The sequence below is a fragment of the Castanea sativa genome, chromosome 7, assembly GCF_040712315.1.
Source record: "Castanea sativa cultivar Marrone di Chiusa Pesio chromosome 7, ASM4071231v1".
NCBI classification, from domain to species: Eukaryota; Viridiplantae; Streptophyta; class Magnoliopsida; order Fagales; family Fagaceae; genus Castanea; species Castanea sativa.
Window position 1 is genome coordinate 10200632 of NC_134019.1, and position 71422 is coordinate 10272053.

Consider the following 71422-nt stretch of genomic DNA (forward strand, 5'->3'; position numbering starts at 1 on the left):
TAGTGTCATATATTTTGTTCATAACCGGTCCCAACCCCGAAAAATGAGGGGTCTGTCAGCATAAAATTTAGTCACTAACCCAAAAATTTTATGACTAAGGCTTTGTCATTGTTGTATAGCATATGCTCTTTGTTTGCAATGAACATGAAAATTCACTAGTAGTGCAAATAATGTGAGCTAAAAACAATGCAATATTGGCGCTCACAAATTCAACTTTCTTGTCCCTAAGTTTTCTCAGAAATTAAACAGGAAGTGAATGAAGATAGAAAAGTGAGTGGCGTTTACCTCAGAGGATGATTCTTCTTCAACTTGGGGAGGTTGGAATATGGGATATTGAGAAATCTCAGTGGTTGCTCTAATGGGTCTAATCTGATTTTGGGTGTCAGCAAGAAAAGAGCAACTGGGTCGCGGTGATGACCATCCATGGTGGAAACTCTTCAACTGCTTTACATAATGTCTAAAATTAGATAGAGAAAACAAGCTACATAAATACAGAGAGAGAGAGAGAGTATTGAGACCTTAGGAGTGGAGAGGAACCAGTGGGTGGGATGGTGAAGAGGGAGAGTGGAAGCCATTGAAGAGAGATGAGAAATACTACTGAAGAAGTCGAAATTTCACAGATACTCCTTCTGTTCAGCGTGTTTTGTGATATGCTGTAACACAAGTACGAAGTACCCAATGTGAATTTCGGAGAAACATTATCCACTTCACTCACAATAATATATAGGAAAATTCTTTGTCTATAACTTTATATTGGGAAATTATTGGGTAAAATGTGACTTCTTCTTCTCACATGAATGATGAATTCTACTAATTAAATTTTTAGTGGGATCTATCATTCATGTGAGAGGAAAAACTACGCATTTATGATATTTTAAAAGTACCTAATAATTTTTCCTTTATATTGTAAATTAGTAAATTCTAATAAAAAAACCATACAATATTTACTATTGTACAATATAATTTAACATTAAAAATACAATAAATATATATAAGAAAAAGATAGGAATTTGATAAAATGAAGGTTGTCAAGATGGGATTCAACATTCTGTTTGGGAATAGTTTATTTAGCTGAAATTTTTATAAAAAAAAAATTGCTAAAGTAGTGTAGATAAAGTTAAAATGTAGCTGAAATAGTATAGTGAGACCCATAAATAATACCAAAAAGTACAATGGAACCCATAAATAGTAGCAAAAATAAACTAAATAGTAGCAAAATTAGTTAGATAGTAAAAAAATGTGGCTTTTTAAGCCAATGCCAAACACAACCTTAGGAAAGATGTTTTGGAAAGAGGAAAACAAGATCTTACTTTTCGTTTTAAAAAAATAATTTCTAATAAAATTTAACAAGATCTCATTTATTAACATACATGAGATTTGGACTAATACTAACCAAGTTCAAGACTTTTCAACATAACCACTTTATTATAAAATATAAAATAAAAAAACCTAACCAATTTTGTTCCTAAAGTCATCTTAGTCCCTAAAAGAGTTGAGAAAAAATAGCTTACTGTTTGGGGACTAAGTTGGTTTTAGGGACCGAATTGGCTAATTTTGAAAAGTCTTGGACTTGGTTAACATTAACCCAAACCTTGAGTAGTGAATTTTATCCTACTTATTATTATATTTCACTCTTTTATAAATATTGTCTTTAAATATTTATTCCCTTACTAACTAGACTGTAGTCTTAAGTGTGGCAACAAATAACAATACTAAATTATCCAACTTCTAAATCTCAACCTACAGCACTATTTAGTAAAGTTGTTAGCATGACATAAGAATATTGATCATGCTAATAATGCTACCCCCTTTTGAATATCAGCCACTTGCAAGACCAGGCAATTACTTAGGGTTCGTTTGGTTAGAAGAGTAAAAAAGTAGGAAGATAGAAAATAGTGGAAAAGTGGGAGGATAAAAAAGATTTTATTTTCTCTCCTATTTGTTTGGTTGGGGTGAAAAAGTGGAGGGATGAAAAAAATAGGTTTAAATAAATTTACTCATATACCCTTATTAAAGAATGATATCTAATTAAAAAAAAATCACAACTAATTACAAAAAAAAAAAAAAAAAAATCATCAGGCCCAGGCCTAGAAAATCAAAAGAAGAAAAAAAGAATAGGGAAAAAAAAAAAGAAAGAAAAGGCAACTGCCTCGTAGAAGGAAAAAAAAAAAAAAAAAAAGGCACGCACGCACGCCCAGGCCTGAAGAAAAAAAAAAGCAACGTAGCTGCTCAGAAAAAAAAAAAAAAAACACATAAGCCAAACGTTGTTGAGAAGAAAAAAATAAATAAAGGCAACTTGAAGAAGTGTGTATATGTACTGGGCATTTTTGTCAATTAAGAAAATATTTATCCTCACTCAGTTTTCTCTCCATTTTGGAGAGAAAACATTTTGGTGGGCCAGGGGAGAAAATATCTGGGCCCCACTATTTATTTTCCTTCCTCTCCACCCAACCAAATACACTCTAAAAAAGCTTTCTCTCCTATTTTCTCTCCAAAGTTTTCTATCCTCCCTATTTCACCTCAAAACAAACACACCCTTAGTTAAGGAGCACCATTTACATGACACACCTAACCAGAGGATGTCAATATCATAGACAAATGAGATATAGATATAATAAAAGTCCCAAAATTTTCCCATCCAAAAAAAAAAAAAATCCCAACATTTGACAGAATAGATACAAAACCTATCATCTAAAATACTTGTTTATACTTGCATTAAAAAATAAAATAAAAAGCTTTACACAATAAAATATCTATCTTTGATCAGATCCAAGTTTGATTCTCATCTCTCAACTGTACAAAGCTTGAAAATAAAACACTGTCTAGAAAGTTACAAGATTACAAAATCCGTCTGAAGAGAAGGTTACAAGAGGGAAAAGGTTATAAGAGTCTTTCTGAGGGAGAGGGAAGGCTATTACAAAAGCTTTCTAAAACTTTTAGCTTCTGAAATTTTGAGCTTGTTTTCTGTCTTCAAAGTCTGTCCCTTTTATAGATAAAGAGAACCATGGTAAGTCTTAAAAAGTAACCTGAGTTTGTAGAATTAACTCAAGTTAAACTGTCAGTGGAAGCTTATCCTTACTAAGCAGTAGTCTGTCTGAGAATTTGTCAAGTCTCTTTTTCTTTTTACGCATGTTAGTAAACAGTAGTACATAGCTATCATAATTTCTTGTCTAGTTTGTCTCTGGCTGTCTGTCTATATCTGTCTGGACTGCCTTGAATGAATATCTATTTGTGTCTGTCTGGACTATCTTTTGAAACTATTTACGCGTGCTGGTGAATAGCTCTATTTTCACTACTACAAGTGGTTAAATTCTTATTATTTAGGATAGTTCACTTTACGTAAACTTTATTATCTAAGTTTCAGCACTAGATTTTTATTTCAAAAAAATTCAAGAATTTTCAAACAAAAATAAAATTTATTTTAATTATTTTGACCATCTATCATTTATTAATATAATGAGTAATACTACAGACACAAACTATTTTAGAATATTTTTATAAACAATATATGTGGCTTTAGCATTTTCCAAATAATTATTAGTATATAAAAATGTGATATTAGTGATGGACTCATATTATAACTAGTAAGAATTTGCTACATTAATAATTTGAAAAAATGTTGTAAAATAATTTGTGACCAAAGTATTACTCTAATATAATTAATCATACAAATTACATACTATCCTTACACCAAGAAACTCAATATATGTTTGCCTTTCAATTATTTAACCTCTATTAAAGTTTGAAGTGGCTTAGTAAATTTTGAGAATATTTTTTAATATATATAAATTTTTTTCATACATTATTTTAAATTAATATGAGCATCGCATAGGCATACTACTTATACTATTATTATCAAGAAGAGTATACATAATCACAAGAAGAGCATCTCATTGACAAGTTTTTAATTTTTAGTATTATTATTTTTTTAGAATTATGTATTATCGTTCATAAATAAATATTTATAATTCCTTAAACATGCGAGTTGAGCATTCATCAACAGTACCTTTTTCTTCCTGGGATGAAGAGAACATTACAAATAAGCCTTTAAAAATTAACGTTCTTTTTTTTTTTCTTTTTCTTTTTTTTTTGAGAAACAAAAATTAACGTTCTAGATTACAATGGTTTTAGCTTTAGAAGATAGCACTAGGCATTTAAAATATGGGATATGATTATCTCCTTGTCTTTGTCTCTCCAGCAGAAGCTTGAATGGTGAATCTCATCCCACTGTGTAGAATAGCCTAGAGTTCAAATCTTTTCCAACTACTTGCCTGCTGTTCTTTTCCTCTTCATCAATCACCAAGTATGGATTCCTCTCAATGGGCTTTAAGTTGAAGAAAATAAACACATAGAAAGCCAAGCTCGCAGCCTCTCTTCTCTTGATGTATCCCTAACCATGCATATCTATAATTGATCAACATATATAATACCAATTTTCAGAACTCCAACCCTTGCGAAATACAAATACCCCCTCCACAGCCACGTAAAATTGCTTGAACAGTGGTAGATTTTCAAGATTCTTAGCTGCCTTGCCATCTTTTTTGGATGCTTCTCGTAAGCTTTTAATTTACCAACTTATTGGGAAAAAAAACTGCCCAACAACACAAGACATCAATCAAATAGAGAAATATGGATCCATGTAAACCAATCGTTTTTTAATGTACCTTTTTCCTCCTATTTAAACAACATAAGCTATATACTCCAGAACCTGTAATGGAAGTACAATTATCCAGTGCCTATAAGGACAATGACACTGAAAAGCAGTGTACCCTTGAAGAACTAAAAATGCTCAAATGCTACATCCCAACCATTGCAAGTACCAGTTTATTTCACGTATATATAGTCTGGGAAAAGCACATATGATCGCAAGTTCCTTGAAGAGAAGTAATGCACTCATAATTATATGGATTTCGTTAATAATTGGGTTTTTTTTTTTTCATGCATGTAAATTGTAAAGACCCATAGAATGAAAAAACTTGTACATACGAGAAAGAAGAGAAAATAGGGGTCTGTTTGGTAAAAGATTTCTAGTAATATTGTTTAAGTTTTGTGAAAATATGTGTGAGTGAAAAAGTATATGAAAATACGTGTTGTGATATTTAAACATTGTTACCAAATGGGGCCTAGAGCATTGACAAATTGGTTTCGCTGGTAGTAAGGAACAACTTTTCTCCATATTGTAAATTGTACATCTCAGTGTGGACTACATTGACACTCAAATTCTGATTGGCAATTACCAAACGTCAAAACATGGTCGGCGGATTAATCAATGGTAGTGGAAACATAAATTTTAAAGTTATTGATTTTAGTTCCAGTCAAACTTAAAAATGATTGATTTCAGTCACTAAGGTTTAAAGTAGTTTATTTTAGTCTCTATCAAACTAATAGTGATCTTATTTAATCCTCAAGGTGTCTAACAGTGTGATGGCATGCTAGTTTTTAGTATGGTCATGCCATTGCTTCATGGGAGATATTTTACAAATGTTGGCAAAATGACTTAAAGCGATCACTTTAAATTATTGGGGACTAAAAACGATTACTTTAAATTTTAAGAACTAAAATCATTCATAGGTTAAATTTTAGGAACTAACTATTTATTTTGCCTTAAAAAAAAGTGTGTGTGTGTGAGAGAGAGAGAGAAAGAGAGAGAGAGAGAGAAGAGAAAGATGGAAGCATTTCTTCTTGGATATGCCCTAGTGCACTGGTATTCTTATTGTAAATAAATTACTTAGCCAAAAAAGAAAATGGTCAGATGTTTATGACAGAGAAGCCATGTTGGGCTAATCTACCAACTTTACTAACAATTTGTAGTTTATAAGCCACTCAATGGATGTAAATAGAACAAAAATAATTGTGTAGCATAAGACGTTACTCAATATACACCCCCAAACACTTTCACAGCTTGAAATAGATACTGGACACTTCACAGTTTGAGATATCTGGAATACAGGCTATCTTTAAAAATCTAGCCTAAATTACTAAAGAATTGTGTTCGTTCCAACTATATTTCAGAATGTGGAAACATAGTCTAGAACAGTACAAGATGGTTTAATATCTAAACAAAAAATTCATAATTCTTCAGAAGAATAAATCAGTTAGGGCATTTATTACCAGTAATCTCCACATGAACAAGTTCCATTCCTAAAATGGTGGAACCTCCTGACATCTCTTAGAATGATCTCCCTGTCTACTATCTTAGATATAAACTTGGTCGCAGTATGGCAGTCATTACAAACTCTAAGGTTCTTGGCAACCCTAATGGTAGTTCCAGGAGGGCTGTTAAGGATGCCAAAAGCTATTGCCAGTTTCTCACTGTGCCCACAGAGTATAGTTTCCTTCTCCTCCTCGTCAATGTTATGGAGTACACAAGAAGTATCAGGCACATAACCCACCTTTCGCATCCTTTCAGACAGGGTTTCAAGAAATCCATGGAGCAGCTTACTTTGTGGGTGTAATACATCCCCAGCCAAAAACTTATGAACCTCATCGCCCAACTCAATCCAGCTACACCCAGGTTCTTTTCTTACTCCCATTTCCTTCATCTTTTTTCGAATCTCCATTGCCTTTCCCCAGAGTCCAGCAGAAGAGTAGATATTAGACAGAAGAACATAGTGGCTAGCTACATTTGGCTCCAAGTGGAAGAGATTGTTTGCTGCAATCTCTCCAATTTCTACTTTATGGTGCATCCGACAAGCACCAAGCAAGCTACTCCAGGCATCTTTTTTGTCAAACTCAGGAGGCATAGTATTGATAAGTTCAAATGCTTCTTCCACCCGACCAGCTCGACCAAGCAAGTCCACAACACAAGCATAGTGGTCTGGTGCAGGTTCAACCCTGTGGTCCTCTTTCATTCGATGGAATAAGTGTAAGCCTTCATTAACCATCCCTGAGTGACTACAAGCTGCAAAAACTGCAATAAATGTAACTTGAGTAGGCCTTAAAATGATGTTCTTTTCTCCTTCTGTGGCCAAATTTTTAAATATTTCAAAGGCTTCCTCCCCTTTTCCATGCATCCCGTAAGCCATGATGAGAACATTCCAGGTAATTACATTCTTGATGGGCATCTGATCAAAAACTCTCCTAGATAAGTTCAAGCAGCCGCATTTTCCATACATGTCAACTAGTGCACTACCAACTGCAACATCAGATGCCAATAAATGTCTGACAGCATAAGCATGGATCTCTTTCCCCTTTGCTAGTGCTGCAAGAACAGAGCAACCTGGCAGAACAGTCATTAGTGTTACTGAATTTGGTTTAAGAATCCTATTTTCATCCACACAATCATCATCTCCGTATCTTTCCAGTTCTACCCTTTGCATCTGATTTAGAAGGTTGAGTGCATGATCATGGCATCCACTAATAACATAACCAGTGATCAATGTGTTCCAAGACACTATATCTCTTTGCTCCATGCAGTTAAATATATATTTTGAAATTTCTATCTTCCCCATCCTGGAGTACATATCAATAAGTGCATTCTGCATGTACTTATCCCTATCCAAACCCCTCTTTATTACATATCCATGCATACCTTCCATGTCAGAGAACAGTTCACAACTTACACAAGCTGGCAACACACTCGACATTGTGGTGGCATTTGGACAAATTCCATCAAGTGCTACCATTTGAAAGAAGAGGTCCAAGGCCTTCTCATCATGCTCATTTTGTGCATAACCAGTAATCATAGCATTAAAAATTGCAATATTTTGCTTTAAGATACCATCAAAAACTCGGCGACCACTTTCAACTTGTTGACAGTTACAATACATGTCAACCAAAGCACAGCCCAAAAAAGAATTCTCAACTAAATCAGTATTTTTCAATGCATAAGCATGAATTTCCTTCCCTCTGTCTAACATCTCCAAATGAGAGCAGGCAGGAAGTACGCTTGCAAAGGTGACCCCATCAGGTACAATTCCATTGAGAACCATGAGACGCAAGAACAATAACGCCTTTAAAAATTGATCATTTTGAGATAATAAACTTACCATGGTATTCCATGAAACCAAATCACGGTCCTCAAATAACTCAAATAAGGATCTCGAGTCATCAACCTTTCCAAGCTTAGCATACATAGACATCAATGCATTGTTTGTATACGTTCTCCAATTATCCGTTCTCAAACTATAAGCATGAACTTGCTTACCAAGCCGAAAACCATCATGTTTATGCAAATTCGAACAAGCAAGAGCCACACTTACCAATGTAAACGAACTAGGCACCACATTCTCAAACAACATTAACCGAAATGCCTCCAAAGCAAGCTCCCACTCCTGAAACCGACACAAGGCAGAAATGGCAGAGTTCCAAGAAACTTGGTCCCTCTCAGTAATTCTCTCGAACACCTTGTATACGTCCCCGACATCCCCACATTTCCCATACAGATTAACAAGGGAATTGGCCACGGTAACCCAGGAGGAAGCGTACCCAAACTTGAAGACATGGGCATGGATCTGTTTCCCCAAATTCAAGTCCTGAAGACCCGCCACGGCTTTGAGGACCGCCGGGAAAGCAAAGTTATCCGGTGGAATACCCAGTTGAGTCATTTGGATGTACGTTAAAATGGCTTCCAGAAAAAGATTGGACCGGGCTTGGAAGCGAAGGGATTCGACCCATGAGTCCTGAGAGCGTGATTCAGACAAGGGTTTTGCAGAGAGAGTGGTGGTGGTGGTGGTGGTGATGGAGGTGAGAGTAGTAGTGGTAAGAGGCTGAGAATGGACAGTGTGGCGGTCAGATTGGAGGGAAGGCAGTGTGAAACTACGTGAAGAGAATGGGAGAGTGAGAGGAGAAAGTGGTTGAATAGTGTAGCAAGACATCAGATTCTGGTACTGGTAGATGGTAGTTATTACAGTTGAGATGTTAACATACTAATTATTTTATGAGATTTTGGGCTTCACCTTAGATGCCATTAGTTTTTATGATGTGGTGCAGGGTAGAGAGTCTAAAAATCATATCCTCTAGTTTGTTTGTTTGTTTTATATGGAGCACAGTTTAGGTCGAGTGCATTTAGTGTATTAGACCCATTAAGATGGTGACATATGTTCAAAAGTAGATGTGTATTATAATTTTAACGGGTTTAGTGCAACTGGACACTGGACCCAAACTTTACCTTTTTATTATATAACAATTATGAAGTAACTGTTTTGTTCTTAAAATTTGAAGTTGTTTTTATTATGGTATTTAGTAGTGTAATCATTCTTCTTATTTGATTTCGTTATATTTAACTTTTTGTCCCTTTATATTTGATTTTGTTTTCATATTGATACTGTAATTCATTTTTATTAGTAATTTTACAGTTAAGTATTATTTATGTTTTTTCTAAAATTAAAAAAAATGTCATTTATATTTGACTATTTCTTGAATTGTTCTAAAATGTTTTGTAAGTAAAAAAACATACTTTGGACGATCGAATTATTAACGAAAATGAAAAACATAGCTAAAATGAAATATAATCAAATATGAAAATTCATATTGAAATTAGCCTCAAACTTTTTCCATATTTTTAAGTGGAGGAGTGTCATTTTAATCATAAACTTTTTCCATTAAAAGTACTAGTTAATGTTATTGAGTTACAAGACACTTAACAATCATCTCCTCCATTTGGTTTAAATTGAAAAAAAAAATACATTTCTAGTTGAGTTTTTTCATAAATTTAATGCACTATATGATTGGGCTTGATTTTTAAAATTTTTCATTCTAATTGTTACGTGGCTATGTACTGTGAATTTCCTATATCTCTTATTCTAGATTTACTCTATGTGTTTTAATTAGTTCAATTAATTTTTTTTTTTTTTGTTGAATTAGGGATTTGACTTTGAATTTTGTCTACATCAAAAACCAATTAATCAACAATTGATATTTTAGTTTTATCATAAAGAGTATTCATCATTTAGTGGACAGGAGATTCAAATCTTGAAGTGATCTATAATTGAGAGAGAGAGAGAGAGAGAGAGAGAGAGAGCATTGTGTTTGTATGTGTGTGTATATATATATAGCTAGTAAACAAAGTATAAAATTTGCACGTGAATATAAACTACTATTAAATGTACAATGCTAACACCTTGATTGGTTGGTGTAAAAATTGGGGGATGGAAAATAGGAGAGAAACGTGAAGAAAGAATATATGGAGGGCCTAGGGGTTTTCTCTCACACTTTTCCATCCCTCCAACCAAACAAAGCATAAGAGAACCCAAACAAGTAAAAAAAGATAGCATCTTACAAGAATTTAAGGGGAAAATACTGTGGCAAATTGTAGTCTACTTGTATTTTGGAAATTCCATTATGTTTCACAAACGAAATTTTATCTTGATAATTGTTATTCTTACTTTCATTTATCATTGGGCTCGCACAAATTTTTTTTACATAAAAATGATACATGCATATCATATACTATATTATAGAAGAGCCATAGAAACAACAAATGCACGATTTGCCTATCTTTTTCTCTTTGGCAAGCGGTCAAATTCTCATTAATTAAGATATTTAACTTTAGGTAAACTTCGTTAGAGTAGTTTCAACACTAAAGTTCTATTTCAAAAGATCTCAAGAATTTAAAATAGAATCCAAAATTTATTTTAATTGTTTTGATCATATAGCATATTTTAATATAATAAAACTTACAAATTAGATATATTCTTACACCAAGATGTTAAATTTATGTTTGTGTTTAGATAATTTAATCTAGATGAAACTCTATTAAAGTACACACACAATCATAATAAATTTGTAAGTGCAAACTAATGAATTATTGACAGGTATTCTTTTTGTTTAGAAAAATGTACATTATAGTTCATAATTAAGTATTTATTATTAGTTAACATGTGCCCTTAATCATTAATTTACAATACCTACTTTTCCTTGGATAGTGAGAAAAATACAAAATTGCCTTTAAGAATTAAAGAATTGTTAGGTCGCAAATTTGCAATGGTTTTAGTTTTAGAAGGTGGGACAGGCTTTTGAAAGGAGTTTTATTTATTTATTTTTTTTATACAAGATAGAATTTTTATTCTAACATAATCTAAATGTATATGTGTGTGAAGTTTCCTCCTAGAGACTTGAACTCCGGCCCTTACCCCTACACTCCACAAGCATTTATACTTGTAGAGTGACCACCGCACCAAGGGTGCACGGTGATTTTGAAAGGAGTCTTGAATATGCATACATTGCATTTAAAATAGGGAAATATACTTTCACATTCATTTATATCAAGTATTTCAAGCACATGCTATAATTGAAGTGAGAATATCTACACTTCAAAATGTTTTCAAAAACAAAAAAAAAATCACATTTTAATAGATAAAAGTGGATGTAATGTGATAATGTGAGAGAATAAAAGCACTTTAAAATATGCGGTACACCTGTGTCCTTGTCCTTGTTTCTCAAGAAGCTTGAATAGAGAATCTCATTCCACTGTATAGAATAGACCTGAAGAGACAACATACTAGCTCAAAGCCTAGAGTTCAAATCTTCTTCCAACAACTTGTCTGTTGCCTCCACTTCGTCTTCAACAATCTTAAAGTATGGATTCCCTTCAATTGGCTTAAAGTTATAGAAAATAAACACATAGAAAGCCAAGCTCCCAGCCTCATTTGCGGCATCCCTAACCCATGCATATCTATAATTCATCATCAGTTCAATTGCCAGAACTCCAATCCTTGTAAAATACAAGTACCCCACCACAGCCATGTAGAATTGCTTGAATAGTATTAGTTTTTCAAGATTCTTAGCGGCATTGCCATCTTTTTTAGATGCTTCTCGTAAGCTTTTAGTTGAAGAACTTATTGTGAAAAAAACCGCACAACAACATAAGATATCAATCAAATAGATAAATAGGATCCATGTAAACCAATCCTTTGCTATGGGACCTATTTCCACCAAAACAGCATGAGCTATATTCTCCAAAACTTGTAATGGAAGTACAATCATTAAAACCTTCTTATCGCGCTCTTGTATGTAAGGTTTCAACAAGAACCATCCATTCCCTATGAGGACAATAACAGTGAAAAGCAGAATATCCTTGAAGAACTGGAAATTGTCAAATGCTACATCCCAACCATGAGAAGTTCCAGTTTTTTTCACATCCACATAGTCTTGGAAAGCACATATGATCGCAAGCGCCTTGAAGAGAAGTAATGCACCCATAATTATATGGATTTTAATAATAATTGATCTTTGTTTGATGCATGTGAAGACCCATATAATGAAAAAACTTGTATATATGAGAAAGAAGAGAAAATAGAGCATTGGTAAATTGGTTTCGCCTGCAGAAAGAAAATCCTTTTCACCATGTTTCAAATTGTACATCTCCACATGGATATCCATTGAAAGTTCATACTCTGGTTGGCAATTACCAAACATCAAAACATAGTCGCCAGGTTCATTAATGGAGGTGGCAAAATTATAAGTTGATGAGTTGGTCGTGAGCTTTTCAAATGTGAATAACACTTTCCCATAATTATTTGACAAAATGCAGAAATCTTTGTTGAACATGGACTCATTGAAGATTGTGGACCAGGGTGATCTATCGAAAACTAAAAATCCGATGGAAGAAGGGTTCAGTTGTGCTGTGTGATTCTTTGATTTCCAAGAGATATCTTTTAGTGAAATGGAGGTGTGGCCATCTTTTAAGAAACCGAATTTATGAATCCAGATAAATTTTCGGTAGTCATTGGTAATGTGTGCGTTCATGATGTCAGAGACAGCAAAGGGAATGCTTGAAATTATGAGCAATGCATATGAGAGTTGAAGCAAAGGATGATGGTTTAGAGGAAAGAAGTTGAAGATTTCCATAGAGTGGATATGTGATTGAAACTTCAAATGTGAAAATTGGTATCCAAAGCTAGAGATCGAATTTCTTATGCTGCATGCATAAGTTGGTTCAAACTGAAAGCAATAATTTGCAAAGGGCTGTGTTTGGTTGGATATGAATGGCTCAAAATTGTTGTAACTTGTAACAGCAAAAGAGAAAAATGGTTTGCCATAGATTTAGAAGAGTGACAGAACAAACTTAAGACATCGATCAATTGTGTACTTTGATAGTTTTTTTTTTTTCTTGAAACCATTGTGAACATATAGTTCAAATTGTTAGTATTAGCAAAGAAGTTTGGGCTCTTTACGGTATCTCTCTAAGTTGTTGGTTTGCATTTTGGCTTAATAGGGACTTTGTTTTCAACAATGCCTATATTTAGCACCAACATATTTGGGTAGGACTATAGAATGATATCTTCTTCTTCTTTTTTTCAAGAAGAAAGACCATGAACTTTTAATAGCAATACTAGGTATGGTTTTAACTCGGGTGGTATCCAATCAACAATATATACATATTAAAAAGTTCACTAGGTCCTATTAGGTTCCTTAACGTTTTCTTTTCTCCCCATGGCCAAGGGTTAATTTGTTTTGACAATGTTGGCCTAGGCTACATTGAAACATTAACACTCTATTTGTCAATTAAACTTTAAAGGTGAAATATTTTTTTCTCTAAAATATTATTATTATTCTTTATCTTTTTTTTTCCTCTCTCTCTTTTTTCTATTTATTCTGCATCATATTATTTTTGTCTTTAAACTTCACCATAACTTTCCCAATCCTCTATCATATATAGTAAACTACGAAACTATGCGAAACATCAACCAAAATAATGCATAATAATTCCCAAATCTGTTCAAACTTAAAATAAAAAATAAATAAAAAAAACAAAACAAAACAAATGTTGTATATATCTATAATATAATTAGAACCCAAAAAGAACGCAATTTCCATAATATAACACACCTTGCCCAACCAAAATCAATCGCATCAATAAAAAATTCATGTCATATTCAACCTAGCAATACAGCTAACAGAAATTTTGTACTCTTTGTTAACTGTTTAAATCTTCCATGCACCCAAAATAAAATAATAAAAAAACCCTCTTGTTGTTTCCTACTCATCTCGGCCCCATCTTTGTTGTCGACTATCACCCCATTACCCCATGACCCTCCCACTTCCCTTGCCCCCCACCATATGTGAAGCCATATCCATTGCTAAGCCTTTGGCAACAAAACTGATAGGGATGGTGGAAACCAATGAGACTGAAACGAAAAGCTCCCTGATCAGATCATCCCATTTAACCCTGTCGAGTTTGAAAAGCCCAACTCCCACGCCCTACTCAGACTCCTTCCCTCCTACACCACACGATTTATGTAACCCAATGAGACTGAAATGAAGTACTTTATCATGATTTCCAACAACAACTCTTGTTGTGGGTCATTGCGGAACACGCATTCATGGAGTTGGGGGTGTCGAAGGTGGCTAGGATGGTGGCAAAGTCGCTTATTCGAATTGGTGGGCTTGAGCATGGTAGAGGGCAAATGAATAATGGGTAGAAATAGAGATGGCAATGAGGCGGGGCGAGGCAGGGTCGAAGGACGGGGTCTTCGTCCCCGCCCCACATGGTTTTGTCTTACCCCATCTCTGTCCCGCTCCATATGATGGGAAAAACTTTCTCACCTTATCCCCACCCCTTGAGACCCCAAAAAGCTCCGCCCCATCCCATAAAACTTTACTTTTTGTTAATTTGCCCTACAATTAGTACAATTTTTTTAATAAAACCTATTTCATTAATAAAAATATTCTTGAAATTACAACTAAATTTATCTCATCAAATCAAATCAATTTTTAGAAAAAATTGAATAATATATCCAAGTGTTTCAAGACAATCACAACAAAAAATAAATAAATAAATAAAATCTCATAGTATAACACATAACAAAATAAAGGCAGAGAACCACATTAGGTAGAATAAAATAAGCTAATATAGATATGTTTGTTTAAATAGTAAAATTTTAGAGTATGAAAAATTTACAATTATAACCTTTAGCAACTCGAAAGGGGGAGGGGAGGGGCAGGGCGGGGTGGGTTTAAAAAGTCTAAACACATCCCCGCCCTACTCCGTGATGCGGGGCTAAAATCTTGTCTCATCCCCACCTCACCACTTTTGCGGGGTAGGGAAAACCCACGTGAGGCGAAGTGGAGAGGGGCATGTTAAGTGGGGCAGGGCAAAATGGCCATCCCTATGTAGAATCTTCAAAGGACGAGGAGGAGGAGGAGCATGGGAAAGTCTATGATTTTTCTTTTTGGTTGTGGTTGTTGCTTTTAGGTCTTGGACAGTCTAGGGGTCAGTTGTGAAAAAAAATTTCTATTAGTTTTGTTAAGTTAGAGATGACATGGGTTTTTAATTAATGTAGTTGACTTTAGTTAGGTCAAGTGTATTATACCTCCTTAAGATACCTACAAGCAGAGGCCCTCATTAGTTTCGTACGAGGACATTTAAAAGTATCAAATCTTAGTAGGAATCAAGATGCAAAGCCTCTAAAAATTTCTAGAATTTCAACCTTTAAATATGACGAATATTCAACAAAAAATCATTCAAATCATTCTTATCAATCTTAGATCTCTACTGGAATCAAGCTCAAAATGCCCTCAAGAAATTCAAAAGTTTCTAAATCAGTCAATGAAATTCTACAGATTCAAGTGTTCCGAAGAACTTACACTACATATCTTTGAAGACGAAGATCATTCAAAGAAAACAAAGAACGAAGAATTTCTAACAAGCGCATGTCAAAAAAGTTCATCATAATCCAGTTTTCAAGATCTCTTAGTCCACTTTTCAATCAAAGTGAAGGAAACTTGGCGTTTGAATCAAGATTGTATTTGCTAGAGGATTAATATGTTGTAAAAGAATACATGAGAACTGTGCACACTCATTCATCAATATAAAAATACATGTGTGAAACATTTTCATTTGTTTGGTTTTCAAACTTGAAAATATGTGTTTATTAGTTGCTAACCTGTGCAATGCACGGTATTATATAATATAAATGTGTAAAATTTATATTGATTTCAATGTCAAAGTAAAAAATAAAATTATTATTCTCTCAATAACTCAAATGATATTTCATTCCTAAATAACATCAATTTACCTCAATAGAGAGGTAGAAACTCTAGAAGTTGAAGCCCACCAAGCTCTCTTGTAGCTTTGTGTTGTTTTTGTACCTCCTTATAGTGTTTTTCTCATTCTTTGTCAATTAGCCACTAATTAGGTGAAACTTTTAAACTAACAAAGAATTAGTGGAGTTTGTTATGGCCATTGGCTAAAGCAAACATTTCAATTAGACATTAGGACCAACAAAAAAATAAATTGAAAGGAAATAAAGAGACCCAAATGTCAAAACAAAAGATAATCAAGATAATTCAGTCATTCTAAAAATATACAATTTAATATAATGTCTAGTAGAAATAATTGGTATTCGTTTAAAACATCCAATATAGTACGAATAATAACTGATTCAATGATTATTCATAAAAGCAAAACACCAATAAGTTGATTATAAATATGGTGACAATATTGGAATTTAGTATCACCTCCTTCATTTGTCAAAACATGTAGAATTTGAAATTGATATAAGGAGAGGATAATGAAAAGATATTGAAAACTTAATTAAGATTAATTCAATCTTTCAAACACACGTATTGAATTCTACAAAATGGAATAAAATATTTTAAATTTAGTTGCTAAACGCGTTCACTTTTAATCATGATTGCCTACATCATATTGAACACAAAAGATTGATTTCATAAACAAAAGTAGTGACTCACTACCAAATTTAGGAAGTTCATCTTCTTGCTTCATGCTTCTTGTTTTTAAATTTTAAATTATAAAGTTCTACAATAAAAAAGATCAGGTGCAAAATTTGTATTGGATAAACTACAATAAATCAACGAACTGAACCTGATGTTCAAGCTCTACTGGATAAAACGTTCCCAACTGTTGAATATGAGTAGATCATAATGCTGCTCTTTAACTTAGTTTGCTCTCTCTCTTTGCTGATTGCTACCAATCTAAAAACCACACCAAAAAAAAAAAACCTTATATAGGAACAATCCTGCATATGCAATTCTCATCGAAAAAGAAAAGAAAAGAAAAGCAATCTATATATCAATTCCAAGAAATACTAAACAAATAATTCCAAAAAACAAAGAGGGAGTGGAAAATCAACCTTCACCGAGGAGTGGGACGCAAAGATACTAATGAGGTTTAATATTTGTGTTGGTGCTGTAAAGGGAGGTTTGTATGCGAGAAAAAAAAAATTATGTTTATGTTGATGCCGTATAGGTTTCTTATGCAAGAATGGAAGAAACCCTAAAGGTTTTTTAAAAATAAAACTTTTAAAAAAAAATACGTGTAAATTTATTGAAATTTTTGTTACAGAATTTTAGTTGAAGTAGAATTTTCATGCTCTTGAAACATATATCTAATAAAATTTTACATAAACTAAACTATTGTAACACTTGATAACATAATTATAGGTTGAAGAGAAATAATAAATATATAAGAAATAAAACCTAAAATAAAAAGAAAAAGAAAATAGTGAGGATGTGGAAAATTGTGGGAGTTTTAGAGGCTTCAGTTATATATTGATAAAGTTTCTGTAGACACTCGATTTTGCACCCATAATTTAGATAGACTCGACTTTTTGGTTTATTTACATGTATCCTTTTAAGTAAACCGTGCAACGCAGTAACCTTTAACTAGTTATAAGTAAGAAAGTGAAGTAAAATCCTTAACCTAGTGTTCTGTAATTTATTGAGCCATATTCGTTGGGCTTGCATAGGCCCAAAGTGCGCCCATATTTGCACAATATCAGTAAAACCTTAACCTAGAGTTCACTGCATGTGGTATGTAAAAATATTCTCCAAAACAGAGAAAACAATCTGTCAAATAAAAAAAATAGTCTCGATAATCCACCTTATGATATTATAAAATAAATAAAAAATAAAACTTAGATATAGTAGTTATTCCTTAGGTTATCCTCTTAAGATTCAGTCATATGGCTGCTTAAGAACAGTACCTAAGTACTATACCTAAGTCTTATTAAAAATAAAAATAAAAATCTCATAGCAACTGCATTGGTCTCCCTGTACGAGGACAATTTTGGAAGGAAACTCAATAAACACCCCATCAACTTTCCTATTACTTATCTATTTTTGGAGAAATAATAAATAAATAAATAATATTTAAATAAAATCAAATTTAGAATAGAAAATTTGACGTAGTTGTTTTGAACTGTGGTTAATTAATTAATTTTTTTAAAAAAAAGTAGATTCTTATTTTAAAATAGTAGAAGGTTTTTTGTGGTACTTACACGATACACACCTACATGTCATGGGATGGGAGGTCATGGAGATGGTGCTGGTCCTTTGTGAACGTGGAAAGAAACAGTTTACTCGGTGACTCTGGCAAATTGTGTATGTAAAATGCAATGAGATGTTGTGTTTTAAAGTTTCACTTTGATATGTGCAAATACAATTTTGTGGCGGGCTTTGCTCATTCATATTTTAATCTTTTTGAGTGATTTTTTCTCTAAATTATACTACTACAGAACAAAATTTCTATAGTGAATTTTTCATTTAAAAAAAAAAAAAAAAAAAAAACTGAAGTCTGTTGAGGGAAAACCAAGGCTATGAATGTTCTAGTGGTGGCTAGCGTTTTGGGTTAGAGGTCGAAAATGGAACCAGGCCACAACACATCTTGACTCATGCCTAGTGGCCCGTATGGCCCACCCACAGCTATGATTGGTGCACAGTATGTGAAAAATCTAGGACTACAACATTTAATACAACAACTTTGTTACAATCTCGACATTACTGTAAGCGGTCGAATAAAAATTAATGAGTTTATATAAAAGTGACATACAGTCGATTACAATATATCATATAAAATAATTTTAAAAATGTGATAAAGGTTGTAGTCCTAAAATAACTCTTAGTTAATATGATAATATCATTTGAAATGGCTTAAGAAAAAATTCTAACAACATCTATGCTATACCCAAAAAAAACTCTTTGTTTAATTTAGACTCAATTGAGGCTAGTTATAAAGCCCAAATCCATTTAATATTTGCTTAACGTGGGACTTTGTACATATCCAGATAACACACTGTTTAACTAATTCAATATCTCTAGTCAACCTAAGGTACAACAAGAAACCTCTCACTCACATAATTCCTTCCTTTAATTTCCATTCATCATTTTTTTTTTTTAATTACTGATAATTTCTTTGAGCTTTGCTAGATTCAACCCCATATCCCATTTCGACTTGCACACCGAGTTGCAATAGTGATTGAGCTAGCGACCAGTCAGTTGAGAATAAAACAAGTAGTTAGGAAGGGAGGCAATGTTTCGATGCCATAATCTTTGCCTTCTTCCTTTGTTATCATGATTTCTTAGTTTCTCTATTGATTACGTGTTTTCGTGTGTTTTGATTTGTTTCTTCTGCATTTTGTTGCTTGCTTTGGCTTAAACATATAAATTGCACACGAAATCATGTAATGTAGAAGTTTGGACTAGTTAAAATTGTCATTGCTTCGTTTTCTGAGGTCTCTACCTAAAGCAGCGTATGCCCTTTTTTTCATATTCTTTTTTTTTTTTGAGAAATGTGTATATGCCTAAGTTGATAAACAAATGCTACTTTGTACCGGTATATATGCACTAAATTCAAGGGCGGAACTAGAATTTTATGAATGGAGCCAAAATGATAACAAATATAAATTTGAACCAATTTAATAGTGTCTACAAGAAATATGAAGGGTATGAGGGGCTAACCATATTTCTTTAGAAAGTTTTAGATAAATTTCAGAGGAAAAAATCTAATATTTGAAAAGTTTGAGGGAGCTCCCCATATATTTCTTGAAAATTCTAGAAAAATTTAAGGGTAATTTTATAAAATTGAAAAAGTTTGAGGGGCCATGGCCCCACCCTTCTTGGTAGGTCCGCCCCTGACTAGATTATAGTGCCATTTGCCGGAAATCCTCAAAGTCAAAATCCAGACAGACTTTCTTTATCTTCTCTCACGTGTTCTTGTGTATAGCCCTCATCTTTGAATAAGACCAGCTAGCTCACTTCAACACTCGGGAGGGTATGCTACTTTAGAAAGAAAAGTCTTTCCTTTTGATTTTTCTTCCCTTTAGACCGCTTGTTTTCCTCATTAGTCATGATTGTCCGCGGTTGTTTTCGCCCCAGATTTTCTACAAGCTTGATTCGGCCAAGCTCAATTTTTATGTGGGCCCAATTCATATATTATAATTTATCTTTTTCTTTGTATTATGATCTAAGCCAAGGTAACATAACTAATAAGGGGAATTTGAGAGACTGATATTTGGAGGGATGAATTGATTCTTTTTGAACCTTTTGCATGAGTCTAAGCTATGCGTGCTACTAAATAAGTTAGGGACACTTACAGCACCTAAAGCTCATGTAAATGGTAAAGTATTCGAAATTTTCACCCAAATAGGGACCTATAGTTCTTGTTATACGTGACAGAAGTTTCAAATACCCTATTTTAGACCCCTAAAACTAAGCTAGCTCCTTGGCCAACTTTTGATGCGTTCTGCCACAAAGGGCAACACCCTTAGGGGTTGAGAATACTTGAATTAGCTGGGAATGTGTAGCCAATTCAAATTTTCTCAATGAGTTTCCTCATCCATGACTAAAGCAACTCCTCCATTTACGTAAGCTAAAGTATATCTAAGATTTTGCACTTGTTTAACAACATAGGGGTCAATAGGTTCATTCCATATACCAAAACCAGTCCCTAAGGACATCCTAAGCTAGATTTACGACGCCCCAATCAGATCAAAAACAAAAGAGCCATGTTTTGCCTCTAAAATCTTGTACTACCATGAAGGAGAAACACAATTTTGAGGCCTAAGGATGAAAATAGCGGTATCAAGGAGTCTTTTTTCTCTAACTCACCACCTTTCTCAAATTCCTTTTTTGTTGTAAGTGAAGCTATTTCAAAACTAGTGTACTACGCATATTTTCTATCTCTTTGTTGCTTTGCACTTTGACTTGTGATGTACCACTGGCTGCTATTTATTAAAGACTGGAATTTTGGGTTTCAGTCTCTCAATTTAATCACACATTTAAGAATCCAAGAGGAATTTGGAGTTTATTCTAGCAATTAGGCCCTTACACTAAAACGTCTCCGACATTTTAGAGACTCCACAAAGGAGTCAAAACAGCTAAAACAAGATAAATCATGCCTCCAAAGTTGAAGAATCAACAAATATGTGGTGTTTCTTCAGCCAGCTCATTCTGTACCCATCCTAACCCATTCCAATCTGGACCATAAGAGTGAGAAAACCATAGGAGAGTAGGTTGAGATTCAGGAGAGCAAGAAGATCATTGTTCCTTTAAGAGAGAGAAAACTCATTCATTCCGTAAGAGAATCCATTGTTTTCTTTTCACTTTCCCTCTCACTATGTTCATATCTTGAGAGAAGATTTTCCAAGCAATCCATATTACCTTCCAAGTGATATCGTTTGAGTGATTGGTGCTAGAAATCTTAGGAGAAGCTACACCCCAAATCCATGAGGCCTTGGTGACTTACCGTTGGTCACTTAATGTATAGACTCCTATACAAAGTGAAGAAAAGATTCTAAGAAGTCGGTTGTTGTTGGAGCTTGGAGGGCTCAAATTCTAGGGGAGGTTTAGGCTTAGAGGTAATTTGTTTAGGGGTCCGTTTCTAATTAAGGTTCCCCTGAATTTTATTAGGTTGCAAAGGATGTTGAGCTGTGATATTTTTTCTTTGATCTCACTTATTCATGGGGGGAAAAAGAATATGCACTCCAACTGGATAAAATAGACAGCTCTAGATGATGAAAATTGTAAGCAATTAAAAAGAGAGACATTTTATAGAAAGTAAAATTAAGCATAGGACTAACCTTAGCCTCTCTACTAATTCAAGGATGCTAATCAGGAGCAGTAGGCCTAATCAGAAATTTTCTGCATAGATATTATGTAATTCATTTTATTTTAATCAATAAACCACAAATATTCATGTATAGAATAAACTTGAGTGACTTTGATATTCATTAGTAATGCTTCTTCCTTTCAGTGTATTGCTATGTAGATATATTTGTTTAAACATTTTTACATTGGGAATAACTCTATCTGGACTTCAGATTACCAATTTCAGACACTTGTAGCATCCTAATATGGAACACAAGTAGGAAGGAAATCTTATTGGGGATTGACAAACTGAAAGGTAAAGTACAATGATCTTAAGGCCCTACATTTTGCTTGATGTTATCATCATCAACTTTCATAGATTTCAGCTTATCTTGCTGATGGGCCATATCATAAGTTGCATGGAGACCAAAGAATACATAGTATAGTAGCATTACAATGCTACATATTCCGAACCTGATAAATGACTTAGAACCCAAAGATCCCATGAGAAAGAGATTTGCTGCAATTGACAATGATGGAAACCAAGGAACAAGTGGAACCCCCCAAACTTTTGGAGTCCTTTGTTGAGGCACAAACAATGAAATTCCTGCAGTACCCAAGAACCAAATAGGAACAGTAATGGTGTATCCAACCCAACCATTAGGCGTTAGTCCCCAATAAGCTGCAGTTGCCATTGAGGAAGCAATAATCATTAGTATGAAGATAACTAGCTTTATAAGGTTAACTTTCGAAGTGATTTCTTTGACATAATATCTCCTCACAAGAAGTGCAACAGCCATCATCATAAAGACAAAGAGTGTGCTTACAGATAACAGGCCTGCCAAGACATCCAAACTTGAAAAGAGAGCAATACAAGCAGCTAAAATGGTAATCAATAATGTAGCATTTATCGGAGTTCCTGTCTTTGGATGGACAAGAGCAAACCATGGCGGAATCATGTGTGCTCTTGCAATGTGAGTAACATATCGTGGCTGTCCTAATGCTCCTACCAAAAGAACAGTGGTCATTCCCTTTAGAGCACCAAGAGCTACCAAGTACTTAGCCCATTTCATTCCCACACTCTGAAATGCTACAGAGTATGCTGCATTCCGGTCTATGTCTGTGTATTTCTGCATCATAGCTAATGCAAGTGCCATCAAGCAATATATCACTGTGATGATTGACATTGATCCAAGCAATCCAAGTGGTATGTCTCTGGCTGGATCTTTGGTTTCTTCAGCCATGGTAGCGATATTGTCAAAACCACCATAAGCAAAGTAGACAATTGCAGCAGCTTGAAAAATTCCTTTAGCTCCAAAAGGCAAAAAGGGTGTCAAATTAGAGGTTTTAGCATGAGCAAATCCTGCAACTATCACAAATACAATTACTACAGTGTTAATTGCAGATGCTATCCAATTGAAGTAAGAGGTTTTCCTTGTGCTGATCATTGCAATTGTTGCAGAAATTGCCAAAACAGCAACAGCAATTGGGTCCAGGAGATTATAACCATCGGTGAGGCTCGTGTGAATGCGCAATGATTCAGGTTGGCGATTTAGTAGAGTGGCGAAGTAAGAAGTCCATGATCTAGCAACAGCTGCAGTTCCAACAATGCTTTCAAGAAGTATGTTTCCAGCTGTTATGAAAGCTGCGAAGTCACCTAATTCAATCCTTAAGTATGCAAATGACCCTCCTGCTACTGGAATTTCAACTGCAAATTCAGTGTAGCAAAAAACAGACAACATTGCTGAAACACCGGAAGCAACATAGGACAAAACAATTGCTGGTCCAGCATGGTCATGAGCCTCTTGGCCAGTAAGCACAAAGATGCCAGCTCCAATGACTGAGCCAAATCCAAACCAGGTGAGATCCCACCAAGTAAGACATCGTTTCATATCATTTTCGCTTTGTTTTCGAAGCTCTTCAATCTCCTCGGCATCATTTGATCGGCTGATGAGACGGTCCTTGAATCGATGATGTGCTTGTGATAGTGCAAATCTATAGGTGCCCCAGTTTTGGAAGGATTCTTCTGGGAAGAAATCCTGTTTTTTCCATCTCCAATAACTTCTAGGTTGAACATTATCACCCACTTCTCCCATGGAACCCAATTTAATGTTTGCCCTATATTGTTTACCAATACTAAAGTGTAGGGTTGGTGCTATTATATAAGCTTTCAATTAATGTCTCACCAAGTGTGGTTTTATTTGCGAGGAAAGAACTCTGCTATAGCTCTTTCTTCAATAATTGATGATGAATCCAAGGTTGTGCTGCCCCACGTGGAATGGTAGAGTTGAAATTGAGGATCCTGAGTCCTGACATCTTGTTTTCTATATTGTGGTGGGTACTGAAGTTAAAGGGTTGAGACAAAGAGTCAGCACATAAGATGCGCATCTTTTGGAAAAAACTTGTCCTTTCGATAAGAGGATACAAAGATTCGATCTGTTTCTCCTCAAATCAAGTAGAAAGCAACAGGGGAGTCAAATTTAAAATATGAAGCAGGCACAAACCCCTAATGGGTATTGGAGTTTAAGTATCTCTTATTAGACTAGAATAATCAATTGATCAAAAGGTCCCCCACATAAAAAGAGATAACATAAAAGGTAACATTTGTGACCTGTTGCGTGTGGGGCTCTCACGCTATTCATAACCAAGAAAGCCTTATCCATCACAAGAAAACTCTGCTGCGGACACCCACTTGCTTGTTGATAAGTCAAGGCTCAAGAGCGAAGACCGCCGGGGGGGGGGGGGGTGGGTTTGGGTAACATCAGAATGGGGCCCTTGCAAAGATTTAACCCAGTAAAATTCAAAGATGATTTTATTTGTTTGAATGATTCTATTTGTATGAAACTATGCAGATCAAAGTCATGCGCTTCTCCAATAAGAACAGCTTCCCTGCTTGTGAATACATCTTTGCATCCAAACAAATCAACCTAGCAAACCTTTATTTCAATGCTCTATGGTATAATGACAAGAATAAAAAGAGTTGGTGGTGTTAGTAGAAAAAGAAAATGTCAAGGTGACTCTGTCAGTGAACAGAGTGAAATACAAACAAAGAAAGCATCATTTAACAATGACAAAACTGAATTATTACTTCCTTGATTGATTTTGGAGAAAATTCAAATACCATAAATGTCAATACAAAACTTGCTTTTTCCACCAACCAGAAAATATTCTTGTTATCCAATCTCAGGATTCGTATAACATTTATAGACCTCTTATTTTGCAAACAAGTTGATCAGCAATCCAAGCGAGACCATGTGGAGTGTTGGTGTATGATCTCAGGCTGACAGTGACCAAAACGTCATCCTTCATCATAACTCTCATGTCAAGCCCAGGGACCCAAAGGATTAGGTTTGAGTGTAACTCAGGTTTAGCCTAAACTAGTACATTGTTGCAAACTGTGTTTTAAAAAAATAAAAATGGGTATAAAGTATCATCTCCAGGATTTCCAAGCCTTGCACATTTTGTTAGAAAGATATCTAACAGCAGTAACAGCACCAACTGTCAGTAGACTGGAGACAGCCTGCCTTGTACTTGAAACCATGACTGTTCGCCTCAGAACCTTTTGCATGCATTTTGCAGCCTCTTCTCTTGAGCCAATCAAAACCTCACTTATGATTCGACCTTCAAGTTTATTGTTAAAAAAATGTTACTATCAATTCAACATTGGCATTAGTTAAAACTATTGTCTAATTAAGTCTAGCATGGTGATACAATTGCCTGTCACCGGACATCCAGAAGTACGCTTCAAAATGAATTGTCAAAATCAAGTTTTTCCAACTACAATTGAGTGCACAAAGTTGGGATGGGTGCAGATGTCTAGTAAAAACACAACAGACAAGTTGAAGTTCATACCAGATTCAGTAAGCTTCTTCTTCTCTCCTAGCTTCATTCCCATTTGGCTTCTGACCATTGGAGGAAGAGAATTAACAAGAGAGCGAGCTACTGATAAGCCACAATCCTGTTATAAGAGGTAAAAAAGTATTTTGATTTCTTTTTTATAAGTAAAAATAATTTTATTCAAAAGAGGAGATAGTTCAAATACACAATGTTTATTTAAACTTTGGAACCAACTTGGAAATAACAATGTCTTGATAAATTTTTTATCTTTTGCTTTTTATTAAACGAAAATCCTAATGATAAATGAATTCTAGAAGAACAAGACATTTACTTTAGGAATTTGACATTGAGCTGAAGAAAAAAAAATATCAAGACTTTCAGAAAAAATAAGCATCTTCCAGAAGCTCAAAACTAGTAAATAGTAATAAATCATTAAGTATGCCATCAAGCAGTTTCTGACAACCCGAACTTTATACAAGGAAGTACAGATTTTACCATCTGCTCAAATTTAAACTGCTTCATAGAGAAGATGAAAGGCAGAAAAATCATAAACTCCAAGTATCATAGTTCCAATAGTATGAGCTTTGCAGAATGAAAAAACCTGATTTAAATATTAAAGTAAATGGTATCTAAACACATATTCAACTGATTCTTATGTCAGTATTGCTTGCCTTGCAGAAAGAAAAACCTGATTTATTTATTTAAAGTAAATGTAATCTAAACAAATATTCAACTAATTCTTAAATCAGTATTGCTTGCCTGATGATGACTACATCAAATAAAGGAAGTAGAAATTTTTATGCTAACCTATACAAGTATTCTTCATGGATTAGTTTAAGGCCACGTACATATTTGATTCACTAACAGAAGATGAGGTTAGAATGTTGCGGTCTTTCACCATTTGAGCAACAGTTCATTGGCTAGAAAGTTGAGGTCTTTCTAGAATAGAACATAGAAACTGAAGACATATTGAATCAGCTTTGATTTGAGAGCTCGAGGATCTAAACAAACCTGAGAAATATTTTTTTGGTGACTTCCAGATGATGCAAGTCTCAGAAACTCTTTAGCCTCATACTCTTCAAGAAATGGCTTATACTTTAACTGGAATAAATCAAACTGCCCTTGTACAATCTTCTTCACCTGGGGAAGGTTATATGAAAGAACAATTGAACTTTTGTAAAAGCAATATATGTTCAGCAATTGGTCCTCTTTCGTCAATGAAATGTCATAACAGATGTAACTTTCAGTAATATCTCCAATATAAAAATAGAGAATAAAAAGGACATCCAATAAGCAGTTGCAACAGCAAATCATGTAATGAAGTGGAGATAAACTACTAGAGCTTAAGAAATCTTCCAGTAATTAGATTTGAGTAATATGCCTTCCACAGGCAAATCTTGGTTGTATATGCCATATTGGGGCAGAGCTAATTGCAAATTGTAGTCCATAAATTTAGCCAATTGCTAATTGCTAAATATGTCTTACAAATCAGAGCAACATATAATTAAATTAATTTCAATAGATCCATCAGTTTATGTACAAAGTGTATGTACCAGGCAAGCATTACTATTAAGTGTGTTAATGACATAAAAGGCTCAAAGTCATTTCCCTATAGAGATTTGAGCTGTCAAGCTTTACCTTATTTCTGTCCTCTGCAAAAAGCATACGCAAATCACCCATATATGAGAGGCTGCATATTTTGGCATACAGATCTTCCTGCATGAACATATAATTACTAGTGAATCTAATTAATCTAATAATTCTAACAATGATCAAGCATTGCTGTATTAGAGAATAAAGCAAACCTCAGTGAATTTCGGTGGCAAAAGGAGGAGGGCCGCAGAAATTGCAGCCCTCAAATTAGCAGAGTTTACATTTTCTATATCCAGATTATCCACAAGTATCTGAACCTGTATGAAAATTTTGAAACTTCCTTGAGAATTGAGATTAAGTAACAAAGAAAAACGAAGAAGTGACCATGTTAATGGTCACAAGTCACAAATACAGGAAAACACAAAGCAGAGAAGGTTTGAGATAGCTATTAGCAAGCAAAGTTTGAGTAGCAGAAACATTACAGTAAATAAGCAGAAGAACAAACAATCCAACTAATTTGATCATACTATAAACAATAAATTAGTCAATATCTATACATTTTCATATTTTATGTAAAATAATATATTTTTGCTTTCCATCTCCACTGTTATAAACTCTAAATGCATAAGAGAAAGGGGGAGGAGCAAAAAAAATACCCATTCCTTTCTATTCCATTCCTTTTCTTTACAAACTCCCAAACATAGCATAATGCATTGATTTGCCTTTCCTATTGGTTACTAGAAAACCTTGAAAATTATAAAGCAATGGATAAATATTCATTGATTTTCACCATGACTTTTTAAGATAAGCATTTAAATTTAAAGCAGCGTTAGGTATGGTTTGAGAAGTAATTAACTCCCCCACACTTCTTACTGTCCAAAATTCACAATCACTAGGCAGATTTGATTAAACATATAATTGTCATTTCATGTCTCTGCCAAAAATCACAATGAAGTTCATTTAGAACATTGTGAAGATTAGTGTTAGAAACAGAAAACCACATTGTCTCAATATTTCAGTGTTTTAAAAACCTGATTAGATAAAAGCTCATATTATTTTCTTAAATTTTATTTGTTAAAAGTTGGAAACAAATGACTGAAACATCAAAACCATAATTGTTTTTGGCCCACTATGACATATGAATGCACCAAAAAATTTCAACAGGTGGACCAACCCTATATGAAACTTTAATTTCAATTCATTACTTTTTTAATACATTAAGTTTGTCCAAGGCAAGACCATACATCCATTGCCCGTCATCCACTTATTAGTCCATATTACTTGACCAGTAGTCAGCCTCAATTTTCTAAGAATAATGTGAATAAGAATATTAGTGATCTATGAAGAGGAAGACCAGTGTTCTGGGCCTTACAATGATTTGTTGAGTAAGAGAAAACCTCTTTCAAGCAACCGCACTATACCAGGGCATGGGGTATTGCTGCAGCAGTGGCAAAAAGAAATTTCTTATCGGTAGAAGTGGATCTATTTGATGTAATCCTAGCCAAGGGAGGGCAGGGTTTTGCAAGGACTTTCATAAGAAAATATAGCAACTCAAACAGTTCTGCAAAGTTTGTAAAGTTAACAATCAATTTGCTAGCAAGTAAAATTATTTTTACTAAAAAGGGCTTGTAGTAAAAACAAACTAATGAAGTATTCAATGAAAAAGAACAAGCATGATCGGTGCAAAAAAATTCTCAGATACTGAAACTATTACAATTTATTCTTGGTTCAGAAAAAATTAATTTCGCATTTTGTGTTGTGTTCTCAAAATATGGCATATAATGACTGGAATTAATTATCCAATGAAAAGGAAAAAGCATGATCAGTGCAAAAGAACTCTCAAACACTAGACCCTTAACAAATCGTTCTTACTTCTTCTGATAAAATTGAGATCACATTTTTTGATCTGTTCTCAAAGAAAAGTAGATAACATGCATTGGCACAATGGTAGCAGAAATGGATACAATATACAGACACATCATAAAAACATTTGGTAGAAAATTTCCTTTCGGCAATATTTTTTTTTTTCTTTTTGGTACTCTTCCCAGGCGAAGAAGTGTAGACACATAAGAATAAATGTTCTTAAAGCACTAATAGGGAGGACATACTGGTTTTTGTAAACGACCACTCAAGTAGAACCTCTCCCAATTCAGTACGTCTTGAACCAAATCATGCATCCGAACAACCCCATATTTGAACATCTGTTGGAATTTATAAATGTGAACATTACATGCCAAATCAGGACATAGAACAAAATATTAATGCAACATAAAATTCTAACTTGTGGAGTAAAAGTTCACACAAAGTCACAGACACAGCTGATGAGCTTAAGCATCAAATGTTCATACCTTATCATTCCAAGTAACAAAAGGATTAAAGTGGACCCCTACCCCAATTTCATCTGCAATTTCAGTAATCTTACGCATCGAAGAAATATATAGCATCAGATATAACAAAAACAAAACAAGACACGAACAAAATGAGGCATATTGATTTTTTTGGAAAACAAGAAAGAGAGAGCCATACCAGTTTTGCCCCACCAAGGTGTGCCATCCATGAAGCATAGTGATTTTTGTTCATTTTTAGATTCTTGGTTGCAAAATGAGCAAAATTAAATTCCTATCAGAATTTATAACATTCTCCACATGGGAATTTCAAAAAAGGGATCAATTCAAAACCTACCTGAGAATGCCATTGCTCGGGATTTGATACACCAAGAATGTAATCTACCATAGTTGACTACAATGCCATTATTCAATTTCAAAGCAAAATTTTTATTTAAAAAAATGCTTAAACTTGTAAAGTGTAATATTAATAAGGGAAAAAGAACAATAAATAAATAAAATGAAACCTTTTCACGATTATTTGGATGTAGAGCTGACCCATAGACACAGCAGAAGTCTACAGGAGGAAGAACTTTCAGAAAACCTTGAAGCTCAGCTCTGTCCCCGGTTTCCATAATAACACTAGCAATCACATAAAAAAATTAAGCAAGTAAGCACTAACCAGCCCATCTGAATGGAGTTATGCACACTAAAGTGAAAGCTTTAAGTGGGTTTCTCGTTACAAACAATTATGCATTTATAAAACAAAGTAACATACACAACAAAACACATGCACAAAAGCACATTATAATGCATATTTCATAGAGGAATTTCACCAAACAGGTGAACTGCAACTGAAAAGCATGTAAAGCATTGTAGCAAATAGAAAGCCAACGGAGCAAATTTTATTTAAAATTGCTAATAAATAGAAACCCAGCAGGTCAAACAAAATGCATTCATATATTATAGCCTGTACATAAAATTTATGCTAATAAACAACATCAATATACGCTTATGCAACATGCACAGAGTTCACAAACCAAACTCCTACATCAATATGCGCTTAGCTTTTCAAGTTGAACGGGGCTGGGCGTCTGGCATGAATCAATCAATCTGGTCGCAGCAGTCACCACCGCGGCGCTCAGGCGTTCACTGAAGGTGCCCACCCATCACAGCTGGTCGCCGCCTCCATCTTTCTTAATGTTTGTGTTGTCTCACTCTGCCCTTTGAAGTTTCAACCGATTCTGTGTTATTTTAGATGAGCCTTCACGTGACTAGCTGCCTAGCATTTAAATGGAATGCTAAAATTTAAAAAATTTACTCTCTATTGTATCTATTTTTAGATTAAAAATCTACTTTTTCTATTTTACACATCTAATTTTACAAAATACTCACATCAGTTTATTTATTCTACCACCTCTTTTAATTAAATAATCAATTTTATCAAATTTTTTATTACTTCCCCCTTTAATACGCGCGCTCTCTCTCTTCCCCATTTTTCTAATTTTTTGCTCTCACTCTCTACCCATCTCTCTACCCATTTCTTCTCAAATCAACTCTCTCGATCATGATCAGATCCGACCAAAAGATCAACTATCTCGATCACGACCAGATCCGACCAAAAGATCAACTCTCTCGATCACAACCAGATCCGACCAGATCAGACCCACAACAAGGCAGCTCCGACACCGCGACCCACGATCCACCACTCTGGCCTTGCTCCTGGGCCGCGCCACGGGGCGTTGCAACCCATCCATGCTGGTGCGGGAGACGGCGGCGCAGTAGCAAGAAGAGCGCAGGGCCAACTGGGGGTACTCGAAGCCCGTGGTGGCTTTGGACATCATGTGGAACGTGGCGTTCATGGTGGTCTCGGTCTCTCCCTAGCTCCGATCCACAAGCACCGATCAAATCCGAGATCTCCTTAGCTCTGATCAGGCAAGACCCACGAGCTTCAATCAAGCAAGACCCACAAACACCTATTGTTCCACCGTTAAGCACTGATCTTTCCAATCAGGCACTAATCTGTCTTTGTCTGTGTGTGTGTGTGTTTTTTTTTTTTTAGCAAGTGTATCTTTGTTGATTTATCTGTGTGGATGTGTTTGTTGAGCACGGACAAGAGAGAGAGAGAGAGAGAAAAGAGCGAATGGGAAAACAATAAAATATTGAATGAACGAGCTACAATAGCCATGTATATTTATACGGTTACTGTAACTCGTGGATGGATTTGCAAAATTTTATACAGTTTTACAATCACTAATGTGGGAGTTTTTTTAACCAAAATGTGCAACATGAAGGATTTTTTTTATAATAGAAGATTATAAAAGAACTGGTATGGATGCTCTTACCACTTTATTTTACAAAACACTCAACAAAATAAAATAATATATTTAGTATCTACTGCCATAAACAACAACCGCCGCCGCTAATATAATAATATAATATAACTTTTAATAACATAAGATAAAAATTTACCTTCTTAGCTATAATGCACGGTCATTTTTGGCTATGCACTATAATGCAACAGCCAAATGATATTACTATAGCTCCATCAATGCACTAAATTTTTGTGCCACTTTTGTTATATTTCATTGCTAAATTTATCATTTTAACTATATGTCTCCACTGTTACAAATGCTCAGCATCAGTAGTGGTAGTACCAAAAATTTAGCAATTTGATATCATAAAAAGCTACTTTTTTTCTATTTTACTATCTTATTTTATAGAATACCTAATATCAATGGTTTTATTTTAGCATTTAACACAATAAAATAAGATTCCTCCCTCCATGTAACTATCATGTAGTTATTCTTTCTTTTTTTCACTTATGCCTCTTTGGCTTTTGTTTTTGTTTTTTGTTTTTTTTTTAATCCATATTAATCTTATTATATTCTAAAAAATTAATTGTTAATTTGTTAAATTTATTAAAGTGATATTTGAGGATTAAAGATTAACATATTAATTGATATATGGACTTATAATTTTAAGATTGTTAATAATTTATATGATTTTGATCTATAACAAACACACACGCATATATATAGACCGGTACCGAAATATCTTGTTCCAATGGACAAATTGTAACAGATTTTAAAACGGTATTCATAATATTAATAATTACCATAATAATCAAACATTATATTTAGAGAAAAAATGAAACAGAGAAAAAACCATATTTTTTAAAACTTTAGCATGCACTAAACAAGTTACTGATTAGTAAATAAATCAATCAAATACCAAAAGAAAATTAAGTATAAAAATTCCATTTTAACCTTAAAGTAATTCTACGATTAGAAACTTTCATTTAAATTTCCATAAACCGTTGAAGCTTATCAAGGCATTAAGTCAATACAAGAAAAAGGTCACTTCATGGATTAGTAATAGTAACTAAAATACACAATTTCAAAAACCAAACCAGGGGTATTTATTTTATATATCATGTTTGAGATTATAATGTATGAGATTAGTAGCCTTAATGAATTTATTGGCATGAACAAAACATGAATAAGACTTATGATTTTTATTTTATTTTTTAAATGGCCAAAATACATAGTTGGCCCCTACCCCCTAAAATTTAGCTAATGAACAATTTTAGTCCTCAAAGTTTAATGTGATCGCTTTTAGTACTAAGAAACTTAAAGCGATCAGGTTTAATTGCTAACGTGTCTAATAGAGAGATGACATGTCAACTTTTAGTTTGGCAATATTATCATTCCGTTAGAGAGAAATGATCAAATATAGTTGTTGTGGATTAAAAGTGATCACTTTAAATATGACTAAAATTGCTAATGGACTAATAGTTGTTGTGGAGGTTGTTGTAATATTGAGATTAGCCTCAATGAAGTTATTGGCATGAGCAATACAAAAATAAGAGTAATGAAAATAAAAAATCATAACCCGTTAAACTATATTAGAAATTAAAAAAAAATTGACCAACACAACATTGCAGAGCATAAAGCAAGCAAGCAACCCATCTGAATAGAGTTAAGCACAACAAATTGATTGCTTGCTCAAAACTTGAAGTGGGTTTCTCATTACAAACAATTATGCATACAATAAACAACTATGACCAACACAACAGTGCAGAGTGTAAGTCAATTAAGCAAGTAAGCACTAACCAACCCATCTGAATGGAGTTATGCACACTAACCGATAAATAGCGAAATCTTTTAGTGGGTTTCTCGTTACAAACAATTATGCATTCATAAAACAAAGTAATGTACACAACAAAACACATGCACAAAAGCAAATAATGCATATTTCATAGAGGAATTCATCAAACAGGTGAACTGCAACTGAAAAGCATGTAAAGAATTGTAACAAATAGAAAGCCAACAGAGCAAATTTAGAGAGCACCTTGAGGCAAGGACTCAACCACTTGCTTGGCGTCTCTTAACCACGCCACCTTGCTCCGTTTGGGCTTTGAGCTCAGGCCTCAGCAATCCTTAGCGGCGGTGATTGTGAGTGGTTCCTTTGGCATAAATTTCTTATTTTTGAGTGGCTTATTTGTGTTTGGACGTAAATTGCTCGGTCGAGTGGTCATTTTGGCATAAATATCTCATTTTTGAGTGGCCTGTTTGTGTTTGGATGTAAATTGCTCAGTCAAGTGGTCCCCTTTGGCATAAATTTCTCATTCTTAAGTGGCCTATTTGTGTTTGGATGTAAATTACCCGCTTAAAGTGGTCTCCCCAACGTTAGGTAGAGTCCTTAAAACTCGAAAACATCCCAGATTTTCTTTAATGTCTATTATGATGTATTTCTTGTTTGCATGATTGCTTGCATGTATGTGTTTCATGAAGGTAGAGTCCTTAAAACTCAAAAAATCTCAATTTTTTTCTTTTATGTGGTTCTTCACACTTCTTGTTGGAAGTACACCAATCAACTTTTTTAGCACGCCCCCATGTTTGCATAATTGCTTGCATGTTTGTGTGTAGTGTGTGTGTGAACTCAAAATTAATTAACTCGCAAAATGTTTGTTTCTTCCGACTTTTAACTATACTTACAATGCAAGCAAAGTTAAAAGAGGGGTATTTGTAGACACTACATTTTGTACCTATTAATAAATTTTGGTCCCAGGCCACAATGATGAGCTTAAAATATGTCAATCAAGGGTAATTAAAGGGTATACAATAGTTTAGAAGTAATCACAACTCAAAAGTGCTCAAATCGCTTTGAAATCAATAATGAAAAATGATCTTTGCTCATTGTTTTGAGCATAACTTTTGATCTACAAAGAATTTTTAAGTGAGGTTTGCTTCATTGGAAAGTAGACATCTTGGGCTTCAATTTGAACACATAATATGCCTAATTTATACTAATATTGAGTAAGTTGTGATCATTTGAAGTTGGGCCAACTAGACAATTTGATTTTTTAGGTTTTAAAACTTCATTTTAAGGGTCCAAAACATCATACTTTGATGTGGGCCGGCCCATAGATCCTTGAGAACGTCCAAAGATCATTAAAAAGCCTCAAAAATCCAAATTTTAACTTATAAGCACTCATCTTATGTCTCCAATCAAAACCCTAGCTAGAGAAAGTTATTTTTTTGCCTCCATCTTTTTTAAAACCCTATTTTCTCTTTTTAAAACTCTAGAGTAACACCTAAGCGCGTTTTTTACAAATGATAGTGACGTTATTACAAGGTGACGGCACATTAAGAAGCTGACGGAAGTTCACCTGTTACATACTGAATGCACGTTAAGAAGCTGACGGCGATACGCTATCCGTCAACTACTGTCATTGACACCCCTTTAGCATTCATGGCCATGCCCCTTACGCAGCAACATTAAGCTGACGGATCACGTGGACGAGTCAGGGGTGACGACCTTGGCTGTAAGGTCTTTGGCTGATGTCCTTGGCTGACGGACCACGTTGGCGTACGTAAGCTGACGACAGTATAGGAGTTACACGTGGGCTGACGACCTTGGCAGGTGAAGGCTGAAGGAATAACCCAACTTTCATTTTTAGCCTATCTTGACCTCTGCTTATGTGAGCATAAGGAAAGTTCTTGCGCTACGCGTTCGACTTAGTTAATAAGATTCCTATAAGGAAAGGGCTCAATACAATAGGCAAAGATCCGCGAATTTCTCTCTTAAAAAGGAAAGTGCTTCTTCACCAAGGCGCATATTTCGGCCACACACCACTATATATACCCCAAGACCCTCATGACCCAAAGGTACGCACAATTACCTCAACTCTGGCACTCTAGGGTTGTTTAAAGATTCTAACTTGATCGTCGGAGGGTCTTTGGCCGGCACCACACCGGTGCTCTCTGCCAACCACCTACTTTTTTTTCTTCGCAGGTGTTGCTTCAAATCGGTGAAGTACTAGCAGCTTACTGGTGATCTTTTGGGCATCATCAGTTGGCGCCGTCTGTGGGAAAGAAACAAGCATTTAGCCTTGCTCTATTCCTGAGACAAAAAGTTGTATGGTACTCACTCGATCGATGGCAACAGTCAACAACCAAGGCGACGAACCGCATGCTACAGCGCTAGAAAGGCAAGTTCAGACGCTGGCTGCCGCTGTCGAGCGCCTTACTAAACAGAACCACGACTTAGAAGAGCAACTACGGCAGATGACGGCGCACCAAAGTGCGCCGGGGGAGGACCAGGAAGTAGCGAGCCCGGAGGGGAGGAATGTCGTCAGGCCTGAAGGTAGTACCGCACCGACAAGGCTGGAGCGGCCGGAGACAAACCCGCCATCCGCCTCGGACTCCATGCCACCTCATATCACAGCCGAGATGCAGGAGATGAGGGAGCGCATGGATGCAATGATGAACGCCCTTAAGGGACGGGTATCCAGCAATCTGGACGACCTAGTCCATAGAACGGATTCACCATTCACAGCGTTGGTGAACTCATACCCCGTCCCTTCAAAGTTTAAAATGCCCCATGTGGAAAACTACGACGGATCCAAGGACCCGCTGGACCACCTGGAGTCTTTCAGAACACTAATGCATCTTCAGGGTGTACCGGACGAAATCATGTGCAGGGCTTTCCTCACCACCTTGAAAGGGCCTGCGAGGGATTGGTACAGCAGGTTGACGCCTAATTCCATCGGCACTTTTAAGGAATTAGGTGCACAGTTTGTATCGCACTTCATTGGAAGTCATCGACGCAAGAGGTCTATTGCATGTATACTGGGAATTAAACAACGAGAAGGTGAGACATTAAGGTCTTATATAGCCCGCTTTAACAAGGAATCCCTCTTGATAGACGAGGCAGACGACAAGACACTTGTGGCAGCATTCATGAACGGGTTACAAGAGGGTAAGTTCTTGTTCTCTCTATGCAAGAACGACCCAAAGACTATGTCCGACGTATACTACAGGGCGACGAAGTATATGAACGCGGAGGATGCCTTGCTGGCCAGGGACGACTACAAACCCGTAAAAGGGAGAGACAGAAGATACGAAACCCGATAATGGACGAAAGAGGGGAGAACCGAGAGGTACGATATGATCTACGACCCAAGCCGCATACAGGAAGGTACACGAACTTCACTCCCCTTAATGCGCCCATCGACCAGGTGTTGATGCAGATTAAAGACGAGGAAACTTTGGCCTTTCCCGGAAAGTCAAGGGAGATCCCAACAGGAGACCAAGGGATAAATACTGCCGATTTCATCAAGACCACGGCCATGACACCGCCGATTGCTACGACCTGAAACAGCAAATAGAAGCTCTCATTAGGCGAGGGAGGTTACAGAGGTTTGTCAACAAAGAGAGGGCGGACCCGCCACAAAATCAAGCCCCTCGGCGAGATAATGATCGCCCCAGGCAGCCCGTAGGAGACATAAGGATGATTGTAGGAGGCACCAAGAGGGCCGGATCTTCCAAGAAAGCCCGAAAGACATACATCGAGCGGTCCGTAACGTCCAATCGGCAAGTCCTGCGCCTGGAAGGCCGCGGATTGGAAATCCCCCCATTGAATTCTCGAAAGTAGACGCCCAGCGCCTCCATCACCCCCACGACGACGCTTTGGTCGTCACCATACAGGCGGGAGATTACAACATACACCGGGTTCTCGTAGACAACGGTAGTTCAGCAGACATCCTTTACTATCCCGCTTTCCAACAGATGCGAATTGAAAGGGAGCGACTAACTCCGGTTAATGCCCCACTCATTGGCTTTGGAGGGGCGAGGGTGCATCCGCTGGGCACTGTCACTTTAGCAGTAACCGTTGGAGACTACCCACAGCAAGTCACCCGGAACGTAACATTCCTGGTAGTCGATTGCTCGTCGGCTTACAATGCCATCATAGGACGTCTAACCCTCAACTCATGGAAAGCTGTAACCTCGACATACCATTTAATGATAAAATTCCCTACTGATCACGGGATTGGAGAATTAAGAGGAAATCAGGTATCCGCACGAGAATGTTACATGGCCATGATGGAGATGGACAATCACATTCAGGCCATGAACATAGAAGAACGTCGGGTGGCGACAGAACCCGTCGAAAAGCTCGAAGACGTGCACCTCGACGAAGCCCACCCGGAGCGAACGACAAAAGTCGGAACCTTGGCCGACCCGGCGGTACGTCAGAAACTTGCTACTTTCTTGAAAGAAAACAAAGATATATTCGCATGGAGCCACGAAGACATGCCGGGAATCGACCCGTCAGTCATGGTGCACAGGTTGAACGTGTCGCCATCCTTTCCGCCCGTCCGACAGAAGAAAAGAACCTTCGCCCAAGAAAGAGACCAAGCAATAGCAGAAGAAGTCCGCAAACTGCAGGAAGCGGGATTTATCAGGGACGTGTATTACCCCGACTGGTTGGCGAACGTCGTAATGGTCAAAAAGAACAACGGGAAATGGAGGATGTGCGTCGACTTCACGGACTTAAACAAGGCGTGCCCCAAAGATAGCTACCCCCTCCCGCGGGTCGACGTCCTGGTGGATTCCACAGCCAAACATCAACTGTTAAGCTTCATGGATGCATTCTCCGGGTATAACCAGATTCGAATGGCCGAGGGTGATCAAGAGAAGACTTCGTTCGTAACAAGCCAAGGCCTTTTTTGCTACAAGGTCATGCCCTTCGGCCTGAAAAACGCGGGCGCAACCTATCAGAGGCTCATGAACAAGATGTTTGCACAGCAGATTGGAAGGAACGTCCAGGTGTATGTCTACGACATGCTGGTCAAAAGCCAAGAGGAAGAAGCTCATCTAGAGGATCTTAAGGAAACATTTGATACTCTTCGCTCCTACAACATGAAGCTCAACCCAAGCAAATGTGCCTTTGGAGTGACGGCAGGAAAGTTCTTGGGATACATGGTATCCCAAAGAGGGATCGAGGCCAACCCGGACAAGATTCAGGCCATTATGGGGATGGCCCCTCCCAAAAATATCAAGGAAGTACAAAGCCTCAATGGTAGGGTCGCCGCGCTCAGCAGGTTTGTGTCGAAGGCTGCAGACAGATGTCTACCTTTTTTCCGAACATTGAAAAAATCCTTTGAATGGACTGCCGAGTGTCAACAAGCGTTCGAAGATTTAAAGGCCTACCTCTCTTCCCCACCATTGCTAAGCCCCTCGCAACCAGGAGAAGAACTGTTCCTCTATCTGGCCGTTTCCCCAGCAGCCGTCAGCGCGGCCCTAATTAGAGAAGACGATAATGTCCAACGACCCGTGTACTATGCGAGCAAGGCATTGCACGATGCAGAAGAGAGATATCCCCCCATGGAGAAACTTGCCTTCGCTTTGGTTACAGCGGCCCGTAAGCTCAAGCCATATTTTCAAGCCCATACAATAGTCGTCCTAACTGACAAACCTTTGCGGCGGGCAATGGGCAGCCCTGCGGCTGCCGGACGGATGGCGCTGTGGTCCGTAGAGCTAAGTGAATTTGATATACAATATCGCCCCCGCATCGCCATCAAGGGACAAGCGGTGGCTGACTTCATTGCTGAGTTCACCAACGCGGGAGGCGAAGAAGAAAAGACTCCCCAATGGGGCATTTTCACTGACGGATCATCCAACAAGAAGGCTGGCGAGGTAGGGGTCGTGCTTAACTCTCCGGAAGGCGACGAGCTAAAATGCATGATTCGCCTCGACTTTCCTACAACTAACAATGAAGCTGAGTATGAAGCCCTGATAGCAGGTCTAGACCTTGCTCAAGTTGTAGGGGCCACGAATGTGGTTGTTCATTGCAACTCCCAAGTCGTCACAAGCCAGGTAAACGGCGAGTACGAGTGCAAGGGTGAAAGAATGAAGAGGTACTGGGAGCAAGCAAAAAAGAGGGTGGACGGACTGCAAGCCGAAATAGTCCAAATTCCAAGAGGAGAAAACGAACATGCCGACCAACTTTCCAAAGCCGCATCTGCGGAAACTATGACCCCCATCGACAAGGTACTTTCTTTCATTCAGTCCTCACCATTAATTGACGTTGTCTGCGTACAGGAAATTGGTTCCGAAAACATTTGGACCACGCCCTTGATCTCCTACCTAAAAGATGGCACGTTGCCTGATGAAAAGGAGGCCGCCAGGAAGTTGAAGGTCCGGTCTGCACGGTTTGTCTTGATAAAGGACGTTCTCTACAAAAGGGGCTTTTCTCGACCATATCTAAGGTGCGTAGGCCCCGAAGAAGCAGACTATGTTATGAGAGAAGTACACGAGGGGATATGCGGCAACCACTCTGGATCACGGTCGTTGGTACAAAAGCTGATTCGGGCCGGGTACTATTGGCCAACAATGCAAAATGACGCCCAGGTTTATGTGAGAGCTTGCGACAAGTGTCAAAGGTTCAGCAACATCACTCGGCAACCGGCGGAAGAATTGACCCCCATAACTGCCCCATGGCCATTCGCCCAATGGGGGTTGGATATCATGGGACCATTCCCGATGGCAGCAAGGCAGCTGAAGTTCCTCGTCGTCGGCATCGATTACTTCACCAAATGGGTTGAAGCTGAAGCCCTAGCCACAATTACTGAAAAGAACATAAGGGGTTTTGTATGGAGAAACATTGTTTGCAGGTATGGAATTCCAAGAGTCCTAATCTCAGACAACGGTAAACAATTTGACAACGACTCCTTCCGAGCCTTCTGTTCAGAGTTAGGAATCAAGAACTATTATTCTTCCCCAGCCCATCCTCAAGAAAATGGACAAGTAGAAGTCACCAACCGATCCTTGCTGCGAATCATCAAGACTCGGCTCGAGGGGGCAAAGGGCGTATGGCCTGAGATGCTACCCAGCGTGTTGTGGGCATATAGAACGACAGTGCGAACCCCTACAGGAGAAACCCCTTTCCAGCTGACATACGGAAGTGAAGCGGTCATTCCAGCCGAGATAGGACTCACAAGTTATAGGGTGGCCAATCACGACGAGGGAAGAAATGATCAAGAGCTTCGTTTACAATTGGATCTAATTGACGAAGTAAGGGCGGTGGCTGAGCAGAGACTCGCGCGATACCAGGACCTCGTAAGCAAGCACTACAACTCCCGAGTCAAGCACCGAGACTTCAAAATCGGAGATCTTGTTTTAAGGAAAGTAATGGGCGCGGCCAGAGATCCCACACAAGGAAAGCTCGGCCCGAACTGGGAAGGACCCTACAAGATCGTATCATGGCGAAGAAAGGGCACCTATCACCTAGAGACTCTCGACGGGCAGAAACTGCGACACCCATGGAACGCCGAGCACCTCAGAAAGTACTACCAGTAGAAGATAACAAGCAGAACGTTACTCCTCATTACCAGTTTATGATCCTTAGTTATTTGTCTCAGCTTATTCTTGTCTACAGTATATTTTAAGTCCAAAGGGCTAAAAACTTATCTTTCTCATTTTTGAGCAAAATTTTACTTATGCATTTAACATAATAAGAGGAGGTTCATTCAGAAACGACTAGTGAATTTTTTATGTCTTGAAGAAAACAACAGGTCCTCTACATATAAGTCCACAAAGTAGACGGCCTACGTCTAAGTCCACAAAGTAGACGGCCTACGTCTAAGTCCACAAAGTGGACGGCCTACATCTAAGTCCACAAAGTGGACGACATGCTTATAAGTCCACAAAGCGGACGGCCTACGTCTGTGTCCACAAAGTGGACGGCCTACATCTAAGTCCACAAAGTGGACGACATGCTTATAAGTCCACAAAGCGGACGGCCTACGTCTGTGTCCACAAAGTGGACGGCCTACATCTAAGCCCACAAAGTGGACGACATGCTTATAAGTCCACAAAATGGACGGCCTACGTCTAAGTCCACAAAGTGGACGACCTACATCCAAGTCCACAAAGTGAACGACCTGCTTATAAGTCCACAAAGTGGACGATCTACATCTAAGTCCACAAAGTGGACGGCGTCATAAATAAGTCCACAAAGTGGACAGTCTTACACCTAAAATGACGGTGTCATGTTCAAAATGACGGCGTTATGTTCAAAGTGACGGCGTTATGTTCAAAATGACGGCGTTATGTTCAAAGTGATGACTTAATAACAGTGTTATGTTCAAAGTTAGCTGACGGCATTGTTCATAGAAAAATGGGCGCATTGCCAAATGGATACATCAAGCCAGATTAGCTGAAAGAAAAAGGCTGACGCCGTTAGAAAACTATCGGGCATGCAATTAAGTTATCAAATGACGTCGCCCATGAAACTGACGGAATGATAAAAAATGACCCTGAGTTTTCATGGAAAAGAAGCTGACGCCGTCATCAGTTCAAAAATTGAATTGAAAGAGACAATTTCCGTCGCCCCTAAGCTGACGAAGCTCATCACGAACATAATTCTGACTTACAACACAAAACACACATAATTGAAGCATAAAACGACATTAAAATTAAAGTAGACAATGTCTGTACAAAGGCCCAGAAAAATGGGCGTCAAGTATTACTACTCCGTCTACACTTCTCAAAAAAAAAAAAAAAAAAAAAAAAAAAAAAAAAAAAAAAAAAGAAAACTTTAAGTTCTAGGGGAGCGTCAGTGTCCTCCATCGTCTTCGACATCAACAGGCTGGGCACATGAGAGAGAAGGGCTGGCGGCATTTGGGTCGCCATTATGAGGATTTGCCGGAGTCAGAGTGACGGAGTGGTCCGCTGCTGGCTGAGCTAGGACGACGCTGTTGACCCTCTGGCTGTTGGCGTCAGCTTCTTCAGGAACGGCGTCACCTGCAGGGGTTGACGGGATGGACTCATCCATTGAAATCCTTGACAAATCCAAGTCAGGATACGCCGATTTTACTTGCTTCAGGCAGTCCTCAAACCCGTCACCATAGTAGGCGGCACAAGCGTCTATGAAGGCTGACGAATCTTGAAACTCCTTCACAGCGTCATTCCTAGCCGTTTCCACTTGGACTAGGATGGACCTTAGCTCCTTTTCTGCCGCCACCTTGGCCTCCGTCTCCAGCTCCCGGCGACGGGTTTCCTCCGTCAGCTTCTCCTTATAGTCTCTCAGCTCCGTGCCCAAAATTTTGTTTGCCTCTTTGAACTGCGCTTGACCGTCAGCTAGGTACTTGACGCGCTCGTTCAGACGGGTGATCACCCCCTCCTTGGCAAAACACCTATTCGACAAGGCCTTCACGCGAACCATAGCCTACATTAAAAAAGATAGAACAACGTCAGGATGGTTAAGACTGGTCAGACACCAAAAGTAAAGTAAAATGAGGCACATACCCTAGTGAGGTCAAAGAGGGCTGACGCCCCTATCTCGTCAGTAGTTTGCTCAGCACAAGGATCCGTCTCCTCATCCTTTAAAATTGATTCCGTCACCTCTACAGCATAATCCTTGTGGGTCAGCAGACGGCGTACGGATCCTTGGACAATGGGCCCTGACGAGGTCATCGGACCCTTGCCTGCCCCATGAGCAGGCCTAGGAGGTGACGGCCTCCGGGATGACTGGTCCCTAGGAGTGGGGGCAACCTTCTTCCCCGGACGGTCTACCCTGCCGTCAAGTTTTCTCTTGGCCGCGGGCGTCTCAACGGGTCTGAGGGCTGACGGTGGGGTTAACTCGCCCCCAGCCTTCTCTTGCTGTTTTTTCTTAGCCGCAGCTGCAGCTCTGACCCTTTGCTTAGCTGACTCCATTTCTGCAAAGGATAAGGGTTAGAAAGAAACAACGTCAGGATAAAGACAAGAAGTTGAAGGACAACTCACGTCGGCGAGAATAGGCGTTCAATTTGCAAGCCTCCTCCGTCGGTTCAGGGCCACCACAATATAAGTGAAGGGTGTCTAACGTGATTAGATCCCGACACTTCCTCTCGTCCAAGGGAATGGCCGTCACTCGACGAATGAAATCCTCTTGCTCCGCGGTGATACGTGGACGGTTGTTAGCTGCAGTGAAAAGTGACGGGTTAAGACAGCAAATAAGTAGACGGAGCGAGAAGGGCCGACGGTATTAACCTGAATCTCTAACGTAAGCCCATGTGTTATCAAAACCATTGGGCATTGACTCCCACTCCTCTTGACGACATACCCAATTTGTCCCTTCTACGAAGAAATATCTGCCCTTCCACTTCCTATTGGAGTCGGGCATATCTGATACTAACTTCAACTCCTTATCCCTCACTGCAAAATGATACACTCCTTTTGACGAGGAGATGTGCTGAGGACGATAACACCAAAAGAACTCGTCCAAGGTCAGCTGACGGTTCCCACCACTTAGACTACCCCACAAGATCTCGGCACCAATGAAGGTTCGCCAAGCATTGGGTGCAATCTGGCTGACAGAAATCCCTAGAAAGTTAGCCAGCTGACGGTGTAATGCCGTCAGCGGCAACCTCAGTCCCGCCGCGAACATGGCGTCATACATGCCGACGTCCGCGGTTCGTCCTGAGTAGCACCTCTCACCCTCCTCAGGCAGACGGATGGGAATGTCGTCGGGTATTTGGTAACGGGGCCGCAAACTTTTGAAAACATTCTCCGACATCGTCGGGAGAAAATTGTTGACGGACCACTCGGAGGGTAAGATGAAGGGACGATCATCACCAGAGGATCCCGAGGTGCTCACTGAGCCTTCCTCATCACCGTGCACCTCACTTCCTCTAGAACTCTCTACTTCACCGTCAGAAGGAGTTGACGAGTCTCTTTCTGACGACCAGGATAGGCCCTCCGCGGGCTCACGACCTGATGGAAAAACTTCGTCATAACCCGCTCCGTCGCGGATTGACGATGGATCACTCGGCGTCTCCCTAGACATCAGACTACCTACAAACGACGGGTTTTTCTAAGATCCTAGGCAGACGACTTCACTAAAGGGCGTCACTAGAAAAAGTAAAAAGGTAAAGTAAAGAAAACTTACGTATAGGAGGACGGTCTCAAGAAGGTGACGGTTGCACGATCGACGGTGTGGTAAAACTGGCAATGACGAATTTTTTCTCTCAAGATGAACAAGGCGAAAAAGTGGAAAAAAGGTAAATAGTGAGATATATATAGGAGAGAGGAGGCGCGAAAGACGAAGCGACACACTCGTCCAGACGCGGAGCCAATCTGCTTATGACATGTGTCCCACCATTTAATGAACATGGCACGAATCACCATGCAAACACCATTTCCCCAGTAACACCAACTCCATGACCCGTCGCCCATAGCTGACAGGATAATGGAGTGGGGGGCAGCTGATAGTGACGTTATTACAAGGTGACGGCACATTAAGAAGCTGACGGAAGTTCACCTGTTACATACTGAATGCACGTTAAGAAGCTGACGGCGATACGCTATCCGTCAACTACTGTCATTGACACCCTTTTAGCATTCATGGTCATGCCCCTTACGCAGCAACATTAAGCTGACGGATCACGTGGACGAGTCAGGGGTGACGACCTTGGCTGTAAGGTCTTTGGCTGATGTCCTTGGCTGACGGACCACGTTGGCGTACGTAAGCTGACGACAGTATAGGAGTTACACGTGGGCTGACGACCTTGGCAGGTGAAGGCTGAAGGAATAACCCAACTTTCATTTTTAGCCTATCTTGACCTCTGCTTATGTGAGCATAAGGAAAGTTCTTGCGCTACGCGTTCGACTTAGTTAATAAGATTCCTATAAGGAAAGGGCTCAATACAATAGGCAAAGATCCGCGAATTGCTCTCTTAAAAAGGAAAGTGCTTCTTCACCAAGGCGCATATTTCGGCCACACACCACTATATATACCCCAAGACCCTCATGACCCAAAGGTACGCACAATTACCTCAACTCTGGCACTCTAGGGTTGTTTAAAGATTCTAACTTGATCGTCGGAGGGTCTTTGGCCGGCACCACACCGGTGCTCTCTGCCAACCACCTACTTTTTTTTCTTCGCAGGTGTTGCTTCAAATCGGTGAAGTACTAGCAGCTTACTGGTGATCTTTTGGGCATCATCAACAAATAAAAAAGCTTTCTTTAGTTAGTTCTAAGGCAAAAAGTTTGTTTTCCAAATTGTTTTCTAAAACCTTCTGTTCTTGAGCTATGATTACTAACAATTGTTGTGTTCTTTGATTATCTTTATCTTCTCCATCTAATTTTTGTGTTGTAGGCACTGAAGATTCATTTAAACAATCTAAATTTGTGATTCTAAAGCAAGGTGAGTCTCTTTTCCATGATTTTTCACTTTGCTACATAGGATTCACATGGTTCTTTGTTTGATGTTATCATAAGTGTTCTTATCATGTTCGATTGATGTTATGATCTTTTTGATATGTTCTAATATGATTTTAGGTTGTTAATAATTTGTTCTTATTGTTCTTGGTTTGTTATTTTAGTTTTATGTAAAGTTTAACACGTTTATTTATTTAATAAAGTTTAGTTTAATTGTTTGATTTTGTTTTTTGATTATTTGTTTATGTTGATACTTTGTTTTTCCTTCATGTTAGTTTAGTGTTTAGGGTTCTAACATGCTTATTTGATTTCTATGTTTATATCTTTGAATGATTAAATCTTGAAAAATGTAATTTTTCAAATTTGTGCGCATCTTTGAGCATGCGCGCGCATGGTTTAACCATGCGTAGGCATACTCACCCTAACATGCTTATTTGATTTCTATGTTTATATTTTTGAATGATCAAATCTGAAAAAAAATGTAATTTTTCGAATCTGTGAGCATCTTTGAGCATGCACGCTCATGGTTTAACCATGCATAGGCATACTTGAGTATGCGTACACACTCTAAACCCAAATTAGGGCAAAATTCTTGTTTTTGTTTATTTAGTTATTTTTCACATGATATTTGATTTTGTTTGACTATGTTTAGGTTAATTAATTATGTTTGATTATTTTCCATGTTTATTTGAGTATTTTTTGCCATGTTTAGTTTATTTCATATTTTTTTTCTTTGTGTATTTTATTTAATTTTCAACTTGCCATGTTTAATTTATTTTGTTTGATTATGTTTTATTTGTTTCCTTTTATAATATATTGTGATTTTTAATATGTTGTGTGTGTTATTTTCTTAAGTGCATGATATATGTTTAGGTTGAGGATTAGGGCTCTCTTATTAAACTCTTTAATTAGATATGGTCTAGCAATGCATAATGGAGGCTAACTCACAAGCCGAGCGGTCTTGGGTGCTTAACACATTTCCAAGCCGTATTCAAACTTTAGACCCATAATCTAGTATGTGGACACATGTATATAAGTGATTGGCCCAAAATGGTTCCTAGACCTAATCTAGGTGACGACTCCACTTTTCTCTGCCACGGTCCACTCAGCCGGGGTATACTCTCCTTTGCACTCACACTATGGTAAAGGCTCTATGTTTGTAAAATGGGCAAGAGAAAAATCAATTATATTAGCCAAAGCTCCACTACCAACTTGATAAGATAGATGCCTAATGCTCCTTGACAAGTCAAAATGGCTCTAGGGTTATGTCAAAAAACAAGACAGGTGATAAAACAATCCAACTATCTAAGGCATATATAGGGCTACGGCCTTAAAATAAAAAAATAAAAAATAAAGTAGGCTCAAAGCCTAGATAGAATAAAAATAGACCTAAAACTTAGATGAAAAGAACATAGGCCTAAGGCCTCTAGATAATATAAGGATGGGCTTAAGACCCAAACAAAGAACATTACATAGTTAAAGCCCAAGAAAAACAAGGATGGACCTAAAGGTCACTAGACAAACAAGAATGGTTATAAGGCCCCAAGGCAAAACAAGATGGGCCTAAGCTCCCAAAAAAGACAAGGATGGGCCTGAGGCCCAATCATAGAACAATGATAGACCTAATTCCCCTAGACAAAATCAAAGATAGGTCTAAGGCCTCATGATAAAACAAGATAAGCCTAATACCTCAAGACAAATAGGGATGAGCCTAGGCCCAGACATATAACTAAATGATCCTAAAACCCCTTAGATGAAGGAAAAAAAATAGACTTAATGCCCCTAAACAAGGTCGATATAGATTTTAGTCTCAAACAAAACTAGAAAACAAGATGGGCACAAGGCCCCTTAACAAAACTAGAAATGAAAGACTTGAATCATCAAACAACTTGGGTCATTAAAAATAAAAATGGGTCAACATCATCTCCTTCAATCACCCTATTGCACTAGATCATATGCCTTACTCATGTCAAGTTTGGAAGTTATATATGCATACCTATCCCATCTCTTACTTTTCATGTAATTTAAGACTTCAAAAACTGCCAAGAATATAATATTAGTGATTAGATGTCTAGACACAAAGACACTTTGAGCTAAACTAATTATAACTTTCTATATGTGGTGAAATTTCCTTTGGAGTGGGTTATCTAGAGTGAGTTTTCTTTTAAAAAGTTTAAAAAAATTTCCCAAATGGGTTTTTCTTTTAAGGAGTTTTTCAAAACTTTTCCAAACTGACAACCAATTTATATTTTGAGGAGCAAATATAAATGAAACCTGAAAGCAACACATTCTTCTTGCCCTTCCCCTTGTCCCATATCCTTTGTCCAGAGAACTAAATTATATGGGCTGAATGAAGAAACCTGCAATTGTCATATCTTTGTGCAGTATATGTGGGTTCCTAACCTAGAATCCTTTATCTTTGATAAACAAAAAACAAAAAACAAAAACAAAACAAAAAACAAAATTAAAAAATCCTTTATCTTTGAGCAATAAAGTAAAAATTGAAGACACAAAATAAGGATATAAAAAAGAGTTGTCAAAATGTTCTGAGTCTTAACACAAGACAAAACAAGCTTAAGGGTTTTGCAAGTAACTCTGGACTCAACAGGCTTATATTGAGAACAGATTGGCAACTTTTTTGCTAGGATGCATATCGTGTATAGCACAGTTCCCGAGAGACTGATCTCCTTATGTGTTGGGGTGAGCAATAGGTTTCACTAAAAGCTCAAAACTTCCTACAGTTCTCAAGCATACTAGTATTGTTCTTGTAGGTTTAAACTGCAGCACACAAAGGGCATTGCAGAATGCAAATTGGATTGCTTAAAGATATATTTCTCATGATCTGATTAATAATGTAATAAATAGTTGGAAACATTGCTGAGAAATCATCAACTTGAGACTGATGAAGTTATGCAATCGCTAATGATTTGCCTATTACATCCCCGTCTACAATGTTCTGATCACAAAAGTCTAAGAGACCAACTTAATTTTATGCTTAAGATTTTAATCTAGACAAGATCCGCTCAACAAAACAACTTGTCCGTGTTTCCTCAACGCTTAAATGAGTAGCCTTCGCAATTAAGAACAAAGATCCAATGACCTCATATTTTTGAAGCCGTTTATGGTCTCTCACATGTTGGGCTTGATTGACAGTCTTCTGTTTGGAGACTACTTGCCAAGGCTCATTGAAACCACTTCACCAATATAAAGCATACAAACTCATTTCTTTTCTTCTTCTTTTTTTGGCTGAGAAGCATTCAAACTTATTTCAATCAAACACTTATAAGATAATAGCATACTACTTAGTTGACGGAGATTAAAAGCAAAACGCTACGAAGTGTAGAAAACATAAAACCTTTCATCTTTTATGATTGAGCTCATTATATAACTTTGCTACTGGTGTTAACTTCCCCCCCCCCCCCCCCCCCAAAAAATTGATAGTAATGTGCGAAAACATGCACAGAAACAAAATTTAGGGGGCACACCAGCTGAAAAATATTTGTCACTAAATTCTAAACTACATGATGGGGAAGAACTTGTACGTGCACATCATGAATGGGAGAGGCAGATGACTCTCAGAAAGTTGAATTTTCTGAAGTAAGCCAATCTTTTACTGCCATTAAGTCTGGAAGCACAATGGCACCAGATTGACTCCACTCCTTAGCATCTGGTGTCTTGAATCTGTCTAATAGTAATGCATGCATCCCCACACTCTTTGCTGGCAAATAGTCTTTGCGCATGCTGTCCCCAATGTGCAAGGTTTCTTCTGGTGCAATATTTCCAGCCCTCTCCAGGGCAAGCTCATAAATCCTTGGGTCAGGTTTCTCTATACCCTCAATACCAGAGAAGACACCAAAGTCCCATTCAGATCCCTGAAAAAACATTGGGCTACCATCAGCATTTCTTGTCTATGGCATGCGCATACACGTGAGAATTCAAAGCACTTCATCAAAATGTAAGAGAATAGAAATACAGAGAATAGAAATACAGAGAGACATTATATCCATCTGCATACAAATGCATGTATGGAAATAAAAAGTTAAAGACCCTTCACCAAAATTTCTGAGACTCCTTGAAGTGATGTGCAGTGTTATTAATATAAATCAAGGGAACCAAATGATTTTAGAGTATTAACCCGAGAATTTTTTTTTTTTGATAAGTGATTAACCTGAGAATATATCAACCATTCTATCATATATTATGTGGTGCGTGTGCGTGTGCGTGTGCGTGTGTACACACACATGTGCATATCTGTACACATTGTTTGAAATATTACTGTAAGTAGATTTTCATTCCGATGCTAAATATAATTAGGTCTCTTACCTTACCATGGATCAATTAAGATAAAACTAATCTAGGAATTTGGGAACCAGAATGCCAAAACAGAATACTTTATTTACCTTGTTCAAACCCAAGGCTGGAAGAATTACATCCTGATACCGGTACTCTGCATTACTAACAAGCCCAACCTTAAGCCCCTGCTCATGCACCCACCTGAGAAATGGTTGGGAGTCTGGAAAGATCAAATAAGGAGCAGATGAACCAAATGATGCGTAAATGCGTCTGAAAATTTTCTCAAAGGTTTCCTCATCATAATCATATCCAGCCTGTTGGCAAAACACGATTCCCATTATAATTTTCTAACAAGAAAATATAGAGAAGTGCATATTTAGGTAATTTGTGAGCCAAAAACTACTTCTTTTATACTCAGCATCATCATTGTCACCACATTGCATCAGGTTAAGGAGGGTTAATTACCAATAAAAGTAGTCAAAAATCTGAACCATTAAATTCCACATGCCCTTTTGGAATAATGTATGTACCAGCATACCATGATGTGCAAGCAATCATTACTACAACAAGAAGCCAAGTCTATAGATACACTGGCTGTGTGCCTGTGTCAGATTTTCTTACCCTGACAAAGGAGTCTCTTACACAAGTCTTCCACCACACAATGTTGGGCATTTTTGCTGCATGCCCAAAACAAGGATACGTTCTGGCCATGTCTTTATATGCCAGTTTGAAGCCCTCATGCATACGTTTGTAGTCAGGGCATGGCAGCCCAACAGATTTGGCAGCCATGCAATAGTAGTCACCAAGTTGCCCCTTGTAAGCTATCAAGGTACCAGTAACATCCACAGTGATACAACGCAATTTTGACAACATTGACATTGTAGCAGCAGCTTTGAAGCAAATTCTAAAAATATAATTATCAAAAAAATTGTATTTTAATGAGATTTCAGTGTAGCACTTATTGCAAATGGTATGAAGGAAGACCAGTGGTATGGATCAAGCAACTCCTTCAGTAGTTTCCACAATCCCTGCAACATTTGCAACATTTAACCATTTAGGTATGCAGGTCAGTAAAAACTTTACAGTAAATCTCTATTTTCTAATTGATTAAGTTGTCCTGAATCAGTGACAAATTATATAAGAGGCGAAGCCTTCTCCATCAAATCATTGGATCTTGGTAAACATGCACTTTCTTTCCAAAATCTTTTATTTTTCTTTTTTATGGTTCTTCTAGTATCAGTAATATTAATGTGAAAGTCCCTTTTATCCAAGTAGCTCAATGATTCCAAATGGAAAGATATAGTGAGAGAAAAATATGGTTGTACTAAATTCTCCTACTCCTACGCTAATTATATTCACTATCTTTTAATCTCAAATGATACAATTTAAACTGAAAATAACCTTGGACTATATAAATAGTTTAGCTTCAACCTTCTAGTCCAATCTCCTACATAAAAGCAGTGACCCCTGGGGTGGGGCTGCTTTCAGTTCCTCAACATTGGTCCTTACAGGATGCATCAATGTGATTAATCTCTTTCTTTCACCAACTTCTTATTTCAGCACCCTGTTTCTGACACTAATTAGAGTTCCTTTATTTTTATCACCACTGACCCTTGCTTGTTAGTTTCTTCACTACCTACTATTTAGAAGATGTATTGAATCTATATATTTTTCCAATAATAGTCCCCAGACTTCTAAACAATCTACCAGTTTGAAATAAAATAATTTTTCTTGTTATAAAGGAATAAAAATAAAATCACATTGTTGGTCATGACAAATTTTTATATTTAGCACAATAAGTAAATTCACTTACTGAAGACCTATTCATATATAACAGTTCCAGGACAGGGATAAAACCAACCCATGTAAACCAGCAACACTAATTCGCTTGTACCCTTTAATAAGCACAGATAAGTCTAGTTTACCAAAGAATAAGATTGACATCTTGCCCAATCATCTATGAAACCCTTCATTTTCAAATTAGCTAATTAGGGAAATCAATACCAAGCAAAAGTAGAAATTTTAAAACTATGTGGTTCTATATGTACTTATGAGTTATGACTATGTAACCCATATTAATCAAAAAGAATAATGCAATGAACAAGGCGGCCCTCAGGTTAGAAATCTATATCAAACTCTCATCGACCTCATGAAACGTGCTTTGCTAATCTTTTCAAAGAGTCTCGGATAAGATCCTTGTGCTAAAAGGTTGCACCCAATGAACAAGGCAGGCACTCAGCCTTATGCTGCCCCCACCACCCCCCCATAGCTATAGATTATTAACGATAGGCTTAACAGAAAAGAAAGAATTTACTACCCCATCTAGGCAATTGTCAAACAAAGTTTCTGCGACGCTCTGCTTTCAATGGCCTTAATTTCCATCACATCTTTTAACCATCCAGAAACAGGTTTTTAAACATTCTGAAATTTCAGATATTCTCATACCAAGAATGCTACTTAATTGAAATGGGTAGGGTTCAAACTTGAGAATGCCCCGACATCTTATAATTATTAGTTCATCACAAGCCCGTGATAATATCAATATAAGCAAAGAAAGCACACAGAGATAAAAGTAGCAGCATCCTAAAACTTCTTCTTTTTTTTTTTTAAATTGAATACCTTTCTGATCAATAAAACAAAAAATGCAGGTATACTAATTACAAAATTATATCCCACGAAGGAACTACTAATCTTCAACTTGAATCTTGGAATGAAAAAAGTCAACCTATCACAATTTTATAGATAACCTCATAAATTGTGATGCTTTTTTCCATTCTATGATTAATTTGACTCTCATCAATACCAAGACTAGGACACTTTTGTGACATCCAAGTCACCATAACCAATCTGTTGAGTACCAAAATAGCACACACTCAACATCTTTCAAACTTCAACAAATCTAAATCAAATAAATTAAACAGAACCATCATTCCCATCTTCAAAGAAAACCCAAATCATCCAATAGTATCAAAAAATCAATAAAATATCAACAAAGTTTCAGACTTTTCTAAACAATGTAGTCTATGTAGATACCAAACTTCACTTCTTAGTTCTTAGCCAGGTTTGCCAACAACTACAACAGTATTCTAGTACCCCCAAAAAAAAGCACACTATTACAGAGAAACAAAAGTCAATGAACAATCAGTTCAGATCCAAATTCCATAGCATTTCAAAGAAAGAACGAAATATCACTGACAGAAATGAGATAAGAGAAGCGAGAGAGACAGAGAGAGAAATGTGACTGTAAGATCAGAAAGTGGGTGACTTTAGCTCAAACAAACATTGCAACACATAAATTTCAAGAGCATGAGAGCTTGAATTCGATTGAGAAAAAATATATTTTGAGACATACCCAGATGCTGAAATGGACTGGAATCTGAGTGGCTTTGGTGAAATCGCAGTTTTTTGGAAGTTAGCTTCAGCTGCACACACTCATGTTGTCCAAAGTGAAAGGCTTTATTATTAACATTAAATAGAACAAAAAAGAGCGAGAAACGTTTCGACAAAACAACGAAGATTATAAAAAAATGTTTTCCTTCATTCCCACGTCTGGGAAAAACAAAACAGCAGCAGTTTGTTGTTTGACTTTCTTTTCATTATATTATGGGCAGTCCCTAGATTTTGAGTGTTTTTTTTTTTTTTTTTTCATAACTTTTTTTAGTTTTTAATTTTTCGGCTTTTCTTTAACTTCCTACTCTTTTTTTATAATTGCCAACGTATCCTTGGTGTATTTTTATTTTTATTTTTTAAAATAAAAGTAGAAGTAAAAGCTAAATTTAGATTTTAAGTTCTATTTTAGGGTCTATTTTGGTAAGTATCTTCAATTTTGTATTTTCAAAACTTGTTTTGGCAATATTTTTGGGATTTTGTTTTCCACCCACCCCTTGCCAACGAGAAATTATTAAGAAATTATTAAGTCTATCAGGAGAACTGCTAACGTGGTCCTCCTAATCAATGAGATAATATTATTTACATAAATATATAAGTGAACTTCCTAATCAACAAAAAAAATAAAAAATAAAAATTATCAGATGATGTTATATTTGCATAAATAAGAGCATTTTATTAGTTGTGAAGTCAATGAGGACTACATCAATAGTCATCCTGGTTGGTAGACCTAATAATTTCTCCCAACCAACATCCTTTTATCATAATAAATAAATAACTCAATCAAAATATATTTGTTTCCGGTGGCACAGAGTTAGAATTTTAGTTTAAGGGAGTAAGATTAAAAAAAATTATAAGCAAAACTAACTTAAAATATATTGATTAATACTAATAACAAAAAAAATAGTTAATCAAAGTAGTTGGTTCTTTATTTCATATCATTAACATAAATAAACAAAAATAATCATTTCATATTTAATAAAAAGTAAGAGATTAATCTAAAGACATAAACTTTAAACATCAAATATGATTCCTTTAAATAAATTAATAAAATCAATTAATGTTAAAATGTTAAAAGTATAGTAAATTAATACCTGCAAAGCTATCTAGGATTCAGCTCTTTTGAAATGAAATCTATTTAATAAAATATCTTAGGAAATTTAGAAAATCTGAATCCAGCCATATATCATATATGCATCCCATTGCCTTAATTGTAACTTTATTTCTCTACTCTTCTAAGTTCTAAGTATTTAAATTTTGGGTCTATAGGTGGATTCTAATTAGCTCAACTGGTAAAGTTTTTTATGGTTGTATAAGAGATCTGGAGTTCAATTCCCGCCCACACCAAAAACTGATTGGTATCTTGGTCTGGTGATAAAGAGCTATCATCAGGAGTGGATGTCATAGGTTGAAACTTGAAACTCTCTTAAAAAAAATAATTGGGTCTATAGCAAAAATTCATAATTTAAAATCCTAAAAATTCAAAAGATAAATAAAAAAAATTGTGATTTTTTCTTAGATATAGTATGTAAGTTGCGTTTATTATTATTATTATTATTATTATTATTATTATTATTATTATTATTGTAAGTGCACAATTTGTACTCGGACCCAAACGCGTGATGGGCTCAGGCCCAAAGAGCCTTATGCAATCAAATTTGTAGAGTGTGGGCTTGAAATCTAGATTTTATGGATATTGAACAACAGACAGGCGGGCTAGATTGCCACTATCTACACAATCAATGGATAAGAATAACAGAAATTCTCATCGGACATAAATCGAGGGTGGCTTGTATTGTCTTTCTTTCTTTTAACAATAAACTACAATTGAAGAAGATCCCCCCCCCCCCTTTTTTCCTTCTCTTATTCCTTTTATATCACTTTCCCTCTTCCCTTCACCTTCCACGTGTAACACAAATCAATGATCTAGATATTTTTTCTTTCTCCACCGCCCTCTGGAAGTCCTCAAATAACAGCTGTAAGGCTAATTGGTACTGTTCAGATGTCATTTCCCCATTAATGCGGCCAGAGAGGTAGGTGCAGGGTCTTTAATGCGGCGGTGACAGCTTTTTCCCTTGATATTTCTCATACGTTATTCCTCTCTATAACAGCGTGAAACATATCTTTACCCACTAAACTTTCCAGAATTCTCTCCCCAAACATCATGACGTGTCATACAATCTTTATTGGACTCAGCCGAGGAGATGCCTCTCCTCGGACTACATCATCAACCTTTCTAGCAAAAGCTGACTTGTGGGTTTCAAAGGCTCTGCTCGGACAAGCTTACACCACCAATATCAGACCCAAGGCCCAAATATGTGTTTTGACCATTTTACCCCCACAATTATTATTATTATTATTATTATTATTATTATTATTATTATTATTATTATGTGTAAATTATAGAACAAATTGATTTAAGCCTTTAGATTATTTCTTTTTTAGCCTTGAATTTTATTTTTTTTAGAATGAAATAACTTGGATTTGAGTGTTGTGATAAAGTAAAAGAATAAAAATTTTGTGATAAGCCAAAAAGAAAAAATCTCATGAGATAAGATTGGTATAGTTGAGACTTGAGAAGGGTGAAATTGGATTAGGATAAGGCACAAATCATGGGATACAATTGGTATTGTCTGGACCCTTTTCAGTGGGGAGTGACTTTTTTCCTTATTTTAGGTGTTAGTAGTGGGTGTTTTCTTTAAATTAGGGGTTTTTGTTATGTGTTAAATTAGGGAGTAACTCGAGATTTTTTAGGAGTTAGGGAAATTACCCCTTTTTAGACATGGAAACATTCTGCTCGAGCTGGATTAATCGGGTTGTAAGTCAAAATAGGTCGGGTCAAAATGATTCATTTTAAAAAGGTTAAAAACAGGCCAAGTTAATCGGATTGAGAGTTGAGTCGGGTCAACTCGTATATTTTCATATGGAAAAATAATAGTAACAATATAAATGTCAAATTTTTAGAGATAATGAATCAAATCAATTGCATCTAATACCTTTTGTTTTTTTGTTTTTTCCGTCAAGTGGGCACCTACTATTATTATATAATTTGTGTTTTATTATACATGTAAAAGGAAAAAAAAAAAAAAGGACAAACCAAAAAAATATAAAACTTTCCATATCCTTCTAATTCTAGCAGTTTTGAGTATGTCTAAAATTCTTTACAGTCATGATAACAAAATGTTCAATGTTAATAACTCACAATTAAAATGCTTATACTTCATATAAAAAAATGTTTATAATTACAAATTTACAACTTGAGAGAGAGTTTTTTTTTTTTTTAGAATCAACTTGAGAGAGAGTTAGATCCTAAGAAGCACTAAAAAGTATATATATTTTAAGCTTACACACTTTGATTCAAAGTTCACTAATGATATCATTCCCTTAAATAAATAAAAAACTAAATGTCATGAACCATGTCAAATTAGGGTAATTATTGGGTACTCCCAAAGTACCATAAATGTGTATTCCTTTCTCTCACATAATTGTGGGTTCCACTAATTAAATTTATGATGGGATTCACAATTCATGTGAGAGAGGGGAGTACGCATTTATAGTATTCCTAGAGTATTCAATAATTTTCCATCAAATTATTAGGCTTCTTAAGTAAATCTATTCACGTCGCATCTAATGTAGTAATAAAGCTAGATTATTTTGCAAGATAAACTAAATAATAATAAAAACTTTAAAAATAAATATAATATATTAAATAAAAAAGAAAAAAAGTAAATATTTTATAAGGATTATAATCAATCTACCCAACGTTGGTAGTAGATTCAGCATTAGAAATATTCATAATTGCCTTTAGAAAGATAACCTTTTGGATTTTGCTTTTACTTTAGTTTTGTTTTGTGTTAGTTAGTAGTGTTAGTAACTTAGTATTAGTATTTAACTCTACTACTAGGTATTAACTTAGTGTTAGACATATAGTTATAGATGCTTTTGCCTTTTTTACTTTTTTTCTTTTCAAGTAACTTAAAAAAAAAAAAAAGGGGTTATGGCTGCTGCCATTGGTGGCTACCAAATGGCCAGGCCATGCTGGTGCAATGTTTTTGTGCCTTTATGTTTATACAATTGGCACCTTGGCATGTAGTCTAAATATTTTTTTAAGAAAAAGAAAAGTTTAAAATATGGGTCGGATCACAGATTAGACGGGTTGGGTCGGGTTGGCCTGTTAAAAGCGAGTGGGTTGCAAGTTGAGCCTTTTTTATTCGGATAAAAAATTCGAGTTCAGGTTGTTTTGCCATGTCTACCCCTTGGCTCCACCTCTGCCCATTTCCATACAAGTCCATCATCTGCAGAACCAAATCCACTAAATCAATCAAATACCCCAAATGCACCAAATCATGCATAAAGGATGACAATTTCTAGCCTGATTGAGAGAGAGAGAGAGAGAGAACAAAAAAAGGGAAAAAATATTATTATATCAATACAATAATGTTAGAAAACAAAAATAGAGGAGAAAAATACAAGTCTTTTGGGTGTTTTTAGAAAGGCCAAAGTTTGACTACAACTCCCATAAAAATAAAAATAAAGTTAACATATCTACATATTTTGAAAATTTAATCGTTAAATTACATGTTTTTCATGTTCTTAATATGCATGCCAAATTTTATGTCAACCGAATATTATTTACTATTAATCTATAAACTTAATTTTTATGCATAGTTTTAGACTACAAATATTTGAAATTTAATATTTGATTGATGACATAGCTATTGATATTTGATCTTGTGAAATTTTTGCAAGAATGAAAGATATAAGAAGAATATGAAATTCAATGGCGAATTTGTCAAAATTCACATCCAATAAAATGATATTGGGTGGAGCTAGCCATCAGCTACAAACTAGTTTATAACTAAATTTTATCTTTTTAGAAAATTAATTTGCATAAATTGGGAATAGTTTTCTCAAAACAAGGTGCCAAACATAATTATTTCTATTGAAGTCACCTTTAAAAAAGAAAAAAGAAAAAGAGAAAACTGTCCGGGAAACTAGTTACAAAACAAGTTCTAGGACTTTTGAAATAACATTGAGCTTGGTTTAGTATTTTGACAATCTATACACTATTAGTTCCGGCCGAAAAATAAAATCTTAACCATTAAATAGACAAAATAGAGAAGAATTGAAATGGAAAGGGATTTTGTTCAGTTCAACACATGAGAGATATTATTATTATTATTAAGTTATACTTGTTCGAATTCAATAATAATATCTTTCTAAAGGTCCAAGGCACATATTTTATTTTATTTTTTATGCATAATTCTTGCAGGTAAAGCAATGTAATCAAGAATGACATATAAGTTCCCTAAAAAAAAAGAAGAAAAAGAATTACTAACATTCAAAATTAACAGGAGCTAAGATTGTATTTGCTATTAGTATGCATTAAAAGTTGCATTAATGATCAATGCGTTTGATGAAAGTAATATTACTTCCACCATAACTTATCAACTTCACAAGTTGTAAAACAATTATAATTTTTTTTATTAAGAAATCTCTAACATTGCTCAATCAAGAATTATCCAAGTTTAGAGGGGATCATAGTTAACTTGTTATTTGGAATTGGGGGGAAAAAAAAGGTAAGCAAAGTTAAAATGATTTTTTAGTAATAAAAAGAAACCAATTACCTAATAAATTTTAGGGAATTTGTAATTGGATTAATGGGTAAAATCCATTACTATATTAAAATAATATTTTTTTTAAAGTTTTTTTTAGGGAAATATTTTTTAAAAAGTTAACTAGTATAGCTAACATTTAGCGTATGGTAGATGAAGTTAGAGTTAATTTATTATTTCAGAGTAATCTGATTTTCATATGACTAATTTAAAAAAAAAAAATTTCTTCCAATCCTCTAAAGTCAAAGTTCGATCTATTATTATAAAAAATAAAATTTAATTTTGATCTTCTAAGAATTCTGAACAAAAAATTTGAAGACCTACACAACAAGTAGTTTTCACATTTTTGAAATTTTCATTATGCTATTGGGAATTGTCATTATACTCCAATGAATCATAGCAGGGAAATGTACAAACAAACAATTTTATTCACTTCAATCATTCTCCCATACGAGCATGTAATGAGACTAACATTCTCGAACCATAGTCAAAGCAATAATATTTAGATATGTAATTTTGTTGTTTTTCCCATTTGAAGTTGACTAGGCTTTTTAGTTGAGTGAAAGAGGCATATTTCGTTGTAACATGTTAGTCAATTTCATGAATAATCAAGCAATTTTCTAATCCTACGTACGACCATACTAATCTAATCGTATGGGTAACATACTCGATGTCGAAAAAAATATCAAAAATAAAAAATAAAAAACTTTGAAAAAAATGCTAATTTCATTGTAACATTGCTTATAAAACTATAATCCAATAAAATAAATATAAACTACACCCCTTAACCTAAAGATATATATTGTGGATTTTAGTTAGATCAATTGGTAAAATTTCTGATGGTTGAATAAGAGATTTGGGGTTCAATTTCTGCCTACACCAAAAACTATTTTAGTCTGATAATAAAAACTATCATTATAAACGGACGTCATAGATTGAAATTATTTTAAAAAATAAAATAGAGATGTATTATAGTGTGCCTTGCCATAACAGTAAAACTTCTTATTCTTTCACAATTTGAACAATTTTTTTTTTTCCAGATTTGAGACAACAATCATATATATATATATATATATATATTTTTTTTTTTTTTTGGTATAAAACAGAATTAATAATAGAGAAGGATTTTAGTATAACTGAATAATTTCTGAATAAATTATTAACTGAATTAATGATAGAGAATGAAAATGAAAATATGTATCTAAAACTATAAATACAACAAAAAGTAAGGGTACAAAGGCAAAGTTACCTTTACTGTATATCTTGGAGAAGCACAACAAAACCATGGACTCTGGCCTGTGGTATTTTGTAACTGAAACCGTGTCAGGTTTTAGATTCTCTTTCACTAAAAACCATCCCAAAAAAAAGGATTTTTTTTTTGTGCTTTAATCATCGCCTAAAACTATGAGCTCAGCCCCCTAAGATTTGATGCATGAACCAAACGTGCCTTGAACTTGACACGTGTTGATGAATGCAATTGCGGGTCCACAATCGAAAATGAAAAGTGATCAACGGCATCTAACAAAGCAGAGAGGGCCATCTCATCTTGGGCATATGGCCTAAATTGGGTAAGAAACAATAGTGGAGCCCACGTTTGGGGTATAGATTTTGGTCCAGAATTCAAATACAATGTCCTTTGAAGTGCTGCAATTACTTGCTGCCTTTTTTGTTGGTTTAATTCCATGTGTCGAAGGGTTGTATTTGCTTCAAGAAGTTCAAATTTTGAATGGTCGCTCAAGTAAAAAACTAGGACTCACATCACATGTGTCATGAGTTACCATTAAAGTCAGACCCAACTTGAAGACAAATTGAAGTTGATTCTTATTTCTTAACTTGCCTTTAAATATTCTTTGAGGCATGACTTTTAACAAACAAAGTTATTGTACAAAGTATATCTTAAGTGTGTGCCTTTTCTATTCTTTATTAAAGTCTAGATAGGAAAAAAAATCCTCCCCCATGTTGGTTCAATAAGATCTTGAGAACCAAATTTATGATTCCATTGAATCAATAAAAAATTACACCCTTTTCCATTTGTCCATCATTTCACTAAAAAACTCCCGCATGTTTAAAATTATTGAGTCAGAAAAAAATTTTAAGCAGAAACTAATTATTGAATTAACAATTTTATACAAGTGGAAGTTTTTTTAGTGGAATGATGGACATATAATGTAGTCCATCCTGTAAACAGCATAATTTCTCCTTTGTCGGTTGGTTCACTAAAAGCATTCTCATCAGGTGTGCCAAATGCCAAATATTTGACATTTGGCACACCAAACATCAAAAATAGAGCATCATGAGGTATGTTAAATATGTCAAAATTTTAAGACATGCTACAATACCGTCTTATCTTTGGCATGGTACAGATCAATATGTCATATGTGTTTAATACTTTTATATTCAATGTGGGCCCAGCTATCTGTGGAAATAGATTTTTATTTTCTTTTTTTAATCGGTCTTCTCTCTCATCTCTGGTCTCCACTCTCTTCTCTGGTCTCCATCTCTCTCGTTGCTCCCTTTCTTTCTCACTCTCTTTTTTTTTTCTCTCACTCTCTTCCTCTCTCGTCCTCACTGTCTCTACTCCACCGACTTTAAACCATTGTTGTGCCACCGATCTCGCCTAGAGCCACCACCTACCGATCTTGTCTGGAGTTGCCGATCTCTCCTCTCTCCACACCTTGCCGATCTCTCTCTCTCTCTCTCCCTCTCTCTTTTGGTGGTTGTGGCAGTGTTTCTAATGGTGGTTGGTGGTTTTGATTGTTGGTAGTTGGCTAATTTTGGTTGATGGTGGTGGGTTGATCGGGTTGTGGGTGTGAGATTTGGGATGGGCTCAGATGTGTTGTTTTTGTAGCTGTGGATGGGTCTCACTAGCGCCGCCACCGATATTGGTTGTGGTTTTTTTTTTTTTTTTTTTTTTTTTTGTAGGGGTTGATGGTGGTTGATTTTGTGGGTGGTGGTTGTGGGCTGTGGTGGTTGATCTGTGGGTGTGGGTAGTGGAGGATTTTATGTGTGTGTATATATATATATATATTTATATTTGTAAAAGTTTTTTTTAGATTATTTTAATGTGTTGGATATATTATTTTAATGTATAGAATTAAAGAATAGAAGAAGTGATAAATGAAGAATTGTAAAATGATGTGGTAAAATAATAAAGTAGGCTTTTGGTGTGTCAAAATGACATTTTTTATAAGAGAGCTGATGAAAATGCTTTAACTTACCAGAGATTTGAATTGGTGTGGACAAATTCGTTTGTGATGGTTATAATGTAAAAAATGTTCAAACTTCACTTATATCTGGTGCGCTGGCGTACAAAATTTTATTCAAATAATTGAATGGTACTAATTAATCTCCCATGCCTTATAAAATAATTACTCACATAATCAAAACACTAAAGTGTCTTTATATCAAAAGATACCAATCAGTTTTCGATGTAGATAAGGATTAAACCTCAAATTTTTTATACAACCATTAGAGACTTTACCAGTTAAGTTAACTGGAACCCATACACTAAAGTGTTTTTTAAATAAAATAATCGGTCACATAATCAAAACACTAAAGTGTTTTTAATATAATTTTACTACAAATTTTTTCAAATAAACAAACTCAAAAAAAAAAAAAAATTTGTCATGACAATAAAGAGCCCAAACCCATAATGATCCTAGAAATTATAGGAATTTTTCAGAAGCAGCCATAGTGGTTTTGTTCAAATGAGGATTAAAATGTGAGAGGAAAAAGCAAAGACTTTTCTTTTATTTTTATTTTTTGATTAAAAAGTGAGGAGAAAAATAAAAGCAATGGAATTTATTTAGTCAAATTATAAACTGGGAACACCTTGAATTATCAACGCACTAATTCCTGAATTAGGGCTCTTGTTGACGCATATGATGATCCATTTTCCATCATAGACATCCTACTTTTCATACTAATTTCCTTTACTTTTGTCCTCACCTCATTGTTACAGTCCATTAAACTCTTTATTCCTCTCTCTACCTCATTTGCCAACACCAAATCACTACCCTCCCTATAATCTAACCTAATCTCAATTGCTAATCCCAACTCCTTCACTAACTCAAAGGCATTCAGTTGTTGTTCAGCATGAATTGGCCAAGTGGCAATTGGTACATTATGCCACAAGCTTTCCAAAATTGAGTTCCAGCCACAGTGTGATATGAATCCTCCGATTGCCTTGTGACCTAGAATTGACACTTGTGAAACAAACCCACACACCAATCCAATTCCAGCCGTTCGTTTCAGGAATCCACTTGGTAAAACTTCCTCGTGATTTGTGAAGTTATTTGGGAGGGCTAATTGGTTCTTAGGTGGCTCACGTAAAGCCCACAAAAACCGAACCCCGGCCTGTTCAAGCCCAAATGCAATCTCTCTCACTTGGGACCCACTGAGACTCCCAATGCTACCAAAGCACAAAAATACCACAGTTGATGGAGGTTGATCATCAAGCCACTTCATGATTCTTTCATGGTGGGCCTGGTCTGGCTGCCATTGTGCTGGTCCAACGGGGTCAAGAAGAGGCCCAATGGGATAAATAGGTGGCACTTGACTCGTTGAGAGTGAGTTAAGTGCATAAGGCTCAAGCTCACTAAATGTATTAATAATGACACCCTTTGTTTCAAGGTACCTACGTGCATGGTACAAAAAGCAAGAATACCCATCTTTTTTTAACGCTATAGAAGGCAAAACACTTGGAGGAATAGGGTTAACAAAACTTGGAATGACCAACTCAGTGTCCAACTCAGCCAACTCAGTGGTGAGTTGGGTGTCTAGGATTGGAAGATGAAGCATGAAACCAAGGAAGGTAGTTGGAGACGGAAAATAAAGGTAGCAAGGGATGTCAAGCTCGTTGGCTACATCAACCATGGAAGTGCAAAACATGTCTATGAACAACCCAACGAATCGTCGGTCCAACTCAGTTGCCATGAGGTTTGTGATTGCTTGCTTAACATGGGGTTTGTGTTTTTCAATAAATGAGGATACAAGGCACAGGGGAGCCTGGGAGCTGTGATCGGGTGTGGGCGTTTCCAAAGTAGGGAGATGGACAAATCGGATATTCGTGGAGGTTGATGTGGCAGCACGAGACTGGATGTAGGTGTTAACTAGCATTCTCTCAGGCATGGTGATGATGAGTATAGTGATAGAGAATCGAGGGTCATGATTTATAAGGTGATGTGCAAACTCAACCATTGCAACGATGTGTCCCATTCCAGGGTATGTGATGAACACCAACTCGAATTTGGTCATGGCTCTGTGAGGTTTTGCTTGATTTTTGGTTTATCAAGATTTGCTTTTGGGGAGTATAAAGTATAGACTATAGTATAGTAAGAATGTGAAGTTGGGCAATTATTATATAGAAATGGAATAGGTATTATATAGACAAATGAGGCCACAAAGAAAGAGAATCTCAATTTTTTTTTTATTTTTTTTTTTATTTTTTATGAATACTCAATCTCGAATTTCGTAATTCACATTCTATCAATAATTTCACAGTACTAGAAAAAAAAAAAAAAAAAAATCAAATCCAAAGCATTTCCATAAAAATAGTAAAATACACACGCACACAGAAATGTGACTGTAAGGCCAGAAAGCGACTGTCTTTAGCTCAAACTAACGCTGTAAACACATAAACAAATACAAAATTTTAGGAGCAAAAGAAAACTTGAAATTGATGGAGAAAAAATTAAAAGATATCTTAAAACACACCCCTAGATGCTGAAATGGACGAGAACTTTGGTGAAATCGCAGGTTTTCGGAAATTGCTTCAGCTGCACGGATTGGGATCCAGCACCGTCCAATTCACCTAATTCCTTCACAATTTTTTTTTCTTTTTAACTTTAACTTTTTTATTTTTTATATTGAACGGCTGGGATTTAAAATTGCTTTTTACGACTTTAAATATCAACCATGAGGTACTTTAACTATTGCACCTATTCTCAATCTAACTACAAACTCATGTGACCCACAAAGTGCCAGGCTTTTTAGTCTTGGAAATTAGCGTCAGCTGAATACTCATGTAGTCATGTGACCCAAAAGTGTGAGGCCGTGATCTCCTTCATTCCCAGGGGAAAATTTTTAGATAGTCCCGGAGTATAGTAAAATGGTACTTCTTTCTCTCACATTTATGGTGGATCCCATCATGAATTTAATGAGCGGACTCCACCATAAATGTGAGAGGAGGGAGCACCATTCTCCGTGCTCCGGGAGTACCTAAGAATTACTCTATGTAAAAAACAAAAAGGGTGCTATTTGATTCAGTGCTGAAAATGTGATCACGTTTTTGGGCAAAAATGGCCGAATATCATCTTCTGCGGAAAAAATTTGTATTATACCTCTGTTTAGAAAATAATTAAAAATTTATCATTTTTTTAAAATTCAAGTTTGGCATGTAACTTGAATTTCAAAAACTAAAATACCATAAAAAATACTAGGGTGGCACTCACTGACCTGGATTATTTTAAACTCGAGTTGCTTGTTTTAACTCTAGTTTATATAAAACTCAAATACCATAAAACTGATGCAGCAGATTATGACATGTCCGTCCTTCAGCTTTTCTACTTTCACTTCAGTGTGCCCAACACGCATAAGCATAAGGCCACATCTCATTAAGAGATGTCTCACATGATTAACTTTCACCTCTTTCCAAGTACCCAATGCCACTGGCCGCTTGTCTTTCTCACCTTTAGTACATATTAGACGTCTCTTATGCTTATGCGTGGGGAGCGACCTGCCATAAATCCTATGAAGCACGGGTGAGTTTTGAGATTTGGGTGTGAGAGTGGGTGCAAGACTCGGTAATTTTTGAAAAAATAGGGTGTGAGTGCGATAGGCTGCGGTGATTAAAAAATTATTAAAAAAATTATTATTTATATTTTTAATATATTGCTAAACATACTTTTTTCACATTATATAAATATATACCAAATTTAAGAGTAATAGTAAATAATAACTAGAATACAGAGAATGGGAGAGAGCCTAGCACAACTTCTTGGTACTATGTTTTTCACTTTAATTCACACTAACCCTTTTCTGTAATTTTCATATTAAACACTATTTGATTGTTTTAAGGTTTATTTGAGTTTAACTTCACGGCTCTTTTTTTGTTTTTGTTTTTTTTTTTTGGTTTTTGTATTGGTGGGTTCTGCTACAGGCACAGTATTTGTTAGTTTTGTGCAGTTTCAAAGAACAGCTTCAGCAACATGTCAGAGTCCAGAAATACTTTTTTTTTTTTGAATTTCGTATCGGTCAATTTCGCCGGTACCGGTTTGCGCCCAATACGTACCGATTCGGGCTGAATCGGCGTGAATCGCGCCGAAAAAAATATTTTTTTAATGCCTGACGCGGCAAGGACGCGCAGGCAGTGGCGTTGCTTATACATCCCCGCGTCGGGCCGCGTGCGGAGGCCCAAACGTCGCACCCGTGCTTTCCAGCATAAATCTGCAACAAAAATAAGCAAATACCATTTTTAGCTGAAATAATTTGTTTCTACCACCGTTAAAGAAATAATTAGTGATTTATTACTATTTTAAAACTCGAATTTTTTATGAAATTCGAGTTTATAAAAATTGAGTTCCAAAAAATGACATAATAGCACAAACTGACCTAAAATTCTAAAAATAAAAATTCCACTGGAACTCGCTTTCAATAGAATTGAGTTCCACTCATACACTTTCATCAAACACTAACCGACACACTTTTTTCCTGACTCTCTCTCTCTCTCTCTCTCTATGGAGCCATCACTCTAGCTCTTTTTGTCTCTTATGGAGAACAACGCAAGCTATGCTTTCAACGGAAAGATCATGCTAGCCACAGGGATCACTTTCTTCATTGATGTAGAAGTATAGTTAACGAATTTTTGGCTGATAGTGAGTGGGAATATGTACTAAAGGTGAGAAAGACAAGCGACCTGTGGCATAGAGTACTTGGAAAGACGTGTGAAAGTTAATCATGTCAGACGTCTCTTAATGAGATGTGGCACCAACTCGAATTTTGTCATGGCTCTGTGAGGTTTTGCTTGATTTTTGGTTTATCAAGATTGGCTTTTGGGAGAATAGAGTATAGACTATACTTGTTTACCAAAAATAGAGTATAGACTATACCATGGGAACAGCATTCTCATTGATAATGGTATATACGGAGAAAATTTAGTATAAAGGCGCAAAAAAGAACTCTGTAGCCAGACTTATAAAATTTTATAATTGTAAATTTTTTTTTGTAATCGTGTTACAGAGTCATCCTAAATGTAGGAGGACATTCTAGCACTTTTATAAAAGTTATATTATATTTTAATTGATAAAGTGGAAGAGAGATGAGAGAAGAAAGAAAAAGTTGTATTGAAATATATTATATGATTTTAGTAGGTAATATATATTATTTAAATGAGTAGAATAAGAAAATAAAAGTTGAGATGAAAGTGTATTGTAAAATGGTATAGTATAATTGATAAAGTAATTTTTTTAAAGTTATAATATATTTTAATTGATAAAGGGGAAGAGAGATGAGAGAAGAAAGAAAGAGTTGTATTGAAATATATTATATTATTTTAGTAGGTAATATATATTATTTTAATGAGTAGAATAAGATAATAAAAGTTGAGATGTTAGGTGTATTGTAAAATAGTATGGTATAATTGATAAAGTAACTTTTTGGGATGGTAAAATAAAATAGAATGACATATTCTATTGTGAATGCTATAAGAGCATTCACAGTAAGAGCATTCTTATCAAACATCTTAAAAAATATAGCATTTAGCCTCTCAAATCCTAATTTTATAACATATAATACACCATTTTACAATACCACTTATATCATAACTTCTATTTTTTTTACCATTTCAGTTAAATAATGATTCTTTATTATTTTTCAATAATTTTTTAAAATTTTTCCTCTCTCTCCTCTGTCTCTCTCTCCTTTGTTTCTCTCTATTTCTCACAGCACCACTGGCACTGCACTACCAACTACCCACCAAAAACCCACCCCCCACAAAAAATCCACCACCCATACCATAACCACCACAAAAAAATCACAGCAGAAAGGCACCTCCACATCCACCCACAACCACCACATTCATTCACCACCACCAAACCACAGCAGAAAAAAGAAAGAAAGAAAAGAAACCTCCACCATTGCCACCACCAGCAAACCCACCATGCCGAACCAAACCCCATAGGACACGGACACCACTTCCTTCCCCGACGTCATCTTCTTCCACAACACGACTTGACGTCCTCCTTCGCACCTGTAAATCAAATCAAGACCCACCCCAACCAAATCAAGACCCAAAATCCCAATACCAAATCAAGACCCAAAATCAATCCCACAACCACCATGTCCTCCTTCGCACGATCAAAGCCCAATTGGACCCAAGAAGAACCACGTAAAGCAAACAAAAAAAGAAAAAGAAAAAAGAAAAAGAAGAAACCTCCATCGCTGCCACTGGACCACAACCATCGGACCCACGATGACCACAATCACCGGACCATAGCCATCGGCATCCCACAATCGTCGGAGCACAATCATCAACGAAGCCCACTCATCGGCGAACCACATCGGCGAAGCACAGAGAGGAGAGAAGAAAGAAGTGAGAGAGGAAAGAGAAAGACAGAGCAGAGAGAGAGCGTTGAGTGAATAAAAAAAAGGAAATTAGCTTGGCTTGATGTTTCGGCCTGCGTTTTGTTGGAGAGGGAGGCAGAGACGTCAAGCAGAGGGAGAGAGAGAGCGAGCAGAGAAATGGTGAAAAGAAACAGAATGAGAAAGAAGAAGAAAAGAAAGTGGGCCCAATGATTAAAAAAATAATATAAAAGTTTACAATTGGTGAACAGTGCAGTCTCAAATATGAGACTGCATTGTTCACCAATTGCAAAAATTATAGCATTTAATAGGTTTGATGGAGCATGCTTTTTAGTATTTATAGAATTTTGTATGTTAAATTTTAGGATTTGCCCATCTTGATAAGAATGCTCTAAGGAAGGTATAATGGGTATAATGCTATTTTAACAACTCAAACTATGAAAACATGCGTACAGCAAAGTTGCTATAGCTGAAATATTTAGCTATATTTTTGCTTTCAGCTACAATTAGCTGTTATCAAGGTATAATGGGTATAATGCTATTTTAACAACTCAAACCATGAAAACATGCCTACAGCAAAGTTGCTATAGGTAAAATATTTAGCTATATTTTTCCTTTCAGCTACAGTGAGCTGTTATCAATAACAACTCACTGTAGCTTGAAGGTAAACATTAAAATCAATTTTTTTATTCCCTCCGTCTGTTTTGCCAACACTTCTATCTTCTCCCTCCTTTCTCACTTCGCTGTTCTCTGTTCTCTCTCACTCTCGTGACTTGCGATTGTTCTTGGTGGTTTTGTGGTTGTGCTCCGGCGATTCATGGGTCTGATTTCGTGGTTGTGCTTTAGCGGGTCGCTGGGATTTGTGGCTTTTTGTTGGCTATGATATGTGTTTGAACTTTGTGGTGGTCAGATTTGTGAGGACGTGCTCGATGGTGTCGCTGTTAGTTTGGCCGTGGGTGACTGTGCTTCGATGGTTCTGATTGATTCGTGGTTCATGGGTTTTCGTTTGGCCATGGATCGTGGTTGATTTGGCCATGGGTCGTGGCTAATTTGGTTCATGGGTTTTTTTTTGGCTGTGGGTTGTGGTTGATTTGGCTGTAGGTCGTGGTTTGTGATTTTTTTTTTTTTGTGGCTATGGTTAGTGGTTGCAAGTTGAGAAGTGGTGGAAGAGGAAGGTTGTTGGGTTGTGGCTGTTGTGATTTATGGTTGTGGTTGGTGGGGCAACGGTGGAGGTGATGGAGGTGGCTGTTGCTGTTGTACTGTGATGGATTTTGTGGTTGCAGTTTATTATTATTTTAATAAGTTATTTATATTATTTTAAATGAGTTGCTAAAAATATAAAGGTAAAAATGTAAAATTGACCCTCTAATTTTCACATTTTTTTCATTTCAATCTTCTAACTTTTAGTTTTGTCAATTCAATCCTCTAACTTTCAATTTTTGTTAATGTAGGGCTTCGTTACATTTCTTTTAGTAGCTGCCGTTAGAGCCACTGAAACGACTCCGTTTTGCCTTTAAAAAAAAAATTTGGAATTAAAAAAAAATCTTGAGAAAAAAAACAAAATAGAAAAATATCTGATGCTCTATCTCTTCATTCATGCTCCAACACCACTTTTCTCCCTCTCTCAACCAAGCTGCTCAATCAATCTCTGCCCTTCTACCTTTTTTATTCTCTTCACTCTTCACCTTGCTGCTCTCTCCCCAGACCAAAGATGGTCATCTCGCCTCTCTCTCCCATCTCGGCTGTCTCACTTGATGGCAAAGCTTGAAGGCAGTGGCGAAGCTTGAAGTCAATGGCAAAGCTTGGAGATGACGGCAGTGATGTCAGATCTTGAAGGTGACGATGGCAATGGCAGATCTTGAAGGCGACGGTGGCGACGGCAAAGTTTGAAGGTGACGTTTTGCTCACTTGGGTTTGTTGCCGTGGGTCGTGGCTTTTACTTGCTTGCCGTGGGTTGTGGCTTTTGATTGCTAGAGTTTGTCGCCATGGGTTGAATCAGTGTTTGAGGCTTGGGTTTGAATGGGCAGCCATATTCATTTTGGCTACAATCTCTGATGCTGAACCCATGTTTGCTTTCCTTTGTTTTGCCTTAATCGCACTCTTTGCTTTCCTTAGTTCCCCTTAATTTTTTTTTCCAGATTTTTCTTATTTCTTTTTAATTTCGAATTAAAAAAAAAATGCAAAACGGTGTCGTTTCAGCGGTTCTAACAATAGCTACTAATAGAAATGTAATGGAGGCTTGCATTGACAAAAATTGAAAGTTAGAAGACTAAATTGACAAAATTGAAAGTTAGAGGACTGAAATAAAAAAAAATGTGAAAGTTAGAGGGTTAGTTTTACATTTTTGCCAGATATAAATACTTTGTTGTAGAGTGTATTATAAAATGGGTTGTTAAAATAGATAAAGTAATGTTTTGAGTTGTTAAAAGCTAAATTTTATACATGCCTTACTGTGAATGCCCTAAGAATGAGAAGTTGTGCTCTTATTATATAGAAATGGAATAGGTATTATATAGACAAATGAGGCCATGAAGAA

The 71422-nt window shown here is 36.4% G+C and overlaps 7 protein-coding genes across 13 annotated transcripts in view; all 7 read right to left on the minus strand.

Moving 5' to 3' along the window:
* Positions 1-2872, minus strand: part of LOC142644714 (protein PLASTID TRANSCRIPTIONALLY ACTIVE 14) — an 11344-nt gene extending 8472 nt beyond the window's left edge. Inside the window, exons 1-3 of one of the 4 annotated variants that reach the window (XM_075819288.1) lie at positions 2742-2872; positions 519-653; positions 286-444 (exon numbers count right to left, since the gene is read on the minus strand). In XM_075819288.1, coding sequence (XP_075675403.1) covers positions 286-444; positions 519-575 — 216 coding nt within the window. In that variant the 5' untranslated portion in view covers positions 576-653; positions 2742-2872. Of the gene's footprint in view, positions 1-285; positions 445-518; positions 759-2741 lie in introns of those variants that run through there. The other 3 variants (XM_075819290.1, XM_075819287.1, XM_075819289.1) reach the window with 3 other exon arrangements.
* A 1235-nt stretch (positions 2873-4107) lies between these two features.
* On the minus strand, positions 4108-8898 carry LOC142642617 (pentatricopeptide repeat-containing protein At3g57430, chloroplastic). 2 transcript variants are annotated; one of them, XM_075817012.1, is made up of 2 exons: positions 6112-8898; positions 4108-4591 (listed from the first exon to the last, which is right to left on the minus strand). In XM_075817012.1, the coding sequence occupies exons 1-2, from the start codon at positions 8814-8816 to the stop codon at positions 4576-4578; spliced, it is 2721 nt and encodes a 906-aa protein (XP_075673127.1). In that variant the 5' UTR covers positions 8817-8898; the 3' UTR covers positions 4108-4575. The 2 variants fall into 2 exon arrangements, with proteins under 2 accessions (XP_075673127.1, XP_075673128.1); XM_075817013.1 differs by lacking the exon at positions 4108-4591 and having other exon boundaries at positions 5857-8898.
* A 2547-nt stretch (positions 8899-11445) lies between these two features.
* Positions 11446-12141, minus strand: LOC142643941 (protein CANDIDATE G-PROTEIN COUPLED RECEPTOR 7-like). Its single transcript, XM_075818647.1, has one exon. It carries the CDS (start codon positions 12139-12141, stop codon positions 11446-11448), a length of 696 nt encoding a protein of 231 aa, XP_075674762.1.
* Positions 12142-22046: 9905 nt separating this feature from the next.
* Positions 22047-24474, minus strand: LOC142643280 (cationic amino acid transporter 5). The gene has a single exon (XM_075817827.1). The coding sequence runs from the start codon at positions 23862-23864 to the stop codon at positions 22101-22103; it is 1764 nt and encodes a 587-aa protein (XP_075673942.1). The 5' UTR covers positions 23865-24474; the 3' UTR covers positions 22047-22100.
* A 354-nt stretch (positions 24475-24828) lies between these two features.
* LOC142643282 (uncharacterized) lies at positions 24829-34006 on the minus strand. 3 transcript variants are annotated; one of them, XM_075817829.1, is made up of 11 exons: positions 33876-34006; positions 30050-30164; positions 29881-29937; positions 29725-29787; positions 29547-29615; positions 29307-29399; positions 27411-27515; positions 27244-27321; positions 26617-26745; positions 25621-25726; positions 24829-25389 (listed from the first exon to the last, which is right to left on the minus strand). In XM_075817829.1, the coding sequence occupies exons 2-11, from the start codon at positions 30155-30157 to the stop codon at positions 25199-25201; spliced, it is 999 nt and encodes a 332-aa protein (XP_075673944.1). In that variant the 5' UTR covers positions 30158-30164; positions 33876-34006; the 3' UTR covers positions 24829-25198. The 3 variants fall into 3 exon arrangements, with proteins under 3 accessions (XP_075673944.1, XP_075673945.1, XP_075673943.1); XM_075817830.1 differs by lacking the exon at positions 33876-34006 and adding an exon at positions 30574-30782 and having other exon boundaries at positions 29547-29599; XM_075817828.1 differs by lacking the exon at positions 33876-34006 and adding an exon at positions 30574-30782.
* A 15344-nt stretch (positions 34007-49350) lies between these two features.
* Positions 49351-53850, minus strand: LOC142642576 (uncharacterized). Its single transcript, XM_075816959.1, has 4 exons — positions 53658-53850; positions 50927-51333; positions 50413-50619; positions 49351-49884 (listed from the first exon to the last, which is right to left on the minus strand). Exons 2-4 carry the CDS (start codon positions 51182-51184, stop codon positions 49588-49590), a joined length of 762 nt encoding a protein of 253 aa, XP_075673074.1. The 5' UTR covers positions 51185-51333; positions 53658-53850; the 3' UTR covers positions 49351-49587.
* Positions 53851-63080: 9230 nt separating this feature from the next.
* On the minus strand, positions 63081-64627 carry LOC142644595 (UDP-glycosyltransferase 43-like). The gene has a single exon (XM_075819174.1). The coding sequence runs from the start codon at positions 64561-64563 to the stop codon at positions 63148-63150; it is 1416 nt and encodes a 471-aa protein (XP_075675289.1). The 5' UTR covers positions 64564-64627; the 3' UTR covers positions 63081-63147.
* Between the last annotated feature and the right edge of the window lie 6795 nt (positions 64628-71422).

Excerpts from the sequence above, each read along its gene's own strand:
- LOC142644595 (XM_075819174.1), bottom strand. The coding sequence starts at position 64,563 with ATGACCAAATTCGAGTTGGTGTTCATCACATACCCTGGAATGGGACAC.
- LOC142643282 (XM_075817829.1), bottom strand. The coding sequence starts at position 30,157 with ATGGAAACCGGGGACAGAGCTGAGCTTCAAGGTTTTCTGAAAGTTCTT. Across the intron at positions 26,746-27,243 it reads TTGCAGAGGACAGAAATAAG|GTGAAGAAGATTGTACAAGG; the intron begins GTAAAGCTTGAC and ends AACCTTCCCCAG. Across the intron at positions 25,727-26,616 it reads ACCAAAAAAATATTTCTCAG|GATTGTGGCTTATCAGTAGC; the intron begins GTTTGTTTAGAT and ends CTCTTATAACAG.
- LOC142643280 (XM_075817827.1), bottom strand. The coding sequence starts at position 23,864 with ATGGGAGAAGTGGGTGATAATGTTCAACCTAGAAGTTATTGGAGATGG.
- LOC142642576 (XM_075816959.1), bottom strand. The coding sequence starts at position 51,184 with ATGTCAATGTTGTCAAAATTGCGTTGTATCACTGTGGATGTTACTGGT. Across the intron at positions 50,620-50,926 it reads TAAGAGACTCCTTTGTCAGG|GCTGGATATGATTATGATGA; the intron begins GTAAGAAAATCT and ends TTTTGCCAACAG. Across the intron at positions 49,885-50,412 it reads CAGCCTTGGGTTTGAACAAG|GGATCTGAATGGGACTTTGG; the intron begins GTAAATAAAGTA and ends ATGTTTTTTCAG.
- LOC142642617 (XM_075817012.1), bottom strand. The coding sequence starts at position 8,816 with ATGTCTTGCTACACTATTCAACCACTTTCTCCTCTCACTCTCCCATTC.
- LOC142643941 (XM_075818647.1), bottom strand. The coding sequence starts at position 12,141 with ATGGGTGCATTACTTCTCTTCAAGGCGCTTGCGATCATATGTGCTTTC.